This window comes from Ruditapes philippinarum, unplaced genomic scaffold (genome assembly GCF_026571515.1).
Source record: "Ruditapes philippinarum isolate M1 unplaced genomic scaffold, ASM2657151v2 ctg2243_1_1_1_1, whole genome shotgun sequence".
Taxonomy (NCBI): domain Eukaryota; kingdom Metazoa; phylum Mollusca; class Bivalvia; order Venerida; family Veneridae; genus Ruditapes; species Ruditapes philippinarum.
In genome coordinates this window covers 193,239-265,327 of record NW_026864903.1, presented here as the reverse complement: position 1 = coordinate 265,327, position 72,089 = coordinate 193,239, and the positions used below count along the sequence as shown (strand labels likewise).

The 72,089-nt window shown below is 32.0% G+C and overlaps 2 protein-coding genes across 2 annotated transcripts; one reads left to right on the top strand and one right to left on the bottom strand.

Annotated features, from left to right (window-relative positions):
- Positions 1–24,399: 24,399 nt before the first annotated feature.
- Positions 24,400–52,175, bottom strand: LOC132727223 (NXPE family member 3-like). Its single transcript, XM_060712643.1, has 7 exons — positions 52,083–52,175; positions 34,985–35,085; positions 31,835–32,025; positions 29,365–29,642; positions 26,402–26,667; positions 25,810–26,000; positions 24,400–25,101 (listed from the first exon to the last, which is right to left on the bottom strand). Exons 1-7 carry the CDS (start codon positions 52,101–52,103, stop codon positions 24,437–24,439), a joined length of 1,713 nt encoding a protein of 570 aa, XP_060568626.1. The 5' UTR covers positions 52,104–52,175; the 3' UTR covers positions 24,400–24,436.
- An 8,076-nt stretch (positions 52,176–60,251) lies between these two features.
- LOC132727224 (5-hydroxytryptamine receptor 1F-like) lies at positions 60,252–63,620 on the top strand. Its single transcript, XM_060712644.1, has one exon. It carries the CDS (start codon positions 60,986–60,988, stop codon positions 62,204–62,206), a length of 1,221 nt encoding a protein of 406 aa, XP_060568627.1. The 5' UTR covers positions 60,252–60,985; the 3' UTR covers positions 62,207–63,620.
- The last annotated feature ends 8,469 nt before the right edge of the window (positions 63,621–72,089 follow it).

Sequence of the window (72,089 nt, the reverse complement as noted above, 5' to 3'; positions counted from 1 at the left end):
AGATTAATTCAACTTATTTCAGAGAAAATCGACTATTTCTTTGATGATTTCAGGGCAATGTTATGCCCACATAAACAGTTGATAGTTGTATGTTTACCATCTCAGATATGTTGTTTCATTTCATTAAGTGTTCATTATTTATAATAACACATGTCTTGATTTCTTTATCATCTGCCCTATTTTTAAAGTAAGTTGGCAATAGTCTTTTGTAATTTATTCTAATCCACGTTATACATTCCTATATTGGAAAGGACACGTTTCCCCATGCCTTGCTATGCGTTTTTGGGAGTTAGATTAATATTTAAACATTTTTTTTAATTTAACGGTCATCAGTATAGATTAGAAACATTGTTGTTTGTTCCAAAGATATTTGAAATAGCTAAGTGAGCAAATTTCATATAGCGTGCCAACTTTTACAAAAGTCAATGTTTTATAGCTGAAGATACTGTAAGATACATATGCTTTGTACCAAATAAACCTTTGTTTCTCAAATAAAACCAGGTTCCAGATCAAATAAGCCTGAAAGTTTGTACTTTTCTAAACAGAAATCATCTTGTTATTAAACTAGAAATTGTATTTAAACTTGCAGCAGCAATAGAAAGGAGGTATTACCATTTCTGATAGTTTTAATCCATTTCATTTACGAACTTACAAATTAAAACCTTTAACCAAAGTTACCTTATTTGCATGTGATTTTCGGGATGACAGAACATTAAACGTTCATGCTTTTCAGTGAATAAAGACGCTTGGAATAATCAGTCAGATACAAAAGATTTCACTTGCACAGTTTATTACTCTTGGGAGCAGTCTTATCTGTTAATCATTTTGTTATTCAAAATAATTATTCATATTGATAAAAAGTTAAAAACTCTTTCCCTATCGGCTTTCATATTTGAATCATTTCAAGTAATATTCAATATAAAAATAATTTTATCAGATACGCATGTCGCCTTGTTAAAGCGGTATGACACGGTTGTGCAAATTATATGCAAAGTTGCCTTTATAACATGAGTTGTATGTATTCCTACTCTGTATTTTTTCACACAATGAATACTGATTTGAATTAGCATAACAAGTAAACTGTTATATATCGTTAGCTATGTACAAACAATATTATTCATAATTATCACAGCAAAACTTTTGTTTCTACATTTTACAAAAAAACAGAAAACACCTTATAACGCATGTGTCTCATTTGTATATAGTAGCGTGGGCCAACCAATATGCCTTTATTTGTATTTTAAGGGGACGTGATTATAAGAATATTAAAAAATATTGAAATCATATGGATTTTGTGTTGAATTTATTGAACTCGTTGACAGAAACAATACAGAATCCATACTGATTTAATATAATATTGTTTTCCAATATTTCTTTAAAAATAATTCTTATGTTGTAATTACAAAGTCAGAGGCGTGACAAACATGAATAATCATATTTAAAGTAAGTTAGTCGCCACTACCAGCGGGTCTAATATAAGCACGTTAACGAAAGTCCAATCTGTATATTGTAGGTATTACAATTATAATATAAAACGTCATTTTAAATTTACCGTTCTCATATACATTCTGAAAAGAAGTTTTAATAGCGCTGTAAATCAGTAAATAAAGTGGCAGATAACATAATCAGTCTCATGCTGAACATTTAAAGCGATGCTGCAGCCTGTAAAAGTTTCCCAATAAAGACCCTTGTGATTTTTTGATACTCGTAGTGTTCTCGAAATATCTAAATACGTATGCATATTAAATACCAAAAAATGTTAGCCATATTTGACGTTTGATGGTATTAGAGAGAAACTGATTGATATGGTGGTAGAATCAAATCATGTTTGATGTTCCAAATCATAAATAATATTATCGTGATTTTTATTTATCATTCTTCTTAAGAATATACGGGATTTTATGTTCTATTAATATACTTCAAAAATTACAATATTCTTATTCTAAAGGTTTTTTTTTCAACCAATATCATTACCCATGTATTTTCAAAATCTGGCAAGAAGGTGATCATGACACCAAATTACATACGCAGTTTTTCATAAAAGTGTTATATGTCTTTTATATACATTTCAATGTATAACACACGGTTTTTTTACTATTTCTTGCTTCTTAGATTAACCAAATCATTGGAGTTGCCGACAATAGCTTGCATTACACATGCCGCCCTAACCTATGTGAAGACATATTCATTAAAATCGGCCCCTTTTTCACAATTTAACCTCTGCAAATGGCGTTGAGTGATATTTACTCATATAATACATTATTTTAAAAACTTCATGTTCTTACCTATATATTCAATGCACTGTTTTCAATATAAATGGCTTTTAATTTTAATATTCATCAATTTATTATGGTATAATAAAATTTTTAAGTAACTACACAAAAATGTGTAAATCGCATGCATTATTTCATTTTTAAAAAAATGACAAAGTCTTTAACGATCATTTACAGAATAGCAAGACATTTTCAAAGTATTGCATGTAATACAAAAGTCCCATTCCAGTTAGAAACAAATGTCAAAAGAGAGTGTTTTTTGTTATTAACCATCTTAAAATGCTAATATGTGTACAATAAGATTTCTGTTAAGAACAGTATTTTAAAATCAGGTTTAACTTTTGCTGATTTAAATATTGAATATGGGAATATGAAATGTTTTAGTTTACTACAAAAAAGTTTTTTATCTGCATTTTCATTTTTTTGTTGTTTATTTCAAGTTCTTTACTGTAAATCGTATTAATTATTTCATAACAAAAATGACAAAGTATTTAACGTACATTAACAGAAATAACAAGCCATTTTAAAAGCATTGAATGTAATAGAAACTTTCTCTACCAGAAAGAATCAAATATAAATGATTCTTGTAATATACCACCTTAAAATGCTTTGTGCTCAATTTCTGTATAAAACAGTATTTCGAAATCAGGTTTCACTTTTGCTGTAAAACAGGAGAAAATGTTGTTAGGTTATTTAGGCAGAGTATTGATTGATACGGATATGATGTTTAGTTCTTTTGCTACTAATTGTTTTATATACACCTAGTCACAAACAATGCATATATCTTATTGGTCATTGTCTAGCATTATTTTAAATTTCTCTTAAATTTGCCAAATTGGTAATTTGAATGAGTTACCACAAATCATCTATAAATGAGGTATGTTCTTTGTTGAAAGGAATAAATTGACTATTTCAACCCTGGATAAAGGTACATTGTATATACCATTATTATACTAAAACAACAATAGTATAGAGAAATGCATTTCTTTTATTTTTGATTATCTAAATAAAACCTGGAACTAGATAGAATCATACGGAATGCTTCTGGCATGCTGTTAGATCACACTGTGGGTTTAAAGTGACATTATGCCCATCCAATGGTATATAGTGAGTGAACAGGCAATATCAAAATAAGTTTTCATTTTGCCATAATTCCCTTTTAATTTAATAATTTACTTCTTATAAATAATAAATAATGCACAGATACAAATAAATATTTTGTAAATATCTATTAGAATTTACCTCTAATACTCAGCTTATAAAAAGAGTGGGCAGTCTTTTTATATTTTAGGCAGATTTATAATTTTATCCTGAACATTTTCTAATATCAACTGCTGGTCAAACACCTTTTTAATAGTCAATCTTTTGAAATATAAAGTCAATTCAGATCAACTTGACTATGAAAATATGAGCACAATGTCACTTTAATTTACTTCCTTCCTAAGGTGCTTGCCATTGGGAAAATTAATCGCATGTATTTTACATACGTCAATGGCAAATATCGGAGTTTTCGTAATTTAATTTGAGACGAAAATAATTGAATTTGCAAAAAGGACAAAAGTTCGCTATAAAGTCAATAAGTGCTTTTCTTCAATTGAATAAGATCGCATGATATTAAAGAGATGTACCATGTTCAATTGCTGTTAAAATAGGATCGTAGAGGATGATAAGGAAATATGTTAATTTTAAATTTGATTATTGTTCGAAGTATTTTTATCGAAACATTAATTGGTACAATGGAATATACAAATACTTTCAAAATTAAAGATGTTTATAAATCGTTCGATCAAGTGATGATATTCCGTGATTTCAATTGACATAGTATACATTAGCTCGTATATACGTGTTGTCGTGATTTAAAGACACCGCCTTGCCAATCTAACTTCTTGGCAGATGTATCAAATGCTCATTTTATCCCGTTTTCTAATTTGGTCAGATTTGTCTGTCGGAATCAATAGATTGATATAAAACGAATCTCCTTACAAACGAAAGGTGTCGGTCTTGTTAGGATGAAAGAGACTTTCCGTCAATCTAACTTCGCCTATTTATTCAATATTGACTCATGATTACAGCTAAATGGACAGAAGTTCAATTCAAGCCTCCAATATTTCAAGAGCAATGACTTAAAGTTCAAAGAATAAACATTTGTTTTGCTACACATATCTTAAGTGACAAAATTTTACAAAATTTTATGAACTTCATGTTTGTCTTGATATAGACAAAGGTGAAGGTTGCTTGTTTTACGCCCATTTTAACACATTGCTTCGTCATACATATATATCGGGGACGATCCGTATAACCGGCTTTCCGAGAAAACACTACCGTATAACTGACTTCTGACTAATTATTACAAAACAATTGTGAATGATGTCATCTTTGAAAGATAAAGACAAAGCAAAATAAACGAATCTGTATATAATATGATTGTAGTTTAACAGCCTTCTTAGCATTACAAAAACAAAAACTCCTTTGCCGTCCTAAGTAATGTCTGTTTTTTTTTTATTTTGATATGATATTCATTTCTACAATGAAACTAGTGAAACTATTAAAGGACATGAAGTGATACTTATTACTTTTCATATTCTGTATTCATTCATAACACATATTTGTATGCTTATAGACAATGGTTTGAAGGCGCCCTGGTTCATGTTATGGTATACAATTATTTCTACTAAATGGCAAAATCACGTCACATTGTCTGTATCATGACAATTATATGTCATTTCTTTACAAATTATTGGATTTACATTTCCAGAAAACGAAACTGTATTTCGATGAGTACTTTGTTTTTCTTTATTACATCACATGTCTGTAAAAGACATATTTACGATGCTATCATATATCGACATATTTTCGTCACGAAATTTTTAAAAAAATTTGGATTAAATTTTTTGGGGTAAACATAATTTTCAAAAAAGAAAAAAAAATTTTTTTAATAAGTACTTTGTTATTTTTATTTCTGGGATATGTCTGTAAAGATATGTTTTAAAAATGCCCATTTAGATATCGAAAAATTTTTCGGTTTACAAATTTCTTAAAAAAAAAATGAAAAAAAATTGCTTTTTTAATAACGTTTATAAACGATTTAAAAAGGGGTTTTAATTTTTAAATTTTGGTTGACATGGGAAACTTTTCTTTATTTTGCCCTTTCATACAAGTCGCCTTTATATTTTAAAAGCCATTAAATTAAAAAAATTTCCCGGAGCAGTTTTAAAGTTTCAAAGCATTTTATTTTAATTATTTTTGGTGTAATTTTTATATTTTAAAATACATTGATATATATAATTATTATCATTTTATATAGCATACCTACGTGGTATTACATGTAAAAAGGGAAATGATTCGGCAGGAACTGCATATTTGACCGGCAAAAGTAATGAAATGGTTATATTACTCTTGGCAAGGTATTTTATCTCCTTGTCTTTTGTGCAAAATGAATTAACTACACCATTCGCTATTGAATTTTGAGCCTTCTCCTTTTTAAAGACGGCCAGTTAGAAAACATTATTCGGAGTTCGGATTATTTTGTCTATCTTAAACCAACATATCCATAATCTTACGATAAAGCATAGCTTGTTTTATTTACTCTCATTCATTCCCCCGTATAAGCAAATGATTAATCATGATATAACGTTGTTATTTAAAAGTAAATACTTACGCGATAATGGCCGAAGATTTCCATAACGGCCTGCGGGTCGCAGGCCCGAATGCCATTAAATAATATCTAGTATTTCCGAAATACGGCGTTTAGACATCGCCGCTAATCTTGGTTGTCGCCCTTTCTAAGAAAAGGAAGGTTGTCGTAAACAAATATCTTTCATACAGTTTAACCCTCCGATTAACTTAGAAAACATGACAAATAAAAAAAGATATGAGACAATGTTGTTTTATTATTGTTTCGATAAATACACTACTCTTTAAATTTTTTGTGAGAATAACAATTAGATCTAGCGCCAGTTTTTTATGAACTTTTATGCCTTCAAGAACGGTTTCTGAGAGTGATATCTAGGTCTAAATGCCACCGATTCGATCTTTTTTCTACCCTCAATCTGAAATAAGTTTTGGAATTTCTGACGGTCATGTTTTGTCTCGAGTTTATAAGTCTTCAATGTTAAGCTTTGCTGATTGCGATAAGATCTAATCATGTCATTTGAACTTTAAAATATTGTGTGTGCAAGTGACTACGGTTCATTTAACGTCAGCAGCCATCTTGAAAGTCACAGAGAGTTGTTTACGTCATCTTGCCCATTATGGAAAAAGAATGCCGAGTAGCAAGGCGGTCGAAATTGCATAATGGTACCCTAGATTTTGTTACTCTATATAGTAACATAGGTGTTAATCAGTTTTAAAGCGTCCAACATGTCAACATAAGGAAGCGGCGATAAAATAGAATCATTATTATCCGTGCTTATTCAATAACAGATTGTATTTTACCACACACATAATTCGTGTTTTACATTAAGTTACTGATATTTCGTATTTTCCAAATCATATTCAGATTATGGCTCTTTACATTTTAACTGAAGTTACTTTAATTGAGGTTAATTTACTTTTCTTTCACTTATTGTTGAATACAAAAAAAATAGAAAAAAAACATGCAGTCTGTCGTGCGTTACAATTTATAGGAAAATAAATGGCGGGTTTTGTAACAAGTATTATTGCCTACATGTTCTAGATTTTTTGCTCTCAAGTTCTTGTATCTAAATTATAATTATATTAGGCAAGACATTGTACAGCTTTTGCAATCTGAATATGGTTCATGAATTCTTCAAAATTAGTACAAATTTCATCGAATGAATTTTGTGAATTATATTCAACATAATGTATGGTCAAAATGTATTAAATTCCAGGGTTCTACAAACTCAACATTTTGGACAACTGGCAATAAACAGCAAAGTAGTCTCGCACACGTCTAATATTTATTCATTTATTGATAAGAGAAAGAGACAGGATCTATGTCTGTCTGGCATGTTGTTGAATAACTTGCTTTCTTCTGATTTATTTGTGTACCTTGTTTTAAATTAAGACGATAAATCAAAATCTTGAAATACAGTTTCTCATTGTCAGGAACTTCGAACGTTAATTTATCGAAGGTGAAGACAAGAATTGTGTTGGCTTTTCAAAAAGGTCAAATCCGCGATGAATTGAATGATGAACAAATACTAATAGGATAATTTAATCAATGTGAATTGAAAGTAATCAATTTAATTCGCATAATTATAACTAGCATCAACCGTTAATATTTCGAATAATGTTTTCCACCTGAAATTATAATAATATGCATAGTGGTTATATCTTTATTAGAAAAAATGACTGTGATATACACTAGCTTACTCACTTTACATTGTAAAAAAAATGCTTATCATAATGTCTATAATATAACTTCGAGTAAAACAATAATAGTTGTATTATAACTTTTATATCTTTTTCGCATTATAATTATTTATCATCTGATCGGACGTTTACATGAAAAATGTCTATATACTTCCTCGCACTTATATGACAATCTTCGGCCAGTAACGATGCTAAATAATTATTTTTGACTTTGAAAATGAAGGTAATAAATGGCAGTAAAATTAATTAAAGTATTTCAAAGAAAATCGATCGTACTATTTGTTGTTGATTTCAGGGCGATGTTATGTCCACATAAACAAATGTGTTGTTTCATTTTCATTAAGTGTTCATTTCACTAATGCTATATTTTAATAGTACGTGACTTGATTTCTTTATCAGCTGCCCCAATATTTCAATTAAGTTGACAATAATATTTTGCAATTAATTCTGATGCATGCTATACTCTCCTTTTCTGGAAAGGACACGCTTCCTTCCCCCAATGTATTGATATACGTTTTCAAAATTTTAAAAAAAAAATTTGAAAAACCAATTTTTTTAATTTGGGAAAGGGCCATGAAGATTAGAAAAATTAAATTCGGAAAAAATAAATTTTAAATTTTGGGTTAGTGGAAACAAAGGTTTTTATAGGGGGTGGGCAAAAATCTACAACATCAATAGCCCCCATGGGAATCATTAGAATTTTTATCCGAAGGGTTTCTGTAAGATACAAAAAGGGTTTTTTTACCCCAAAAAAAACCTTTGTTTTTTCCAAAAAAAACAAGGGTTCCAGGATAAAAAAAAGCCCCTAACGTTTTTACTTTTCAAACAAAATCATCTGGTTTTTTAAAATAGAAATTTTTATTTAAACCCCCCAAACAGCAATAACAGGAGTTAAACCATTCGGAAACAAAATAAAATTTCCCAAAAAAGCAATAGACAGGATTTAAATTATTACCATTTCTGATCATCTTAAATCCAATTCATTTACGAACTTACAAATTGAACCCTTTAACCAAAGTTACCTTATATGCATGTGATTTCTTGGATGAAAGAGTATTAGACATTCAAGATCGTCAATGAATAAATAATCACTCAGTCAGATACAAAGGATTTCATTTGCACAGTTTATAACGCTGGGGAGCCTCCTTATCTGTTAATCATTTTTGTTATTCAAAGTAATTATTCATACTGATAAACTCTTTTCATTTCGGCTTTCTTATTTGAATAATTTCAAGCAATATTCAATATTAAAATCAAAAAATTTAGATTGGTCTTGTATGCATGTCGCCTTGTTAAAACGCAATATGCAAATGTGCCTTTTCACATGAGTAGTATGTATTCCTACGCTGTATATTTTCACACATTTAATACTGATTTGAATAAGCATAACAAAGTTAAATGTTATATGTCGTTAGCTATGTTCAAACAAAATTATTCATGACTATCGTAGCAAAACTATTTTATACGAGTAAAAACAGAAAAAACCTTAAAACGCATGTGTCACATTTTTATATAGTAGCGTGGGCCAACCAGTATACCTTTATACGTATTTTAAGGGGAAGTGATTATAAGAATATCAAATATTGAAATCATGTGGATTATGTATTGAATTTATTTGAATTTATTATCTATACTGATTGAATATCCTCGTTTACATATTATTTCTTCAAAAATTACTCCTCTGTTGCAATTACAACGCCGAAAAGTAAGAGGCGTGACATACATGTATAGTTATATTTATAGTGAGTTAGTCGCCACAGCCGGCTCGTCTTATATGATTCCAACCCTGAATTATAAATATTGCAGTTTAAAATTTTTTGTTCTTATATACATTCTGTAGGAATACAAAATAAAAGTATTGACAATCAAATTTAGCAAGAATGTTTTGCTAAACATTTGTGTAGTATTATTACGGAACAGTGTTTACAATAGGAAGTTATCGAAATAAAGAACATCTGACCATTTTATAGTGTGTGTTACTAAATTAATAATGGTTCTAAATATGTTACCTTTAAAAAGGCATATCAAAATGAAACGGATACTATTGCCTAGAACTGAATTGGAACATCAACGTTTACTTTTAATCACTTCTTATCTCTAAGTATACTCTTGCCATTTAGAAACGTAAGAACTTTCTATTTCCGAAGACAAAGAAATAAGCATGTAACATATTGGCTACTCTTTGACCTTATAATGGAAATTACAAGTTTTGGTTTGCCTTCGTAAATAGATAAATGTTCTCTTCATGGTTTCACCATTTTATCATCTGTTTCTTTGACATTCATTCTTGTTTTTCTCATGACAAGAGTATCGACTTCGTTTAAAGCAAAATTACATTTTATTGACTAACCATAGCATGAAGGTCAGTTTACTTGTTCGATTGTGAAAGTTCTATTTACAATTCTGTCGATGGGATCTTATCAATAATTGACATGACAATGGGTTTGTCAAGACAAGAATCGTTCAAAGACATTCAATGGACAGTATGTTTACAGAATTGTAATTGATTTAATAGTACAGCAAAATGAACCGATCGGATCTATTTCTTTGGTGCCTTCACATATAACAGAACAACTGGCGTAATATTCTCTGTCAAAACACAGTGACATCTAATCGACTATATCAGATTTTGATGTTTTATCCTAACTTCTATGAATTGCAACATGCACTTGCAACCATAATGTACTACAGTGTACTTGTAAAATATTCAAGCTTGCACCAAACAGATGTCTAAAGAAAATGTGTTTTGCAAAAAAAACATAAAAAGATGACTATGTGCTACATTTCTATTATTAACAATATTTTAAAGTCATTTTAAACATTTGATTAAAAATTGGGACAAACAGGGCGTTATGCGGCAATTATTTGAGTCTCGTAATTTTAATTAATTTATAAACATGCCATCAAATGCGTGTATTTTATTGGTCTTGCATTGTATTAGATTTGGAGGATGGTGCTTAAAGACCTGTTGATAACCAAATTTGCCAAATTCACAATGTTATAGAGTTACTTGAAAGTGCCCCTAAATTAGGTGTTTTCTTTGTTAGACTGAATAAATGGTATTTTGCCATTATATTAACCGTTACAACACTGAATAACGGTATTCACCTTAAAACATATTTTTTCATGCACTGTCATAAAAAAGTGTCAAAAGTATTTTTGCCGTTTGGAATAAAACTTAATAGAACTATTTGTTGTTGGATCATTGGGTACACGATTCATGTCTAAGGTGTTTGAAATTATGCAAATAATTCACATGACTGTACCTATTAAGTGAAATATCGGACTTTGCGTCTCTTAATTTAATTGAGGCGGAAAGGAATAAACTGAAATTACCAGAATGTAAAAGTGCGTTTAAAAGTAAATTAGTTCCTTATCTCAAATGGATTCGACCACATGATATTATGGATATATCGTAATCGTCTGGAAAACAATTAACAAAGTATACGTGTTTGTTATTGTCAACAAATGTACAAATGTTATTGTATATTTTCTGTTGTTTGTTTTTTGTTCAATATTTACATGTTGGGTTACATTTACACAGATGATATTCGATACACGTTTTAAAAAGTGTATCGAAATCCAATAAAATATCAATATTATCTTATCTTTGTACATGTTACCGCCGCCGTGGTCGAGGTGTTAGAGTCGATGACTTCTAATCCAGTTTCCTCTCTGGCGTGGGTTCGATCCCCGGGAGATGCTTTGGTAGTTTAGCGCGGAGGAAGCTAGTCTTGTACTGGTGACTAACTCTCCAGGAACGATGGTTACGAAACTACCCGCCTATATGACTGAAATACTGTTGTGAAAAGGCGTAAAATCAAACAAACAAACATACAAATGTACCTGTTATTAATTCCATTAACTGGAAATACCTATTTTCATATTTTAGATTAAAACCTATTCGAATAATCAAAGTAATATGGCAACAGTGTTCTTGCAAAATTTTCATCAAAACGTAAGCGTATTGTCAAATGAATAAGCTCATATGGTTATTCCGTTTTCTTTTTTTTCAATAGCCTTGATATGTCTGCCGATAAAATGAACCTCACTTTCCGAAAAAAGGTGTGGGTCTTTTCAGGGCTAAATAGATCTTTTGTCAATCTTATTTCTCCAGTTTATTCAATATTCAGATATTTAATATTTTGATCATGATTGCATTTAAATGGGCAGGAGTTCAATATTAGTTACATTAAGTGTAATTATTTCACGAGCACTTACTTAAAGCAAAAAGAAGCTGATAAAAGATAAACATTTGTTTTGCTACAAATATCTTCGGAGGAAACTCTCCCAAACAATTTCATATTTGTCCTTAAATAGACTAGTTATGAAATCTAAATTGTTTGTTTATGGTTTTATTATTTTTTTTGTTTCTTTTTCCCGGGTTATATGTCGATTAGAAAAATATGTCATCGTATATCGGCGGTCCATCCACCTAACCGGCTTTCATATTTTTTCATGAATTTCCTAACGAGACCTGGAGCAAAAGGTATTTTCCTATTTCAGAAGTATGTTCTGGAAGTTGCTTTTGATTCAAACGGCTTGCAAAAGATTAAACTTTTCAATCAATTCACATAGTATTGCCCTTTAAATACAAAGGTATATCATGCCATGTGTCAATATATCTGGACAATTTAAATAAATTGCTTCTTTCAAGTACCAGACAAATGATAAAGGGCGTACATGTAATAGCCACGATTTAACTTACTAGAAATACATCAATATCAAATGTTCTTGTAATGAACTAGGTTGCATACAATAAAAATTGCGCCTCTAAAACATAAATGATTAATTAAGCTAACGTTTGTGCATGTATTTAATAATAACTTAAATATTTAATCATCATTTTCATTTACTCATATAACCTTCATAAACGAACGCTATTTTGTATTTAACGGACCGAATCATGTTCAGGCCATGCCTCTCCAATTATGACAATTATGCTTATTTCTTTCCATTGTCAAATTGAACTTAATTAACTATATATTTCTATAAATCTGCCTAAAATATAAAAAGTCTGCACAAGCGTTTCAAGTAAATTCCGATGGATATTTACAGAAAATTCCTTGGGCCATATGAGATAATTATCTTGTGCAAATTAAATTATAAGATTAAAGGAATTATGGCAAAATCTAAACCTAATTTGACTTTCATCTGTTCACTCAGTATATCACATGGATAGGCATAATGCCAAACTTATTCGTTTGTTGCTCCTTTTGTTTATAACTGAACTTTACACATTTGAATTTCCCTGAAGATAAATCAAATGCTTGTATATCTTTTTTGTTTTTGTTTTTTTCTTGTTCTGTTTTTGTGTGTGTGTGTTTTTTTGTTTTGTTTTTTGTTTGTTTGTTTAGTTAACATAATCGGGCAATATCTATTTATCAATTATAGAAAGACAAACTGTGGGGTTATAAATAAGCACTTTCAGTATTGGTTAATAATATTTTGTAGTTCTATATTGCCTACTTGGCCTAGATTTATCTTCCTCAAGTAGATGTATCTAATTGTCTATAATGTCAGAGATGTCATTGTAAAGCTTTTACAATTTGTCTACTTCTTATGAACTATGTATGTTTGCAAATGAGGTCAAGAATGCATTGTTAACACATAAACGTTGTGAATTATGTTATACAAGTGATAAACAAAATATACCACTCGAACTGACCAGGTACATTTTTAATTGAATCTGATTTTATAAAACTATCTTATTATTGCACTAATAAAGAACGTTTTTATTTGATAGATATTAAATCCCTAGGAAGAGGATGAATGTCGAGAAACCAATATTCCGAATAAAATGTACTTAGTCTAATTATTTCAAAGAACAATACAATGGAATGGTACTAAGCAAAGTTCTACAAGCAGCCAAACATCACTTAACATGCAATGACATCACGATTGGTACAATTTGCACATGCTGGTTGTATAAAATCTGAAAGAAAGGATCATTAAGCAAAATGACAATGCACAGAGTGAAATTTTTATATGTATGCTTTTGTTACTATTTGTTTTACTATACACCATGACTGTTTAGAAATAAAATCTTTCACGAAAGGAATAAAGAGAACATGAGTATTATAGGGCAAATTGATAAGATACAAAATGATTTTTTTACACGATCTGTTCATTTATTTTAAATAAATTTTTCAAAATTTGTTTACAAGATTTTATAGTACATATCTTTTAAAGATTCTTGTTGTATCTTAGCACCGCGGAGAAAAGTGAAATAAGATCTTAAATAGAGAATAATCTTAATGAAATGTCATTCTTTTATAAATTTAAAAGTTATCTGCACCCAATTGTATAAACGTTGGTTAACTTTAACCACTGGGTTAAATCCATGGTTAGGTTAACTTTTGGGTTAAACTTTAGTTAACCGATTGTATAAAATTTTGGTTAAATTTAACCAGCGTAAATTTCTGGTTAAATTAACCCACGTATAGGAGGTGGGTTAAATTTTAACCAAACATTAACCAGAAATAAAATGGCTGCCGTTTGTACGCTTCGTCTCAACTTTTGTTCATTTTTGCTTCGAAATAGACTATTATCGGTTGTATATGATGGCAACGATATTTCTATAAGTTGCGTAGTGACGGGAAACGGAAACAAACTTTGCCAGAGCCGGAAATAAACAGTTTTAAAAATCAGCTGTCAGTGTCGATAATTCGGATAGATCATGATACAAAATGTCATTTTAAACCGATTAAATGAAGATCATACTGAGGATAGACTTGAAGGACAATTTAGGAGTTAAATTACGAAGTCATTCTGGACCAGTACGCAGCGGGAGATCCCTGCAAAGACAAACATGAGGCTGTATACTTTGTGATTGATCAGTAAATTTTGTTTCGATCAACACATATGTGTGCGTTTTCGTGTAATTGTCAATAACAACATGAATTATTCAAGGTTTACAGACTGACAGGATTTATCACCTAAGAAAATCTTCTTGCTGAACTTATCATTTGATTATGAAGAAGGTATGATAATGCATTTAAATTTTTGTGACACTATCAGTTGACAAACAGTTTGCATGACTTTTTTGTGTTTTGTTGCGTTTTGTGTATGATATGAAAGTTGGCAAAACAAAGAAAGAAGTCATATAAAAGAGTATATTTTGTTCATTCCATATTTCATGCATTGCTTCCGCTTTTTAAACAATTGTTATTCCTAAACCAAAAAGTCGAGATTGCTCTGTTGTCAGGCTTTGACAACTTGTTGTCATGTCGCTAGCGAAACAAGCCAATTGGCAGGTTGTCTCGCAGTGTGTGGCCTGATGACACATAATCGCTTGACTCAAACGGAAATATTAGCTTATTAGGGCTTAAATCTGCGTCACAGGGTGAGAAAAATGTGCAGCCTGACCGCGACTCGAACCCGGGACCATCAGAATACCGTTCCCAGACTCTACCGACTGAGCTATCCGACCGCTTACACAACTTCTCCCCTATTAAGTGAACAGTTCTGAACCGTGACATACACCCCTGCTATATTGTAAATGTAATTCGTCCTCGAATTTCACATTGTTACAGAGCAATGTGAATTAAACTCTGAGCTATATGCAGCCACAGTCGCCAGTCGGGCGCCAAATGTCAAAGGGTGAGAAAAATGTGCAGCCTGACCGGGACTCGAACCCGGGACCCTCTGAATACCGTTCCGCGGCTTTACCGACTGAGCTATCCGGCCTTTTACACATTTTCTCCCATAATTAGTGAACATTACTGTTCTGAACTGTGACATCAGCTTTGTTGCTGGCGACAACAACTCGAGCCATGCGATAGCACAATAAGAAGCCATTCCCTTGATATAAGTCTAGAGACATGGGGACAATGTGCCACAGTCTGGCCCGTTTTGTAGCGCCAAGGAAAAAAGGCGATAAACGACAACACAACATGCAAAAGTGTAACATATCAGCAACTATAAAAATGACTAGAAAGAGGTCAAAATATGCAAAAAAAATTTATTGCATTAATTAGTAATACAGTAGAAATATGGTGATAAATACTGAAAAATCATCAATTGTTCACAACTGTTATAAAAAATATTACTTTATACTTGAATTTTGACTTTTCTTAAAATCCTAGTACAATGTACATTTTTTAAGCTAATGTCCTTAAAATATTTTGGCTCATCTCGTGTAAAATTAGTCGAAAAAAATCAAATGTTTCTTAAATAGTTTCCAAAAAGAATATTGATACTTTATCCAAAGCAATTAAGTTAGTTATTAATTAAGTTCATTCCAGTATCATTACAGACATATATGTTTGTGTGTGCATGTGTGTGTTGTTGTTTGTTTGGTAGAGTACAATACATTTTTTTCTATAAATTAGGAAGATTTCCCTGTTGAAAAACTGTCCTAATTTGATCAGCAAAATTATTTTCCAGAATGATGACCTAGGCAATTTGTCTTCTCATCAAAGGTTGATAAAGGGCTTGTTTATTTCTAGCAGCAGGGAAGAATAAACAATGTCATCTTCTGATGAAAATTAAACTGTTTTTTTACTTAGTTCTTAAAGAAAGTTACAAGCTTTATGATCATGAATTTACACACAAGTATATAACATAAAGTTATTTTATCAACCTTTTAACTTTCAACTAGTAAAATGTCCCCAAATAGCCTCATTTTTTTCCAAATAAAGGTCTTTTTTCCAAATTAACTAAATTTAGGCATACACACTGACACATTCTTCAGAATTTAACTGTTCAACCAACAAGATATTAGTTCTCACTTATTCCTTTGTTAAATGAGGATGTATTTTATTTATTAAATAATTTATTCAGACTTTCAATGTAGATGAGAATATTTTACAAAATAATAATAATTTAACAATAGATAGAATTCTAGAAAACATATTTGGACACTTTTTAATTTTCAACCAGTTATAGACTACATGTATGCACTTATTAAAGTATATATAGGCTAACTTATTGTTTATTGGGTAACAGTCATATACTATTCATTACATTATGTACATATATTGAAACCCTGGTTTACCTACTTCAATGACATATAGCCTATTCCTAAAGCTACTGGACTAGTATAATGTTGGCCAGTGACAGGTTCCAATCATTCATTTAAGTGTTAAGTATTTTTACTAACAAGATACATGTATAAGTAATACAATTATTATATAAGATGTAAGAATTCCTAAACATAATATTGTAGGGTATTAAATAAAAATAATACAAAATTGAAGTAGAGTAAATTAAAAATCACTTCTGATTGTTCATGAATTAATTATGGTAAATTCAATATGACTATTTTTTTCTTTTTCATAATTATTGATCATTTAGTTTTTCCTCTGTTTAGAAAATTTACTGCTGGGAACCAAGTTGATTTTGCATTTGAGTGTTGTGACTAGTGAGAATTATAAAACATGTTGAATGCTTAAAATAAAGGCTGTAAGTCATACAGTCACAAGAAAGCAAAGTGATTTTGTTTTCATTAATGTACTTTTCATGTTTTTTTTTTTTTTTTTTTTTTGGGGGGGGGGGGGTGACAGGGTGTGATTGTTTTTATTTGTGGGGGGGAGGAGGTTAATAAGCAAGAACTAATCCTTTATTCTATTATTTATTTTGCTATAATATGGTAAACTTTCAGTAAAGCTCTTTACCTTTACCTTCTCCTTCTTCTGAGCATTTAAGCCAAGATGGCTCTTCTATCATGAAACATAGCTTTGGCAAATGCAACAAGATTTCCCAAAGGTGACTTATATGATATTTAGTTACTGAAACAGAAGTTTCATATATTATATAGTGAAACTACAGAGAGTAGTTTGGGGCAAAAATCATTCAAAAATTACATCCGATGATACACAAAATATTTTGGGTTCGAACGTTTTAGGTACGAATCTGATAGGAAATATATGTGTCAATACTTCTGCATCGAGTGGTTCTTGTATGAAATTATTAAACATTTTAACCATTTTCTGTCCCACTTGACGGATGATTTTGATATTTGCTCGTTTGCAGTACATTTAAATTTGTAAACAAAGCCCATAGCAACCATGCGGTCTCACTAATTACCGACAAGAACCGTCAGTAAAAATGGAAAAATACGAATTAATTTCACTACTTCATCATTTTATAATCACAATTCCTAATATTTTTACATGAAAAACATAATAATTTCGTTCTGAACCATGTTTATAGGCAAATATCTACAGCGACAATATTCGTGAAATACTAGTTTGATTTAAATTTAATTCCCGTGTCGTGACATATCAGTTTCGAGGTCATAAACACGTTCACCCGACGTAAAAGTTATGATTTTGTACATTTGTTTAACGATGATATGTAATTAGTGTGGTGACAATTAACATCTTAATTGAAAATTTGAACCGATTTTAACTCTACTATCAAAATTTTCGATTGTAATAAATATGGAAGCGTAAACCATGTGTTAATTTTGACATATTCCGCGAAAATAACATAACCGGATATAGAATTTATTGCATTTCGGGATTAGTTTTGGTTAGTTTAACCAGCGGTTAATTTTAACCATTTTGGTTAGTTAACCTTTAGGTTATCTCGGTTTATACAAGTGACTAACCAAATTGGTTAGTTAACCAAAGTTGGTTAAATTTAACCCAGGGTTAGCGTTTAACCCAGGGTTAATTTAACCAACGTTTATACAATAGGGTGCTGATGAATAAATGACATATTTTTTCCAAGCAGAACAGGCACACAATACTTTATCAATTTTTCTTGACAGTAATCATCTGACATTACACCTACACATAATATTACCGTCTGAGAATTTAGGGATAACTATGATTGTTTTTGTCAGGAAATAAAGAAGCAAATTGTAAAAATGCGTGCAAGTATGACATTGCGCATAGAGATGGTGATTGCCATGCGTATTCGGTTGCATTAACCGATTGGGAAATTTGAAGAAGGCCCGGAACGTCTAAATTGATTGGTGTTTAATACAGATTTGTTTTTCTCATTTCTCACCTACTATATGGAAAATCATAAGTATTTTACGTACTGCCCTGTAGATTTAGAATAGAAATATATTTATTGGTCATTTTTGCATGACAGCGGTCCATAGAATTCAATACATACCAGAAATTATATGACTAAGTTGGGATAGGTCACTTTGTCAGCTTTTTATTAATGAGTTATTGGGTAATAAAAGAATACATTCATATTTTCAGCAAATTACTTAGATTCATAAAATACTAAGCTTAATGAAAGCTTATATAACAGACAATCAGTCTCTATCATATTCATATAATTCTAGAGATGTTTTCTGATAAATCAAAGTCATAATCTGTTGTGGTTTATTGATAGAATATAAGTGAAAATATCAAACAGGCAATCAATTAGATTAAATATTTCTGTGATAATGTCAAAAACAACAAAAATTTATTCATTTTATTAAATAATTCGCATCTTGGGATACAGACGATCAGGTTTTGTTTTTCATACTAATATCATGATAAATTTAATCTTAGATGGGCCGTCAATTTGACCACGTATCTTACTAAATTAAATGCAGTCCGACAATATCTATATGAAGTTTTATAAAAGTGCACAAAATTTCTAGAATTTTGATTGATTGACTTTTTGTCCTCTATTGGATATTTCTCGATTCAAACGCCATTTTTAAAACAATATATTAATAATTAAATGCTACACCCTTATGATGACTTGATATAATGCGTAAAGCCCACGTAGCAATGGAACGTGTGACATTATCTTGTGTACATGCGCCTTTTGGAAAACAGTCCTTTCTTACGAAACTTTCATCAATAACAATTTTCGTCTTTTATGAATTCGTTATACACGTTGCTAACTGGCTATACGAGAGAATATAGCCTTTTTGCTTACATAAATTTAAACTCCAGCTAGCGTCTTGGGTCATATTCATCTCATTCAGGCTATATTTTTTAATTTATTCAGAAGCGATTTGATCATTCATTGAACTTCAATTATCTATAAATAAAATGATTAAACAACTGACAACTATTTCAAGTAACCACCGTAAAACTCCTTCCGAGGCCGCCTGTTTAACTCATAAATGATTTATAATTAGTGTTGTAATAATGGACTTACTTATTAATAATCTTTACTTTAAGTCTGTCTCTTGTGTGAATCATTCTGTTATGTAGATAATATCATGACTTGTATGACATGGCCGAGAATGGTTTATGGTAAATATTGTCAGTCACGAAACCTTTACTGACCATGAGAATGACAGAACGTGTCGATATATTGTCAGCTGTTAACAGCTGTGTCAGTCCTCTTCGATTGTCTGTGGAACAAAACAGGCAAAACAAAAGATGCAGTAAAGATATAGGAAGATATAGAGTGATGGCTTTGTCATTTCTGTTAGTATTATCAGATTGCTGGTCCCCTTTTACTTTTATGTTAACGAATATATTGTTTGCGTTTTCACTACTCATCGGTCGCAGTTAACACTCAATGGAAATTTAATGTATTTGCTTGCAAAGTTTCTTTCTTAGTTTGATTGTTTTAAATTGTATTAAATAAAAATTTCATTGAATGTAATGGTATAATATCCAGTGACACATGCAAGGTTTAGTCGATTAACGATAAATTTTAAAAAACGATTTGATATAATCAAGGGTTGTTCAAGCCAAGGAAGGATTTAAACTACATATCAATGGAAAAAATTAAAGTGACAATTTGCTCATTTCAAGTTGGGCTAAATTTTAGATTTATGTTTGAATACGATTGACTGTTATAATTTGGATGCCCAGTAATTGATAATAAATGAAAAATGATAAGTATTAATAAATACAAAAAATGCACCATTCTTTCTATCAAATGCGCATAACCGCTAATCATCGAAGGAAATTTATAGAAATTTTGGTCACTTGAGTTATTGGTTATTTGTGTGACACTGGCACAATTGTTGCAAAATGTAAAGGTACTAGTTATTTTGTCTTTCATATGTACATTTACCATTTACACTTTGATTGGCATAATGTCACTTTCACGTTTTTTTAATAAATATATCCCTAACAGAGGAAAACGTAAAAAGGTAGAAAACAGTCAAAATATATCAACGTATTTTTTACGGCGTACGTTAACGTCAATGACGCACAAATATTTCGTGACGTCTATTGGTTTACTATTCGAAAAATACCCGCTTTTTGCATGTTGCACGCACTGTCGCGTTTTACGGGCTTTTTCAAACTTTAATAACCACTATAGCCATTCAACGAAACTGTAAATGGTACGCCTGATGTCAGTGCAATCCTAGGGGAGAATCTAAAAATTCTAAAGGCGCTCAGTCGGGCGAAAAGTGTGGATAACTGACCCTCGTTCAATTAGGTAAATGACGAATCCTTCACATACAGATAGCCTCGAAGGAACCTCAATTAGCTTGTATATTGCGTGTATTTAGTTCTTTTATGAAACGGTTTTTCAAGAGTGTGCATCTCTTCAACATATTTATATTCATTTGCTCTTTATTCATTTTATGAAAATATCCCTAGCCATTAGAACCAAAGAGTACTTATTCATAAAACATTTTTATTGAATTCTATGAAAAAATACTATCTTTGTATGTCATCGCCATAATAATGGAATTTATTTTTATTTTGGACAATAAAAGGAAATATTTGCGAAAATTAGGTCGAGCTTATTTGACAAAACGCAGATTTATTAACACATTTATGGCAATAATCATAATAGTATAACCGATACTTTGAAATTGTAATTAGAAAAAATACTGTAAAAACAGTTATTACAAATTCGCAAATATGACACTAACATTTCTATTCGAGACACAATACTATGTTTGGATTACATTTACTCGAGACGGATGCCGATGCGTGGATTGCCTGCATTGGGCAAGATATACTATGCTCAAAGATATATTATGCTCAAATTTGATTTTTGAAAATATTAATAATTGTTACACAGTCTCTTTGTATGTATGAAATAAACATGTTTCTATTTCATTTAAAGTAGATATATTATCTTTTGAACTCTACACTCTACAGGTGGTCACAATATGAATATAGTGTCATTAAAAAACTGGCAGTTTTTTTTAAGAAAAAGAAACCAAGTTTACATGACCAGTAAAAGGTAATGCAACTTTCCATACACAATTTATTTATTCTTTTATTCAATTCATACATATTCAGTCAGAATTTTATGGATTTCAGTACATTTCTAAGATAAAAATAGTTTACCAAAAGATGAGCATAGTACATCTTTAAAAGCTGTCGAGCGTAAAAAAACTAAAGTTTCGTACATTGATGGAACTATGAAAAAATCAAGTCAATATCATTAAAGAGATTGCCTGATTATAAGACAAGTAAAAAGATAAGATATTAAAGTAATAATTTAGATGTAATGTGCGATTAATGACTGATTTGGCAGTATACGTATATATCCCCATATTTCTATTGCGTGAGTTACGCGATATTAAGTGTTATTTGTGTATATATCTTAACGTCTTTTTGTAGGTGCTCTTTGCAATGTGTAAATTACTTTCTTTGTTCACTTCACAGTATTTAAATTTAAAATACATTTTCAAAATATTCATGAAATTTAGGCTAAATCTTGTGGCATCATTCTTTGAAGCGTCATTGATTTAATGTTATACATATCACATTATTTCTCCCTAGACATATGACTGCAGTTGCACTCTTCGGGAATTTAACATAATTATACGATATAGCCTGGTTTAATATTCGTTCTGGTGGGAGATATCAGAAAATATAAACACGTATTTCAGAGATATTAATATTTTAGGATATAAGTATCACTCGGTACCAGTTGAGATTAAATATCAGTATTCAACAAAAGTAAAGAGCAGTACTTACATGTATGAAATTCTTATTATGCTATAAAGGTCTTGCCATAAAGCTTTGAAAATAATTTCCAAAACATCAATAAAAACGATATTTTTGTACATATTCAATAAAATGAAGAAATTAAAAAAAAACAGCAAACAAAAGTTTCCGAAAGTTTAAGGTTTGTGTAGATACTAAATAACTGAATGAGAATTAACCTTTACCTTGCATAATGTCACGATTTTACAGTAGCCGTGAGTGGGATAAAGTTAATTCGGCTTAAGTTATCATGGTTTGTATTCTTGTATTGTATCATTTTTTCTTAAATAAACGGGCCTTAAACGTGGTTCCAAAAAAAAAAAGTTAATTCGGCTTCTGAACTCTCTTGGGTTCTCTACACTCAAAGAGGTCTTTTTTATTGTTTGTTTTTGTTTTTTTATATAAGAAAACACATGAAGTTTATGAGTCTTAGAATATTGAGCGACGTTATCTTTGTATTATTGCTTAATTGTGCCCGGGATACAATACCATTGAACTTGCATGTTTTTTGAATAAATGAAAGGATGAATGACTGTATGAATGGATAGATGACTGTATGAATGGATGGATAGATGGATGAATGAATGAATGGATGGGTGGATGGATGAATGAATGAATGAATGAATGAATGGATGAATGAATGAATGAATGAATGAATGAATAAATGAATGAATAAATGAATGAATGAATGAATGAATGAATTAGTTGAATATAAATCGGAATTTTATAATTTAGTGTGTTAAAAATACAGTTAAAAATTACGAATATGAGATTGCTTTCAATGTTATTTAATAATCTTTTAATTAAACACCCGAAAAAAGTTTTTGGCGTATATTCATAGGCACCCGGTTGTCCTTCGGTTAACAATTTCGTGTCCGGTCTGTACCTTTTGAAAGGGTGGAAAGAAAATAAAATTGCTTGTCAGAACAGTTAAACAATATTAAGACAAAGTGCAAAGCGCAGGTTTGACCTTCAACGGGTCAAGGTCACATTTACTCATTGGCATAAATTAAATAGCCAGAAAAAAAAATCAAAAAAAGCACTTTTTGGCAGAAATATTACTTATAAAAAATTTTCAAATGCGTAATAGAATGCTGCCAAATTTTCGAATTAAGAGAACAGATATAATTTAACCGTAGTAATATACATGTGTGTATCCAAAGATATGCAAATAACTTTTTATGTTTGTAACGGAGTAGAATTTGGTGATTAAAATTATATATTCTAACATGAAATGATAAAAATGCTATTACCACTCAAAGATACAGACAGAATGTGAATGTTTATACCTGTCAATTTTCTTAAAAACTCTAAAATACAAATGAGCCGTGTCATGACAAAACCAACATTATGGGTTTGCGAGCAGCATGGATCCAGACCAGCCAGCGCATCCGCGCTGTCTGATCAGGACCCATGCTGTTTGCTTATCTATTACAAGTGGGGAAACTGACAGCGAACATCATGGATCCTGATCAGACTGCGCGGATGCGCAGGCTGGTCTGGATCTATGCTTGTCGCAAACTCATTACTTTGGTTTTGTTGTGTCGCGGCTCAAATGTGTTTGTCTTGAAAACAATATTTTACACATCTAAAGACATGCAGAACAGACGAATCAAAGCTTACGTTTTAAAGGCACATTTAACTCGCCTTAGAAATGAGATTTTCTTTCTCTTCTTTCTAAAATGAAAACACGTGTTTTATTCTTAGTCAATACTTCATTTAGAACGTATTTGATTGATTATAAACTGTGTCGTTGTTTACATTTTTCCGGAGGGAGTTCATGTTAACAAGAAGTCAGTTTTTATTGGCAGTGTTTCACCATTTATTTTCTTTGAATATTGTGACAAAACCCCGAGCCGTGTTAGAGTTTTTTAAATTTACTAAAAGATATTGACAAACAAAAGAAAGATAATCCATGTAAAAGTACAATGATACAATAAAGTTTTGGTTGTTTCCCTTGTCACTGAATTCATTCTTAACATACATGTATGTTTAATACTACTGGGAATTTTATCCACAAATGTAGCTAAACATTTGATCAACCATGGCTGAAACTATATATGGTAACGGATGTAGTCCACCGGAAGCGACTGCAATAGTCGCGTCTTTGTTGTCTAAAACTGTCACTTTGTCATACAACCCGCGAAATTCCTCCACAATTATGCCTGAGTAGATATACCCGGAAAAATCGTTAATTGCACCATTATCCTGATGAACGCTAGAATACGTATGTGGCATTTTAATAAATACTTTCGCCTTTTCATTCCGTTGAATCAATTTTTCAACGCTGTTACGTATCGCTCTCATTTTGTACCGGAAGTGTTTGTGGTGAAAAGTATTCATGTGTAAAAAGATGTGAATTAAAACTATCACATCTTCATGACTAGATATTGAGTCGATTTGTTTGGAAATCGAATTAAAGGTAAACTTTGGGTCTATCCAAAATGTTCCTACATAAAATGGTTGACAATGCGTAGACAGGGCCACGGTGAAGTTATTTCTTGCCACAGTACAGCCGGACGGTTTCTTCCATTTGGCATACTTCCATTGTTCTGTAAATTGGATACAGTTATAACGTTTAAGAATGTCCTCGTACCACTGTCTCGTTGTAGAGTCTCCAATAAGATAAAGCTTTCTATTCCTCAAACAGTTATCAAAATAAGCGCGATGAAAACCTGAAATTAGACCAATGACATAATTAGGAAGTTTTGGTTTTAATTGATATTTTGGAGAAACAATCTAGGTGTCGAGTCAAGTAATATTTATTATATTGTTTTTTATATTTAATTCATGTGTGTGAGACAGAAATTGATAATTATTGTACAAATTTTTGAAAAAAATATTTTCTTCATCGTATTTCTAACGTAAAATCTTTATTTACTTTAAATATCTACAAGGGATAATTTTTCACAGCTCACCGCTAAAACTTTAAATATTTATGTACGTGTCGTTTAGAATACCGGTAGACTGTCAACCGAGTGTGACAGAAGACAGTAAACAGTAGATTTTTTTTACAGAGTGAGACTAGAAAAAGGATTGGAGCACTTCACTAAATACCGTATTCTGAAATAAACCAGACAAGGCGCTTGAATGATAAAATGCTAAAATCTTGCCTTTTTACCAAATGGAATGAACATTTAAATGTCTAATTCATCTTTAACAACGATTTATGTATGATAATGAATGAAAAATGTAATAATCGGTGCAAAACGATATTTGTCTAATCTGTGGTCATGATTTCTGCAAGCGTTTAGAGGGTTTTTAATGCTCCAGTCCTGTAACGAGTTAAATCCTAGGGAACAGAGCTTAGTTTAAGCGGTGTAAATGTGTATTTCTTAAATAAAGACTTCACATCCTTGATAAGATTAATATACTCACAATACCTTTGCAGTGTTGCATTTTCCACTGTCCTTTGAAGAAATATCCAGTCGTAGTCTTTCTGAACCAAAGCTTGGAAGTATTATAGATTTGACATGAAGTGGTCGATTGTAAAAAGGCAACTGACTTTTTGTTTTTTAACTGTGCAGGTTTTGTAACCAGTACTTTAATTTTCTTGAATAAATCCTTGTGCGCTCTGAAATAATACGAGAAAGATACATTGATACAAAAGAACCAAGAAACATATATTACATATGTACGGACACATTAATGTTAGGTCTCATTTGATAAGCAAATTAATTTGCTTCAAATTGAGAATTTTGTTTTGCAGTCTTAGCTACAGGTACCTTTTATCATTCTTAGAATTTAAAAGTTAAAACGCATAAAAATATCGCAGTTTCAAGAAGATAATGGACTGATATTAAAAAACATTAATGTTTAATTTTTAAAGATAGTTACAATGTAGGTTTTGGGACTGCTGACAATTATGTATCTTCCTAGTAAAATAAGACAAGCAGTTCTTTCTTTCAAATATGATTTAACAACCGTTAACATTTCGAAAGTAATTTACCATTGAGAAAAATTACCAATTCATACCTGAATGCTAAAAGTTCTTTCTCACATTTACTTATTGATTTCGGCCAAGTCGGGAGAACATGTCTTACTTTTGTCCAATGGCTACAACTTAGCTTCGGATTATGTGGTTTCCCACAATACCATGGCATGCCCGAGTTCAGCTGTGTGAAATTGCAAACATCTTTATATTTTGTATAAGCAGTTAAGTTTTCGTCCGGATGACAAATGACATCTTCCTGAATATTCCCAGTCTGAAACTTCGTCAGAATTAGCTTTAAAGAAATTTGCTGAAAAATAGAAGAATGTTTGTTTTTTAACTACGATAAAAGTTGACCTGTTATTTTTCTTCAATCTTTAAAGCAAGGTAAAAATAGATATCAGAAATAAAAAAAAAATGTTTGTTTAATTGGTTTTTACGTCACACCGATACAGTATAAAGTCATATGGCGACATCCAGCTTTACTGGTGGAGGAAGACCTCAGATGCCTCAGGCACGAACGGGAGCGATAGCTCAGTTGGTTAGACCACTGACTGTCACTCCTGAGGTTCCAGGTTCGATCCTGGGTAACACCCTTGGGATTTTTCAGAAACAGTTTCAGTGTTTCCCACCTAACTAGAGGTTTACTGGTACGAAACACCTCGCATGTATCAGTGCTATACACTGGGAATGTAAAAGAACCAAGGAATCTATTCAATAAGAGCTAGGGACTGGTTCCCGGATTTCCTTGTATCTGATAGCTGTCTCTAGTGTCTGCTGGGGTAAGAACCCTACTGGAAATAAGTGCTTGCACTTTCGTAGGTTATCCTTGACCGCCCGGTCTAAAGAAAATCAATCAATCAATCAATCACCCGACGTCCCATAATCATCTGGTGGTAGAATGTAAAATGCTGTAAACACATGTTACATTTGAGTAAAGTGTACGTTTGGAAATGCATGCGCAAAAAGCACAGGTTTACATCGTTTTTCTTTTCTTCGAAAAATATTTTTTGTTTTTCTTTAGTGTTTCAAATTATTTTTAACCAATTTAAACGAATAAAGACTAATACATACTTATCACTTTTAACGTCTGTTACCTACTTTGTGTGAAGTGTGTGTCAATAATGCAATGCAATGCCTAAACTGATATACACCTAGCATATGTTGTTGTTGTTTTTTTTGGAGGGGGGGGGGTATTATTTTTTTATTTGTTGTTGTTTTTTTGTTGTTGTTGTTAACAATGTGTATTGATTAACCGAGGCGGTTGGGAATGGATCTAAGTTCACAAAAAGTCGATAACTTTCAAAAAAAGTTCTTTTTTAAAGGGAATTGTGCATTTTATTTTGAAGAAATTAAGTCGGTTTTTACAAAGATATTGACAATATCTGCGAGTGTTGGTGCCATTTTTAATACGCCGTGCACCTTGTCAGAGTATTATGTGACTCAACCAGTTTGATGTCTAGTCAAAAATTGAGTTCATCCTAAGCAATTTCATTCTATGTGACCACGGTACCATTTGAAAATTCTCTTCGTAATTTATATCCCTTTTTTGGCATTTAAGTGTTTAAATAAAGTTTCGGCGAGTAACTATTTGACCTTAGATTGACTTGTCTATTTGAAAAGAAAAAGTTACAATAATTACTTAATAAAAACAGTCTAGTAAATCATGAATCGACCGCTAATATGTCTGCAAATATTTACCGGCCTGTTTCTGTTCTATTGTTCTCCGTACAGAAGAAAATTTGTTTATAATAATTTGTTGAATAAATAGTGCTGAATTGTGCATTTATTGAAGTGGCGGATTGACCACTCCGAATAGGAAAAAAGACTGTCATATGTTTTAAAACACATGTGAAGGAAATCAATTAGCGCATACGGCTGCTTTGACAATATATTCGAACTGTCATATTAACATGTATTTATAGTTTTGCTTCAAAGAAAAAAACACTTGGCTACCGTTCCAGAGTAGAAGTTTGTTTTTCGGCGATATTTTGAGTACAATAACGCACATTTAAGCTTTCTTTACGGTTTGCTTTACACATTTAGCGAACTATATAGCTACTTTTCGGCATTTAATTCAACAATGCTGTCTGATATTTTGTACAATTCTGCGTTAGTTTAACAATTCTGCATTATGGTATGTAATTCGTATCATTTTATGTGACCAGCTGTCTTGATAAATACTTGTTTGAAAGGCCAGTCGAGAGAGTTCGAATTTGGCAGTTGACCAGAGCAGTTATGTACACTTATAGTATTAAAATGTTAAAGTCAGTTTTGCGTTTATTAATCATCCACTATACAACACGGTGCGGGGCGTCCGTGACCTAGTGGTTTAGGTCGTTGACTTCAAACCACTTGCCCTTCATCGCTGTAGTTTCGAATCCCGACATGGACTTTGGATTCTTTCATATGAGAAAGCTATCCAGCTAGCTTGCGGAACGTCGGTGGTTCTACTCAGGTGCCCGTTCGTGCCTGAAATAATGCACGGAAGGACACCTGATGTCTTCCTCCAACAGTAAAGCTGAAACGTCGCGATATGACCTATACTGCGTCGATGTGACGTAAAACCCAATAAACAAAAATACAACGCGGTCCTATAAAACATATGAAAATGAGACGATGCTAAAGGGTATACACTAAAAGAAAAAGTTCGTGCATAAATGGAGTTCTAAGCATACATAACAGATGTATTTATAAAACGTTTTCATTTCCTGTGACTCAACAAATACATTTTACCGGACTTAGAGGTAGATAAGAGAGTTACCACACTCGGAGTAGAGCTACATAGTATTTACAGATCGCTACACTCAAAATCACCAACTTTAAATACTATGCAGACCTATTCCTCGTCCTGGTCGAAAGGGGGGGGGGGGGTGGAAGCGTTATTGAACATAATGCAGAAACAACAAAAAAGCCAATTTTCAATGACAATAACTGCCGAAGTGAAGGAATATGTACAAATGTTACAAGAATGAACATCAAACTTTGATAATAAAACTATACATACAGTTAGATGAAGTCGGTACATAGCTGTAATTGCCTCCCTTGTGTAAGCAATTGTTACAGTTATGTACGCCTCTCCACTCCAGAGTGCTTCAAAAATGATAGAATATGTTCCATTGTTGTGGTCTTTGACAGTCCCTGGTGCATACGCCCTCAAGTCAGGACTAGACATTCGTCCACGTATATTGTCTCCTCCAGTTGTTTTAGCTTGTCCGTATGCATCGTACATTGTTGTTTGTACAGTAATCGTATCCCCTAAACGATATGTACCGTGGTGATCTCCTGAAAGTAAATATAAAAAGACTTTTTCTGTGCGATGAAACTACGAAAGACTGGTAGTAATATTTTAAATTCAACTTCATGAATTCACAATTTCAATTCTAGACTTTGTATTTTCAATTTCATGGATTGCAATTTCCCCAACATCAATTCAAGTTTTCAATGCCATTTAAAACTGAATTATGGGTGCCAGAGATTTTAAGATGGAAATCGGGGAATCGTGAAACGGGCACATATGTACTATTATATTTCTGAAAAGAGTGATTGGTGTGTACCAAATTAAAGAGAGATTGCTATACTTATCAGCAACTATAGCTTTTCAATATACAGTCAAACCTGTTTTATAGACTACCTCCGAATAAAGACCAACCTATAAATAATAACCACTCTTTGATAAACCTGATTGACAATATACAACAGTTGACTTCAAAGAAAGAGTCTATAAAGTGCATTTTTGGTATCTCCATTGAAAAGCTTATACATGTGTATTCACAGTTTGACTGTATACCTCATGATATAAATATTACTTTATAACAACAAAGCTCTGAATTACACAGGAAATTTGACCTCTAGATTATCTAGGAGCATGAATAACATAATACTTAGACTTGGCGATATCTTGACCACCCACTTGTTTTGCTTTAAAGTGGATTGGCCTACAATAGGCACATTTTCCATAAGTATTTCATATATTTATAAAACAACAGATATGTTTTATTTAGATATTCTTATAAAGTATTGCATGGAAAAATGTTTATAAAGTTCTAAGTGATTAAGTATGAACATTTATATATGAATTATAATATTTTTCTCGAAAATTTTATTATAGAGCAATTCAATTTAAATGTTTCCTTATGTTTGAAGAGCGATATGCATGTACATTTATGCAAATTTTTAAGCATATATTTGGTACTCTCAACTCTCGACTGTCAAAGGCTTTTTTTTCGTATTTCACAGATATTTTAATATACATGTAATAGCGACAATACTTGGCTCAATCGGAACGTCCTCGGCTATTACCTGTAAGTCCTTATCCAAAGACTGGCGGAAAGGGCCGAAAAATTGCGATTTTACTTGCCTGTCTTATTGCGCAATTTAAACACACTACTGAATGACAGAAACCTGCCATAAGAATTTCTGTTTTGTGAAATCAGACCCCGTTTGTTTTGCTTGATTTTTATATAAGCATGTGCAGTATCAACAGTATTCTATAAATTATAAAGATATTGTTCAATTTAAGTGTCAATTTCAATAGAATGTCGCCTATTACAATCGCAGTTAGTTGTGCATAAAAGTGTTAACCTTCAAATAAATGCAATTGCAAAAGAAGGAAATTTTTTTACTTCTTTTTTATTTGACATATATTTGCTTCATATTTCCTTTGATACAAAATCAGGCACTATAAAAATAACGCGTTTGATTTGATTTGTAAGAATAACATTTAAGAACTTTTTTTTAAATCAAATTTAAATGTGCATAAAAAAGATGACAATAAAAGAAACACTTTGTTTTGGGGGCATGAAGACGAAAAGTGAAACAGAACCAACATGAAAAAAAAAGAAAGAAAGAAAAATGATAATAATAAAAGAAACCGCAAAAAAAAATGAACGAGAATTGATCAGAACATAATTGACAATCTAGATATATAGACAGATATGGTATTGTTTTTGTGAATCATAATATGGTAATATTACTAAATTATTTAAAATTAGTGTCACCCTAATGTTTTGTCCGCCAGCATAGCTCAATAGGGAGACCATAATTATGATAAGTTATTCAGGAGTCACTGGTTTAACCGTTGGGCATGACATAACTTCTACGTGACAACTTCTCTCGATCATTGAGTATAATGGCTATTTGATTGTTACTGCTGATCTAGAGAGAGCATTTGGGATAAATAGTAAGTCACTTGCACTGAAAATGATGTTATCCGGAACTCGGCAAATGTAGGGTTTTCCCCTTGGCCAGCTTATCCGTAGGTACATACATTGTTAAATTTATACCGTTATAATAGCTTCACGGTGCACTACCCGTCACAATAAATTAGTCAACCTGTTGTGCTGTTACTGTAAAGATTTAATTGTAGCTACAAACACAAATATTCTTAATTCCGGAGTTTATTGTTATTTTCTGGTTAGTTGTCCAAAAAATACAAAAACTAAAGAATTACTTATTCTCTTCACTCAAACACTTACCTATTAATTTTAGCATCGATGTATTTGTATTGGCTGCAAGTTTTGAATCTGCACAAGGTTTGAATTTCAATGCCTCCTTTTCACTTATGACGTCATTTAACCCAGTTGTGATCGGAAGATGAAATGCTTTCATGTAATTGGTATCCTTTTGTACGAGTTCCACGTGCGCTTTTCTTCTTTTTGAATCATAACTGAATAATAAGGTGTCCTGTTAGAGCCACATTAAATGTCAATTGTTGACATGCGAAAATTTTGAATCTCTTGTATTATCATTTCTATATGAATTAGTCAAATTAACGAGATTAAACAAAAATACATATCAGAATAGTGTTTCCGTTAGATTTACCGAGTGTAATGACGTCATTTTACCGCAATTATTAATTAAACGTGTTAAAGATGACGTAATTTCGGTGCATTAATGAATAAAACTGTGTGCCAACTGAAGGATGAATTCATTTTGACATTATTTATAAAGTTTAAATTCAGGACCATATACGTTATTTTAACAAAAATGTTACAGATGAAACGACAATGAATTTCATGAAAAAAGCAAACGGACAAACAATTCATTATATACTTATAAATTAAATATTGAGAAATATTGATGAAATAAAATGCGTATTTTTATTCTTCGTATTTTCACTGTAATTTTTTTTTCACTTCAGTGAAAGATGTTTTTCTGTATTTTCACTGGTGCCTTGCCGAAATACTTTTTTCCTTAAATCCATTAGTACAGGAAATTAAAGGGAAAGTCTTTCAAATTGTAATGTAAAAAATGTATATAATAAACAGAAAATGTGAATTGTTCATTTTTTAATAAAAAGAGGATATTCAAGTTTTTTCTTTAAATAAAGGATTTATTTTCAACTTGTGGTATGAAAATTATCATATTTCACCAGTGTCTACCGCCACTTATAAAATATTTATTTTAATACCACTCGTTGAAAAAAAATCCTGTATTTATAAAAAAAAACTTGAATATCCTCTATTTATTAAAGTTAACCATTCAAAATATAGAAAAGTATGCAAGAAAAAATATTCGCAATATATTTGCGATTTAGCTAAAAATATCAGTACCTCGGGTGTTCTATACAACTTTAGCAATTTCACGATAGTTTCCCTTTTTATTTCTATGCCTCATACAAAAAAGTAAGTATAATAACTAAATTAGAAGGGAGTGTAACCATGTTAGGGAACACTTGTCTTCTTATATAACCGTCACATTTATACCGAAACATTACTTTATGTGTCCAAACATTTCGGTGCAGGTTTGACAAAATTGAACATTTTCATTTCTACCGTGAACAAAGGTGCGTGTAACGTGGATGTACCTGCGAATATGTAATGTTTTTTTTTTTTTTGTTTTTTCTCAAAACGTTAGATATTCAAAATGCTGAACAGAGGCAATATTATGCAATGCAAGGGGCATATTATGTAATGGATCATACAATTCTCTTTTAGGTACATACGTAGAGTTCATTTTACCATGGCACGCTATGCATCACGTAACTTCCTGTAAAGACTAGCTCTAATGACACAAGTTTGAGCCCACACCGATAAGCCACGTTTTCATGAAATTTAAAGACTTTTGTTTCGTGACCATTCGGAATAATGATAATCGTCTACACATTAAGGTGTGGAAACTATAAGAATTGTTGCAAAATTCGTTCTAAGGATATAACACGTGTTTCGGTAATGATTCAAATCAACTTCCTGTCATATCTAGCCTTATTTTTCGGTTGAGTATTGCCCTCTCAAGTGAAAATAGAACTGTTTACTTTTTTCAAGCACTGCATAATTTCCATATAATTTTTTCTATTAATTATTAATATGAGTACCTATGAACAAAACGAACGTAACGAAAAAAGTTGGCAAAAATGATCAATAATTAAAGATCATGTTTAGTAGAAATAAATAATTATTCTCAGCCTTCACATGTAGGTACGCCTACTTCTTTCGAAATACCAATACACACATTTGAGGAATCCACTAAAAGTAGTTTATTTTGCACGAAAGACAAGTTTTAATTACGGGTATATATTTTCCTAATGCACTTTTTCAAGAAAACTGAAATGCAGAGCGTTTCCATTGTTGAAAGATCAATATCAACAAATCGATATTATCCATAAAGAAAGAGTTAAAAAAAGACATTCAGCTTATTTAAAGTATTGATTATAGCCATGACCGGAAGTTCATGTTGATTTTAAAAGTGCCCGTATGGGATCTTGTAATTGATCACTTATACCGACATAGAGTTAACAAATTAATTTCAGGAAGTAAATAAAAGCCATTTTTACTTGTTATATTTAATTATTGCCAATTATTCCACACCTTAGTACAAAATAAGTCGTTGGTATAGATCATTGTTGCCATAGAGTACATTTATTTTGTGAAATAATAAATGGTAAAGAATATCGACTAGCTGAACATGTTACATCTATTCAGCTACCCATGTCAACACAAATCTTGTAACGTGTCCATCACATTTACTCCAGAACAAATACTAAGTCACTTTCTTTTTTCTTTAAGAGGAATGCATGCACTGTTCCAATAACCGACTACCTTCCAGCAGGAAAATGTTGTAGATGGGGATTCATTCGAATAACAAACTAGGTCCCCTCGAACATCTCATTCTTGTAAAATTGGATTAATTACCAACTAATAGTCCCGAATAAACAACAAAGTCGTTTGTAAGTTGAATACCCAGTTACCAACAACCTTCCAAATTGAAGCTCATTTTGAAAAAAAAAACTCATTAAGGTCCATAAATCCCAAAAATGATATACTTGCTATTCCTTAAAGTTATCACTGTTATTTATTTTTGGTGTTAAATTTTCCAAAAGTTATCTCATTGACCATAAAGCTGAATAAACTGTTCTTTCTTTGATATTTTGGAATCCACTACGGTTATAGGATAAATCGTTTAAATGGACATCAAAATACTACTTTGTTTATATTCGGATACCTTTTTTACCTATTTCTTCAAAATTTTAATGGTAATTGACAAAAAGCTCTAAATACATTATTTAAAAGTAACTGTTTAAAATATGCTTACCCTTTTTAAAAAACTAAAAATTGTACTCATGTGTAAGGGTAAGTATGCCTTTAATAAAATGTATCTAAACCAATGAAAATTGTAAATCAGAATACCTCCATCTTGCTGGTTTGGGTTGCGCTTGGGCTTCACCTTTTGGTAATATGTACACAATCGCTGTATAAAGTCCGACTAACAGACACAACAAAACGGCGACCTTAAATACAAATATAAGAAAACAGTTGAGTATTTTAAACTTCACTGAAGCGTTTTATCTGATATTACAAATTGTTATCTTATATTACAGATTGTTCTGATCTTTTTTTACAACAAAAATATAGAACTAAAGGTCAAAGGTAAAAATAAATATTGTAAAGTAAACAAATACTACTACTAATAATAATAATAATTTAACACCATTTACAATAAAAGTATATGCACGACAAAACGTTCCAATATAAATGATCATTAGATACAATTCATCCAATTTAGCAATGTTTCCGCCGTTCTGGAGTAAAAATCAAGAAACAAACTAAATTAAAACGTGGATAAATTGTATTTAATTAAAATTATTATGATGATTTACATTTGAACATCATGTTGTTCAAATACTTAGTTTAAACATAGTTTATTTCAAACAAGTATACACATTTACAATTTACAAACAGAACTTTACAACACATGAAATGAATGAAAAAGGATCAGAACCGAAAGCTGATGCTTATATAGGTCTTATCCTAGTTTTTATTTGCTAAATATTGGCAGTGTGTATATGTATGTACATGGATATGCTTGAAAGTACAATGAGTAATTATGTAATAAGAATGGATTTTATATTATATACAAAACATATGATTTCATAGTTGGTTAGAAGAAGGTTTTGTAAAGTAATCAACTATCTGAAAAAGTGAGGAAAAGAAGTTCAAATACTGAAATCTAATATTGCATTCTTCATAGCCATGTTTGTTTTTTCGAGTCCAAAAGGTCCATATCTATTGTAGCAACCTGATTCTATTAGACTCGTGTACAACTGCAAACTTATACTGAACCAGGTTAGCGCCTCGTACGTTATATGTTTTAACAGAACAGAACAGAACAAAATTTTTATTAACGTATACAATACATGTATCTTGTTTATACAACATCAAATTAAATACATACAATGATAAGCACGTGATAAGCAAACATGTTTTGAGTGTTTCATAGAGAATGAACAAATTATCATAATTGAAATAACTTCAAAATTTGTGTTTAAAGAACCAGCGCGTTCTGACAATCGTATGCGGTAATTTCATATACATTTGTGTATTTAAATATAACATACATATAACATATTGAAAAGCATAACTTCGATGTAAACATGTCAAGATAATACTCACTTAACCCTTTCGCTGCCAGAGGGCTATTGTTTTATTGTTCACCTATTTGCCAGAGGATTTTCTAAGAAATTACTATATTATTAATTAATATAATTATTAGTATTATAATAATTATATATGTTTCCAAATCTGTTAGTATAATAATAATTATTGTCGATGGTATAATTTTCTTTATATTTATTATTATTATTAGTTTTAACGATGCACACCCCTCCAATAGTGTTCTTATTGTACTAAACCCTTTAAAGTACCTCCTATTCCTGTAGGGTTGAAGAAGATACATGAGCCGTGTTACGACAAAACCAACATAATGGTTTTGCGACCATCATGGATCCAGACCAGCCTGCACATCCGCGCAGTCTGATCAGGATCCATGCTGTTCGCTTACAAACCCTATTACAAGTAGAGAAACTGATAGCGAACAGCATGGATCCTGATCAAACTGCGCGGATGCTGGTCGCGGTGTATTCATGCTGATCGCAAACCCACTATGTTGGTTTTGTTGTGGCACGGCTAACATTATATTAAGACATTGAATATCGTCAAAGTTTGATATAACGTGTAAAAAAATTATATTGTGAATATATATATGTCCATTACTGAAACTCTTAATACATTTGTCAAAGTTTTATTTGGCAACGTTGAAACTTTGTTCGCTTTAAAGTTGTAACTGACTGTCATATATTCTAGGTACCCTCGGGCACAACAATAGGCCAAGAAAGGCACCAGTAAATAATACATTTGCAAATAATAAAGATCCCAGCGGCCCTGCCCCTACTCCCTCCCCTTAATTTCGTGTAATATGACTCGTAATAGTCAAAGGCAACTAGATTAAAGTCGGCGACAACTTAATCAATCTATAAAGTATCTATCTATGTATCATGTTATTTAATAGTATTAAACAAAACTTTGGAATGGCAGATTATTAACATTGATGGAAAATAAGAAATATAGAAATGTAATAACAAAAATACGTTTGTCCTCTCATTGCCTTGAAATTGAAAAAGGTAGGCATAGGAGCATTCCTAGGAACGAGCGTCTGTGTAAATTATGTCTTCAACGAACAATAGAAGATGAATTCCACTTCATATTAGAATTTCCACTGTATAATAAAATTAGAAGACAGTATATACATGTACCACATTGGTACAGAACAAGGCCAAATATGATTAAATTCATTGATTTATTATCATCTAGTGATGTGCAAATTTTATACAGACTGGCAAAATATCTAATCAAAGCATTTGAAGAAAGAAAGACTCTCTTAAATACAAATAGTTAATTAAAATACTTAACTTAAATACTGTGTCATATGAAATAACAATGACCAAGTTTGACATTTTCGTTATCATAATTGTATATGAATAGTCAGAAATAGCAAAGCCGAATATCTCAAATCTATCGAAAATATGTAGACTTTGTATTTATCTTTGATACATTGATTCATTATTGTAAATGCTCTCATTACATACTTTTATGCATGCATGTAAAATGTTATTGTTTAATCAATATGCTGTTCGCATACGATTTATTAATAAACTTATGTTCTGTTCTGTTCTGTTCTATAAACTAATGATATAACAAAACGACATTTCTGCCAAACAGTACATGTATATCTAAATTCTAATATCAAAATCTCACCTTTTGTGCCATTTTTGTAAATTCGTGAAATAAAATCCATCCATTTTTTTAAAAAAGGAATTAAAATTAAAACCTCCATATAATAAAAAATGTATTATATAAATCCAATACTATTTTCACGCTGCATTAAGTAATGTAGTTACACTGATTGTAAGTGTGGTCAATAGCTTGCGGCGTATATCTTAAAATATCGACGTTCTCTAACAAAAGAATACAATAGATCGTACATTGCAAAGCATCAAAGGGCGACGCCAAAAGAATTTGATCCAGGTTTGCACCTAAATACTTAACAAAAGATGTGTACATTATAGTGGTAACATTACATGTGACCTGGAGGCTAGGCCCAGTTTAAGTTCTAACTTCAACAAAAAAGAATAGACTCTGTCTTGCCAAGATGCAAAGACAATTTATCGTCATTTAACCAATCTTATAAGATTCGTGCTATAAGAAAAAATTTCTTCAGATTTATTTTACCAGATACAAGGGTACCTGAGTCACTAGCATATAATCACAGGCACGAGTATCGGACGTGGGAAGGAAAAATATGACCAGATTGATAAAAAAAGTGTTCATAAAAACAAAAGAAAATGTAAATATTGATCAGAGACATAGATAACATCAATGTATCTGATATTGACCCCCTTTAAAAATATACTATTAACTTAAAGCATATTTTTAAAGGGGTCATTATTTACAATTATTTTTGTTTTTTTACACTTTTAAGATGAACACATGTTATTTATTAATCTGGTCATATTTTTTCTTCCCAGGTCTGATACTCGTGTCTGTGCATATAATAAAACAAAACGCTTATTGCTTAGGGTTGCAGACATGTCATTCATAAAGAGGACAGGGGGACACCGGGGGACAGGTACTCGGTGCATTACAAGCCATATCCACAAGCTGCTGTCTATCAGAGATAAGGCTTAAACCATGTAAGAATGTCATTACATATGGAAGATGCTTGAAGTTTCACGAAGAAGAAGAAAAAAAGGAAGAAAAAAACTTATTCATGTGCAGTATAGTGAAATCAACTGCCCTTTTTAGATCTTTGTAGTATCATACAATACTGCCTTTGTCCATTTCAAATTTAATGCAATCTGTTAAATGAATAAAAAAATGTGTCAGTTGAAAAACCACTTCTAAACCCTGACTGAAACTGCCTGCCATGACTTGAACCCATGACTTTCAGAAGACCAACTGAGCTATCAGGTCGGCTACACATTTTCTCTTTAATAATGAAACAGTTCTAAACCACGACATATTACCCCACAATATTAATTTGTGTCCTTGAATTTCTTATGTTTACAGAGCATAGTGAATTGAACTCATGCTTATATGCAGTCGCAGGATGAGAAACACTTTCAGCTTAACCAGAACTCGAACCCGTGACCCACAGAATAATGTACCGCAGCTGTAGCAATTAAGCTATCTGACAGCTTACATATTTCTCCCCTAAGTAGTGAACAGGTCTTTACCGTGACATATACTTTAAGATTTTTAAATTAACAGATAATTAATTCTTAATAAATAAATAAGACAAAAAAACTTTAATACATACTCATAGTCTTAATTAAAATAACAATTCATATATTATTGTATAACTATTTTTACTAAAAATGGCTTAGACAGTAATTGGTTGTGCCATTATTTATAACAGGTCCATTTGAAAGTGAACAAAACTGTGCTAATACATTGTACAATATCTATTTTTTTGAACAGATAAAAAACTAACCTTTTTTCTATGATAAGAAATTTTATGGAGGCTGATTTGTATTTTGTATCAAGGGCATCGGGCGAAAACATGAAAATGCAACAAACAAACTTAGAAAAACTAGAATAATAATTCAGAATATGATTTTTTGAGACTTTATTAGTTATATTGCTTGATCCAAGTTTAAGGACATTTTCAATCAATACATGTATTATCATTTATAACTTTAAATGAAAGTCTCATCCCTTTAATAATAATGACATAACTGTAACTCTTTAAATTCAGAAATGTTATAAGTCTCATAAATTCAATATACTAAGATATACATGTATGCACATAACATTAATAATTCCCAGTTTCTATAAAATAAATATGAAATTCTAACATAAACATTAACAAGCTTTTGATGACCTTACAACTGATAGACAGAAAAGAACAAATAATTTAGTAAACATGAGTTACTTCCCCTTAAAATAGAGAAAATGTGAAACCCAAAAGAACACTCTAAACAGCAAAGTTATGAAATGTTGCAGGCTCAGTTTTATTAAGCCATGCAAATTAATGGTTAAGTATTCATAAAAAATAGATGGCCATGTGACAGCAGTAATTGCACAAAATCGGATAGCTTTCAACATCCGAATACTGGTACACTTTGTAAAAACAACCATTCTGTGCAACAGATAAACGTAATATGAATAAAATCAACAGGATAATCTTTACCTATCCTAATACTCATTTGTAGGTGAACTTTCTTCTTGTAGGAAAATTTTGAAATATATAAATGAATGAATGAATGGATACGGAATCAATGTAGACCACAACGATATTCGAAATCCGGGTTTTTGTATTGTCATTAAAACTAAGGGACAAGCTGTTAAAGTAACATTAAATAAATATGTAAAAATGTTTTGCCATCGGCCTAAAAATCAAGCATTCTACAGTTTCGTTAATCTTTTTAACAGTACCGTTGTAAATCTCATCAAATATTGTTCATTAATTACAACGTTTTTAACGAAAAAACCACACGGTATCACTAAAGTTCGTATACGAATTTTAACATGCAAATGAAGACTATAATCAGCTCGTGTATGCGCTACGTCACAGTGTTAAAGTTGCTATAGGGCGACACAGCAAATATGAGATTTTCTTGTCCAAACACACTTTAACCGTTTTAGGCTCACTGTGCACTAGGCCTGGCGTTCAGAAAAAATAATTATAGCATAAAAAAGCTTAAATTTGTAATAAAACACCCGTTACAAAGTCGAAACATACCGTTTAATAATTTGCTACTTATAGTCATGTTTGTTGATTTTATATTGATGTACGGATGATCTGAAGGCGGAGTTTCTCATGCAAACAGAAATTGTACTTCCGATTTCGCCACAATTAGGTTGCACATTTTAATGCTTATTAAACTCATTTTGGTTGTCTGGACACCATGATTATATCTGGAGTTGATATGAAACCCAATTTATTAATAAATGTCGCTATTTCTTTTTTTATGAAATTTATTAAATGTAACATTAAACTGAGCCTGCAATTTCGTGAAAATAATATCACATTGCACATGTGTTTTACATAAAGTTATTAAATACAAATACATGTATCACAACGTATTTGTTTACTTGATTTTTACGAATCAAAATGAAACTAATCAACACAGCTAATAATAACAGCTCCTGCCATAGGCCAAAAAAGCATTCCATTAGTCGCCAACAATAAGGAAAATAGAAGTTAATCTGATCAAAGTAAGAGCATTTTACTGGCGTTTAAAAGTCATCATTAGAAAATATGCAATATTTCCGTCTTAAATTCAATGGAAATAATTGAACATATCAAAATCTATATATGCTGACTTGGAGTACAAGTGGAATTAAAAGTCAAAGAATCTGTTCAAAATTGCCAATGCGTCAAGAGCTATGTGGAAATGTAGTCAGATCTACACTTTCTACAGAGATTATGTAAAATACTGTATAACAGCTATTTCTGTTTTAAGTAGATATATTTTTGTGAATTCGTGTGTGTTTGCACAAAATGAACCTAAAAACCACTTCTGTTGTGATTCATCTACATCTATTGTCATTCATCTTGCAATGTTTTTCTATGAAAATGATACTTAGCTACCGGTATGTGGCATAAATTGCACGATATCCTTGGCGATGAATACAATATACATGCTTTATGTAATTTCAATCCCGATGTACAGCTTATAACTAGGTGGTTCACCATCATTTTCAAATTTGAATACGCTCACTTTATTTAAGACAAAAACGTTAAGCGAATATGTAAGGATATCATGTTACGAAATGATATTAAGAAAGTTTCATTCTTTTTTATGTGGTATGTGCAACATTCTTAATATGAACGCGTCTGACTAGAGACGTTATTAACGGGATTTGAAAAGACAAACAATTTCTTATCTTCATCTAGTACTAGGGATTGTCAGGAGAATAACTACATGTACAGGTTCTTTGATGTTATTTGAGCCGCTTCATGACAAACCAACATAATGGGTTTGCGACCAGCATGGATCCAGACCAGCCTGCGCATCCGCGCAGTCTGATCAGGATCCATGCTGTTCGCTTACAAACCCTATTACAACTAGAGAAACTGACAGCGAACAGCGTGGATCCTGATCAGACTGCAAGGATGCTTACTAAATATGTATTTACCAATATTATTTTTTAAAATTTGTGTAAAAAATAAATAGATAAATACATTATATTAATGTGTGTATATATTTAAACTTGGACGTATGTCCCATATTTAAATGTCTATGATTTTCATACTGTAACCATAGATCTTCTGTAATTATTTGCATTGTAATAGAATATTTTACTTGTTCTATTATAATTGTATAATTGTAAAAATTTGCTCTTTTTTTGGAAGAATTAAAGATATTACTATTATTATTATTATAACCATTTTCTAAGACGTGGAGGCTGAGCAGCACCGCCTGACTTAAATTTGAAATATTCTCAGTTGGATAACTATCATGTTTTGGTTGTATGTTTGTTTCATTTTACGCCTTTCCCAACAGTATTTCAGTCATATAGGCGGGTAGTTTCCTAACCATTGTTCTAGGAGAGTTACATCAGTACTAGACTACCTTCCGCTGCGCTAAACTACAAAAGCATCTCCCAGGGATCGAACTCACACCAGAGAGGTAACTGGATTAGAAGTCATCGACTCAACCCTTCGAACACGGAGGCGGTTATCAAGATACATCTAGTCCAGGTACTGATGATTTCTTAGATACTCTTTATTTAAGTAGACAAGAAAGCCAAAACAAGGAACAGGCAGCTGCATAAAAAATGTTAGCTTTCTTAGAAGTGAAATTCACTCTGGAAAAGCGGGGGGAAAACCTCAGATGAGAACAAACGAAGGAAAAACAAGCAAGTAAAAATATTGTCTAAAGCAAGTCAATTTCAAAAATCATGGATGCCAAAGCTACTAAGCTTTCTTGATAAGCATTCCTGTACAATGCCAAATAAAAAAATACAGTACAATGCCAAACAAAAAGGGCACTATTTTGATAGAAGGCAAGTATGGTCCTAAGCGTCATCTGCTCTATACAAATTTGAGATGTGCAAGAGACTTCACTTCAGTGTCGTAATATTTTCTGGTCCTTCGGGATCATTGATGCCAACACTATAAAGTGTTGAGAATTGACCCAGCAACAAGAACCAGTGGGAAAGAGCCAAGCCGGACCTAACTAAAACAGGACAGGACACTATTTTGATAGAAGGCAAGTATGGTCCTAAGCGTTATCTGCTCTATACAAATTTGAGATGTGCAAGAGACTTCACTTCAGTGTCGTAATATTTTCTGGTCCTTCGGGATCATTGATGCCAACACTATAAAGTGTTGAGAATTGACCCAGCAACAAGAACCAGTGGGAAAGAGCCAAGCCGGACCTAACTAAAACAGGACAGGACACGGGCAGGTTCATCACTCAAATGACAAATGATTTGTAACTAAAAAGGAATTCAAAGAAAACAAATAAATGATTGAATTATAGGAAATAATTTGTAACTGATAAGGAAAACAAATAAATGATTTAAGAATAAGCCCAGAAAGGGCACAGGGGGGCAAAAGACGGGGGCAAGGGGGGGGGGAATCAAAGAAATAAAAACTAGGGGCAGAGGGAAATATACTTACCGTGAAATATATTAAATAAGATTTCCCAGCAGTAATCGCAATGCCATTATTACAAAAAACAAGAATAGTGATCAACATGTCAAAGGCAAGCAAAGAAATGCGTGTACAATGGGCGGAACTAAATAAAAAGGAATTTTGAAAGGGGAATTTTGCCGTGTTGGAATTGATCATAATAATAGGACCTGTTCCTTATGTCCGTATCAAGCTATTGGTGATGAATTTCACTACTTATTTGAATGTTCGTACTTTAATGACATATAAGACGTAAATCTCTTCTTCCCAGGTTTTACATTCATCCCAATATTTTTAAACTTGACACATTAATGAATAGTTGTGATAAAAATATTCTACTAAAATTATCTTTATTTTGTAAAAACATTATGTTTATCATATTTTTTGTTTTTAGCAGAGAGTGACCTGTGTATGTTCAGAGAGGGGACCGTTTGAGCAGGTTTCGCAAAGAGGGTACCGATATGGATATGCACCGTCATATATGTTTGTTTGTACTGGTGATCAACAGGGTCCCTGCTTATAGAGTCAGTACAGTAAGTTTGTCTACAGGTAAGAGAACTCGATAGAGTATCTTGTGATAAAATATATAAATACAGAATCACTAAAGAAAGCCCGACACGGCAAAATTGAAAATGTTGCAGGCTCGGTTTGATTGAGCCTGTTCTTGGACGGTACTGGAAAGTGCAAGTTACCGTCCACGCCCCCTAGCACCGGCTTAAGCAGAATTCAACATATAAACATGAAAAAGTAAAATTTTGAATTTAGAAACATCCGTAGATGTGTTCTCATGGAACCGTTAATGTGACACTTCCGTGCCATTCCATGAAAATCGGGGTATGGTCCCCAAGTAATAAAAAGCGTGTGCCCTAAACGAGAAAACAATTGGCGGAACTAAATAAAATGGAATTTTGAAAGGGGACAAGAGGTTATGAAATTTTGGAAACAAAGTGATCTCTCGGAAGCATTGAAGTGATCCCTATGAAGCCTGCGTATCATAGAAACATACGTCTTGTTGCTGGATCGTGTGGGAGCTGCATTCATTGAATTTAACCCGACTAATTTTAAATCCAATACATTTTCAAATATAACAGTCCCAAGTGCATATCTTGTGTCAGGAATATTTTAAGGAAGTGTGATAAACAAATAGCAACAGTTAACGTATAACATTTAAAGAATTTTAAGTATTTTACCTGAATGTGTCGGGGAGTGTAAAATTCTGGAAACAAAGTGATCCCTCGGAAGCATTAATCACAACAAAATAACATAAGAATTGCAGACTCGGTTTGATTGAGTCTGTACATGAGGGATAATGAATAAGTGCAACATCCCTCACGCCCCCTAGCACCGGCTTGAGCGGTTCTCAATTCTCAACACTTTATAGTGTTGGCATCAATGATCCCGAAGGACCAGAAAATATAACAACACTGAAGTGAAGTACGGGGCAACTTTTTACGGCTGCCACACGGCACTTGACACCTGCTGTTGTGAAGTACAAAATTCTGGAAACAAAGTGACATCTGTTCATGTTTTTGTGGAATAGATTGTTCATGGTACAAATCATTTCGATATCTTCCTTTTGGTAAGAAACTTAAATATAATATATGATAAGCAAGATCAACAAGGAAAGGCGGCGCTCAATGCATGCAATGAAGTTTAACTAATGTTTTTATTCCATTTTTTTAGTAATTGTTCACTTGTTAGAAACTATTGCGGATTTAAATGTAACTTCATATCCGCCGTATGAACACATCTGCGGATGTTTCTAAATTCAAAATTTTACTATTTCACGTTTAAATGTTGAATTCTGCTTAAGCCGGTGCTAGGGGGCGTGGACGGTAACTTGCACTTTCCAGTACCGTCCATGAACAGGCTCAATCAAACCGAGCCTGCAACATTTTCAATTTTGCCGTGTTGGGCTTTCTTTAGGGATTCTGTATTTATCTATCTATTTCATATCTTTGCTCTAAGAATTATTCTCAAATGCAGTAACCTATCAGTATGTTTTCAAACATCATCATATAACATGTACAAAAAAAATATACTATTTAATAAACATTAAAAAGTCTAGTGACATTCTCCCTTACATTTTAATGTACACTCCATTCGTAGCTTACTAAAGACAGTATGCGATCCGACCGATGCTCAGGAGAGTACGTTTTGACAAGATAAAACAAGAAAAGCATTGATGCAAAGCATCAAAGGGCGACGCCAAAAGAATTTGATCCAGATTTGCACCTAAATACTTAACAAAAGATGTGTACTTTATAGCAGTACCATTACATGTGACCTGGAGGCTAGGGCCAGGTTAAGTTGAAACTTAAACCACGGATTTAAATTACATATGTCAATTAAAGTCCGTGCTTAAACCAAAAAAGAATAGACTCTGTCTTGCCAAGATGCAAAGGCAATTTATAGTCAATTAAGCAATCTTATAAGACTCATGTTATAAGAAAGAATTTCTTCAGATTTAATTTATGAGACACAAGGATTCCTGAGTCATCAGCATATAATCACTGGCACGAGTATCGGACCTGGGAAGAAAAATATGACCAGAATGACCAGATTGATAAAAAAAATCGGTTTATAAAAACCAAAACAAAAAATGTAAATAATGATCCCCTTTAAAAATATACTTTCAACTTGAAGTATATTTTTAAAGGGGGTCATTATTTACATTTTATTTTGTTGTTGACACTTTTAAGATGAACACAGGTTTTTTTATCAATCTGGCCATATTTTTTCATCCAAGGTCTGATACTCGTGCCTGTGCATTATAATAAAAGCTTATTGCTTAGGGTTGAAGACATGTAATTGACATATATTAGACATAAAAGAGGACCTAAAATGAACATCAGGGGGACAGCCTAGGTACTCAGAGCAGTAGTAGAATAAGTACAAGCCACATCAACCAGCTACTATCAGAGATAAGACTTAAACCATGTAAGAATGTCATTATATATTGCAGATGCTTGAAGTTTCATGAAGAAGAAGGAAAACAACTTCTTCATGTGCAGGATAGTGTGTTCAACTGTATCAAATGCCCTTTGTAGATCTAAAAGTATCATGCAATACTGCCTTTGTCCATTTCAAATAATGCAATCTGTTAAATGAACCAAACATGTGTCAATTGAAAAACCACTTCTAAACCCTGACTGAAACTGCCTGACCATGACTCAAACCCATGACTTTCAGAAGACCAACTGAGCTATCCGTCCTGCTACACATTTTCTCTTTAATAATGAAACAGTTCTAAACCACAACATATTTCCCCACTATATCGATTTGTGTTCGTGAATTTCTTATGTTACAGAGCATAGGAAATTGAACTCATGCTTATATGCAGTCATAGGATGAGAAAAACTTTGAGCTTGACCAGAACTCATTAACCTGTGACCAACATAAGAAGAAATTTTATGAAGGCTGATTTGTATTTTGCATCAAGGGCACCGGGCAAAAACATGAAAATGCAACAAACAAACCACTTTGTGGTAGATTGTATTTTCATGTTTTCATCTGGCGCCCAGTTACTTTTTGTACTATGTTGGTTTTCATGTGGCACAAATCACCCACTATAAATTTAGTGCACAAATTTATTCAAGGGCAAGTAACAATCTACTCTATGTACAGTCTGTTGTCGCGTTGACTCAGGAGACCTGGAGGTTGAGACCGGTGTCTCTTCATTACAAATAGATAAGACAGAAGCTGTCCTTTTCAAACTATGCACATGTTAGAAAAAAATAGAATAACTATTCAGAATATGATTTTTTGAGACTTTATTAATTATATTGCTTGATCCAAGTTTAAGGACATTTTCAATCAATACATGTTTTATCATTTATAACTTTAAATGAAAGTCTGATCCCTTTAATAATAATGACATAACTGTATCTCTTTAAATGCAGAAAAATTATAAGTCTCAACATATCAATATACTACTGTCTAAGATATACATGTACATGCACATAACATTAATAATTCCCAGTTTATATTAAATAAATATGAAATCCTAACATTAACATTAACATGCTTTTGATGACCTTACAACTGGTGAATTATATACAACAAAAATAGTATTATAAGTAATACCTAAGATAGACAGAAAAGAACAAATAATTTAGTAAACATAAGTTACTTCCCCTTAAAATAAAGAAAACCTGAAACCCAAAAGAACACGATAAACAGCAAAATTATGAAATGTTGCAGGTTCAATTTTATCAAGCCATGCAAATTAATGGTAAAGTATTCATAAAAAAAATAGATGGCCATGTGACAGCAGTAATTGCAGAAAATCGGATAGCTTTCAACATCCGGATACTGGTACACTTTGTAAAAACAACCATTCTGCGCAACAGATAAATGTAATAAGGATAAAATCAATAGGATAATCGTTTACAAAAGTTTCATTACCTATCCTTATACTCAATTGCAGGTGAACTTTCTTCTTGTAGGAAAATTTTGAAAATGTATAAATGATACGGGCCTCAATCTAGACCACAACGATATTCGAAATCCGGGTTTTAGTATTGTCATTAAAACTAAGGGACAAGCTGTTAAACTTAACCCGCAATTTCGTGAAAATAATATCACAATGCACATGCTTTTTACATAAAGTTATTAAATACAAATATAACAACACATTTGTTTACTTGATTTTTACGAATCAAAATAAAACTAATTTACACAACATGAAATTAACTGCTAATAATAACAGCTCCTTCCATAGGCAAAAATAACAAGAAATATCTTTAAAAAAGATAATCGGCGTAAATTCAGTGCAAAATGTCTCATAGCTTTAGAATATTTTCAAAATTAATGATAATGACTGCAAAGGCCACAATCAGCTGACAACTTGTATTTTATTGTTAAATAATATTAACTTATATGTATCAGACCTTCATTTTGTAAAAGTACTTCTGTGCATAAAATGCTGCAATTATTAGGTCATGATAATAACACCAAAATCTTTTGTTGTTTATATCTTTTATTTATGAAAGAATACAAACTGTAATAAACAATCAATGGAACATATCAACTCTGAACTAAATACTATTTATAATGCCTTCTTATCTATCTGGCAATGAAAATGAATAATTGAAGACTAAAATTAAAAGTTAAACATAACACTGATTATCAAGTGAGACAGTTTCAGATTGTGGTAGTCAATTGGGGTGTATTTCGGTAAATTTACCTACCGGTGTAAACAAACGCCGAATAACTATGAATAATTTAATTTGTTATTATTACGCACATAAAATAATACTTAAAGTTTTGCGATTCTTTATGATAATGTTGCATTTTAAATATATTAATTTTCGCAATTCATATCAGCTCTGGAGAATCTTTTTGTTGATCAAAAATACCGTTCATTTTCATAGAAAAACAGAAAAGCTACGGCAAATAAAGTACGAGTGAGTAGTAATCGAATGTTTAAGTAAAGGCTGAAAAACAAAAAGTTGGGTTTGTTGTTAATATTATCAACAAAATAAATTGTACATGAAATCATATGTACTGTATAGTTTTGTATTTTGATATATCTTTGTTTTGGTCATAACGTTGTGATATTTAGTTTACGATTGTATAAATATTTTTAATACAACTTTATTCTTAGAGACAAGTAAACTAAAGATTACGAATTTGTCCTTAAATTTCATAACAGCCAGTCTTTCCACCAATGAAAAACATCCTCTTTTAGCTGAAGATTTTGTAACTTACAATTTCATTTGTTAAAAATCTAGGTCAAAATCCATTTTAATACAGCTACGCCGAAAAAGCGTTCCATAATAGACGACGCCGCTCACCGGCGTCGCCAATGAATATTTGACCTAATAAGACTTCGTTAAGACAGGTTCTCATAAAACGTTGGCAAGCAAACACTTCTATTATACATAATAAGACGCTTTTACGGAAACATATAACGAAATGTAACAACATGAGGCAGTTATGGTGTTCCATAGTAAATGTTATGCTGCATTGGTTTTGTTAATTTCCGTTGTTGATCGGATGAAAAAAAAGTTGATTTAATCAATTTTTGTTATATTAGATAGAATTCAATTACTATGTATTAAACATCAATCAATATCACATGTTTTTTATTGAAATATTGAAAAATATAAATAAGTATGATTTTTTCGGCGGGAGGCTAAGTCCAAATAAAGTAAAATTGGTTTGGATATGTTTTCTCAATCAGATTCAGACTCTTGAAGTAATGAAAGTTTTATAAATGGATCAGTTCATCAGAAGTACTTACAATTGTTCAAAGAATAAAATTAGGCCTTGTATTCATAAGTTCTTTCACTATCAAGTTGAATTTCAGATATTTGAGGGATTAGTTTTGTTTAACCATGCCTTCACGTGCACATTATAAGTTCTATAATATCATGAATCCTCCTACAAATTATTTTACGTTGCTTTAGTGAGTTATAAATTTTGTCAAACACAAACGAAATTACCTCTCACAATTATGCCCATGACCCCGTTTAATCTATGTATGAAAATATAGAAAAGCACACAGTCATGTAAACGAACTTATTTGGTAGTTATTTATGTGAAATAGATTTAAAGTTAATATATTCATTTAGTGATTTGCGTTCATTGAACGCCGCCTATCCTTGTTGATCTTGTTTATCATATTTCATTGTTTACAATAAATGTTTCTCAAAGTTTTTGTTAGAATAGAAAGCTTACCATCGGTTCCTTTTTTTGGGATTTTAAGTTTCTTTCGTTATTGCTAAAGGTGTTGTCATTTATAAACTTTCAATTGAAATTTCGATTTGATTAAACTTCAATTACTTGAATGCTTTTCTTTGGGCAAATAATAGAAGAAGAAAAAATTACATGAAATAAATTGTTTTGTTTACGACTTTGATTTACTTCAGACTTACGATTTTATTTCTATTCAAAATACTTCGTATGTGCCAACATATGCATATGAGTTTAATATTTCAAGACCGCCTCCGTGGTCGATGGGTTAGAGTCGATGACTTCTAATCCAGTTAACTCTCTGGCGTGGGTTCGATCCCCGGGAGATGCTTTGGTAGTTTAGCACGGAGGAAGGTAGTCTAGTACTGGTGTAACTCACCAGGAACGATGGTTAGGAAACTACCCGCCTATATGACTGAAATACTGTTGAAAGAAGGGGTAAAATGAAACAAACAAACAAACAACGAACAATTAATATTTCAAAAGTTTAAACGCATAATTAAAAAATAGGCTCAATGCCATGATCCTTATGATTCTATTTCAAGTTTTCCCAAGATATGAAATGCAAATAAACCTGTTTAGTCCGGCCTAATATCTTTTTTAAAGATTCTTCTTGTTTCACTTTGACCCCATTTTGACCCCAAATTCAAATTTTTGCCTCATTATTTTTTACTTTTCCCTCGAGGACACATGTTATCGTCTATAGACAGTTTATACAAGTAGCCATGCACAGGTTTAAAATGTGTACATTGAAACATGATATTTCCACCACACCTAAAATTGTGTATCGCTGTAGACAAAAATATATTAACTCGTTGTACATAAAAATAAACCAACTGATTGGTTGACTTCAAATAAAAATACGAGTATCCTCTTTTTATTTCGTTTCTTTAAGACTCTTTGACTTAGACCAGTGGCTATAACTGAACACAATTTGAGCTGCGTCACGACAAAACCAATATAATGGGTTCGCGACCAGCATGGATCCAGACAAGCCTGCGCATCCGCGCAGTCTTATCAGGATTCATGATGTTCGCTATCAGTTTTACTTCCTGAAATAGAGTTGGTAAGCGAACAGCATGGATCCTGATCAGACTGCGCGGATGCGCAGCAAGTCTGGATCCATGCTGGTCGCATTACGTTGGTTTTGTCGTGACACGGCTCATTTATATAATCAAGCCTCTAATTTTGACTTTTGCAATTCTTGGTGTTTTTTTGTTGTTTTTGTTTTGTTTTACGTTGTCATGGATTTGTAATTTGTATAGCATTTATCTCTTCATTCTTGGATGAAAAAGAGAAATCCTATGTTATATTAAGATGTTGAATATCGTCAAATGTTGCTAAACTTAAAGTTGTAACCGACTTAAATATTATCTAAGTGCCAATCGGCACGACTTTTGGCCATTAAAGGCTGCTTTAAATAATAAATTTGTAAATAATAAGGATTTTAAATCACCCTCCCCGCCTCTCCTGCAATATGACTCGGAATAGTCAGATTACTGTTAGATTTCAATCGGCGGCATTTAAATAAAACTATAAATAATGTAACATAACGACATTTATGTCAAACAGTACATGTATATTAAAATGTTAATATCAAGGTCTTACCTTTTGAACCTGTAATTCCATTTGGATGTATTTGTTAAATTAAAATCCATCCAGTATTATAATTTTGTATAGGAATTATGATGAAAACTTCTCCATAATAAACAATCTATTAAAAAAATCCAATATACAATTTTCACGGTGCAAATATTATCATAAACTTGTTAAACGCGCTGAAAAGGTCACTGGCGTAGCTTAAAATAACAAAATAATAACAATAGACCGTGTATAAGGTATTAAAGGGGATTTTATGGGCGTTTAAAAGTCATCATTCGTGTTGGTGGTTCTATTCAGGTGCCCGCTCGTGCCTGAAATAAAGCACTGAAGTAAAGCTGAAAAGTCGCCATATGACCTTATTTAACTGTGTTTGTGAGCGACGTGAAATCCAACCGCTAAAAATAGATAAAGTTAAATATCAATTAAGAATAAATGATCAGTTCTTTACAAAGCTTTAACTATCGTATGTTTGTAATGGTTTGCAAATATCCATTTCTTAAACTTAATAAGATTATACAATGCTATATGTACATCATGCTTGTTACAATGTCATAAGAGTTATATATATGAGTAAGTAAGTAAGTAAATATTTTATTATAGTGACATGTGTATGACAGTTTACAAATAACGAAATTAAATAATTTAACGTACACCCGGCCCAATTGACCAATAAGTCACCTGAAACATATATACATTATAGATAGTTCACATGAAATTATTATACTGTACAAATCATCAATTTTGCAGAATAAGTATTTCAACTTCTTTCTTTTAAGATAAGCATTAACAAGGAATTTAGCTACTTTTCCTGGAAAACATACAACAAGATATTTCATTTTCATATCATCGTTCATAAAATCTGCATTCATAAATTGTTCACTAAAAATGTTTACTCTGATGTTGTTGATGAAGGGACTTTGGACTAAAAAGTGCTTTTCATCTTCTATTTTATTGTCGGTACAAAGCAAACAGATTCTCTGCTCTGGCGTTTCACTGACCTAACGTCCAGTTTCAATCCTTAACGTGAGAATTCTACACCTAAACTGAGATAACATTGATCTTTCATTTTTATTCAAATTTAACTGTACATATTTTTCTGTTATAAAATTGTTCTATATATCAGGGCTGGGAATAAAAACTGCGTCGTATCCTTCAAAATGTAAACAAACGCCGCCATCTTGGAACGAAAAACGTATGTTTTTGATTATAACTATTTTTGTTGGAAATGACTGAAAACCAGATATATGTATTAACACGCTACACTATTTTTAGCTTCGTTCGGTATCTGTTGCTATTTGTACTATTACAAATTTTAAATATATAACTATTTTGTAAAACAAAAGTTATACGGAACTTGCAACTCGAAGCGGAGCAGAATTTTTGTGTAAATGTGTGGATACGACGCAGTTCATATTGCTTTATCCATTGTTTTTTCCTTCAAATCAATTGTATACTCGTTTCAGAGATCACCATAAACATCAAAATATGATTTTGCATCATTTACTTTAATTTAATTAAAAAGAGATGCTTATTTTCCAAGAAAATAGTGGTTTACTAAATGATACGACGCAGTCAGAAATAAAATATGATACGACGCAGTTGCATTTTCATTGCAGGCTGCATATTGGTTCAGCTATTAAATTATGTGCTAGGTATGCTAATAACGTCCAACAACATTTCTTGTTTACAACATTTATAAGTCAAAAGCAGAGGTTTGTTCCACTAAAATGGAAAATGTATTAAAAATTCGATTAAGGCTTCATATTTCGGTTGCATTTTAGCGACGGACGCGCCCTCAGGCGCGTTCAGAGCCAAGTCATCTACATTGGAAATCGTTGGCTACAATCGCGCAGTGTGTCCTAAACCGATTAACAGCCCAAGAAATAGTACATGAATTTGATCCTTCTAAACTCCCATACTTTGTCTGGATATCTTAAAATCTTCCATATTTAGCCTTTTCAATTTCAAATTAAGTTATCCAAGTTAAAATACGAACGTATACTATTGATAAAAACGTTGTAGTCCCGTAGTATTATTGCGCAATATGCAAATTACTGCCGAAACGATTTACCGCTGTCGAAAAAGAAGGACAGCAAATTATACTTCAATAAAGGTGTAACCTCTGAGTTCCAAGACATTATTAGTAGGAAATAAATATTACTTCATTAAACAAAACATTATTATTAACAAATCGAAAGTTAATCAAAAGTTTTTCGTGACTCTAGGATAACTCGCGCATTAATAAAGGAAGAACTATTTTCATGACTCATACCGCGGGTTTAGCTGAATATTCAGCATTTCTTAATATCTTAGATACAGTACAATGGTTAGTATAAATATCTATTTTTGAAAATGCATGTTAAGAAGAGCGTTTTTCAACACTTGACCGCCATGTAGTCTTTCATGGTGAGGAAGTTATAATATCAGTTCTACTTCCGATTCTTGTGGTTTGTTTACATATTTTTCTAGGTCATGATATGAGTTAACCTTCGCTATTCTAAAAATAGATTCTGCTATATCTGTTCTGATTTTTGGACAGGCGAGTATGGAGTACACATTATACATGTAATAAACCAATACTTTTAGAAATTCTATACAATTGTAAGAAGCAAACAAGTTGAAAATGGAATTTAGTGTGAAATTGAAAAGGACAACTAAACACTGTAGTGCTTAAGTACATGACATTTAAATTAAAATAAAAACGATGTGTTCTGGCCTCTACATCTTTACCTTGTAAATATTTTTTTTTTTAAAAATACACTATTAATTGCTGGTGATTTTAACCAAAAATTTTTATAATGAGACATAAATTAATACAAATGACTTATATTTTATTGTCTATATGCCCACTATGATATAACACGAAGCAATTCTAAATAGCATTCTCAAATGTATAATGTATTAATTTATGTTTGAAGTTTATTTGCCTGGTTTTATTTTAGAAATATTTCGTTGACAGTTTTTTCTATTTTCTATTTACATATCATTTCTTGGAATAAATCGATAAGGACACTGGTTTACAAGTTTGACCAGAGTTTCTAGGCATATATTTCATTCTGTATTTAAGTGCTTGAAAGTAGAAAATCTGAATTATATCAGTTTGGGACACAAAATATATTGCTCTACAAATCTCGAACTTGTATGGAACGAATTTTCTCTGTTATATATTTTGTGTTTTGTTTTTGTTTTGTTTTTTCTAAAAGAAGCCTTAAGGTCTCTCCGGTTGCATGTCCGTCGCATTCAGTGCTGCAGCACTTTGATTAGTTCCTGTCATAAGCATCTACAAATTCCGGAAAGCTGTATCAAATGCAATATACATTAAAACACGTGATCGCACACCCATATGACAACGTGTTCTAGAGTTGCCTAAGCATGCTTATAAATTTGTTTCCGTGATTTCGAAATTGGGGTGGTTACTTTTTTCATTTACAGAATTTTGATACAAAATTCAATATTCTAGGGTCACCTTTCCTTGACCTTCCAATCAGGAATGACCTTTGTTTGTTTTTGTTTTTGTTTTTTTTTTCTTTTTTTTTTAAAGAATTACAAATTTTGTAAAGGTCTCTTGCTATCTGAAGAGAAGTATGCATGCCTACCTTTGTTACTTATAATAAGCAACTATTTCCGGCAAGTCCGTTATTATGTCTTTTACGTGCCGATTTTATTGTATTCATTTTGTTAATAATCGGTGGGAACAGATGAGCTTTATTATTTGAAACTGAACATTTTTTTTTTAAATTTTATTATAAATGGTTAAGCTACGATATATAAGGTATGCGTTCCGTTCAGTCATTTTATGTTCAGCGCGCCGATTTTGTCGTATTGCATTTCTTTATCGCCGATAAGAACAGGTCTACGGAATGTATTTTCTATTTTTGCACGAAAGTATCATTCTTCTCCACTAAAAAACTTAAATTTTCAAAATCGATTTACAAATGATAAAACTGCAAATTATTTTGTAAAAAAGGTGTCCGTTTTGCAAAGGTATTTTACGCTTTGCACCGATAAATTTGATTTAGATGTATGCAAGACAGGATGTTTCAATAGTATTGAAGAAGTTTTCACTAAACATACCTTCAAACTAAAGTGTGATTTTTATTTGAAAATGAATTGCCTGCAAAATTAAACAAAATTTTTCAGAAAATGACTTCAAAGCGGGTTACCCCCTCTTTACATTGAAATTTTTTCTGCTATTCGCACCGAAATATCAAAGTAAAAAATAATCTTAGAGATAAAGGAAATATTTCATTTCAATAAGAAAGTTAAATTTCATTGTCTTTATAATTAATTTAAATATTTATAATCTTAAAACCTCACGCCAGAAATTAATAAAAACAACTAAAACTGCATATTTGTACAGCTGACGTAAACAAATTGTTGAAAAAAAAATCAGACAGGTGTTCGACCGAAGCCGAGCTGTTTATGTTTACTGATTCAAATCACTTGAACTGAACTGCTATGAACTCGAAAACCCCCAGGGACTTTTGATTCTTTCGTGTGGAAACCTATCAAGCTACATGTAGTTTCAAAATGTCGATGGTTCTCTGCAGGTGCAACATTTTGCCTGAAATAATGCACAAAGGCGCATTTGAGGTCTTTGCCCCCAGTTAAGCTAATATGTAGAGACAAACCTAAAAAAACAGTCATTACCCAGAACATGCAGAACCACAGTTGACTTAGAGCTTAGCTAGCCAAAATAAATCAGGTTCATAGACTTCTATATACTTATATGCCAAAAAATAGGGATAATATTGAACATACAGGAAAATATAAGAATTTTTAAAAAAAAAATTATGATAAATTAAATAACATGTTCATGTTTAACTGTGAAGTAGCTTCCGCAATGTACACTTTCAAATTAAATGTTATATTGGGCAAGACACAATATATTCTAAATAATCAAAAGCAACACAACATCTCTATATACACCGCATAAAATCTAGGTTTTTTATCTAGAGCAAGTGATTATTCCATAACATAGACATATATTGCCAAAATTATCCCTGTTGAAAAGACTGCCAACAAATACAACTGCGTCGTATCATATTTTATTTTTAACTGCGTCGTATCATTTCGTAACAATCATTATTTTTTTAGAAAATAAACACCTTTTTCTAATGATATTTTAGTAAATGATGCAAAATTATATTTCAAAGTTAATGGTAAACTCTGAAATGAGTATATAATTTATTTGAAGGAAAAAACGATGGATAAAGCAATATGAACTGTGTCGTATCCACACATTTTCACAAAAATTCTGCTCCGCTTCGAGTTGCAAGTTCGCTATAACTTTTGTTTTACAAAATAGTTGTGCAAGCAACATATACCGAACGAAGCGGAAAATAGTGTAGCGTGTTAATACATATATCTGGTTTTCAGTCATTTCCAACAAAAAGAGTTATAAACAAAAACATACGTTTTTCGTTCCAAGATGGCGGCGTTTGTTTACATTTTGTAGGATACGACGCAGTTTTGATTCCCAGCCCTGATATATGTAGATGAAATATTTGTTAATATGTCGCGACTATACAATGATTGTAAATATGATATGCTCTTCAGAATGGGGGTAATCCATTATATTTATCTGTCTGTCTGTCTGTCTGTCTGTATGTCTGCGCGTTCAGTGCAACTCTTATTATCTCTTTATTATATAATATAAATGAACTATTGAGACGTATCGATGAAATAAATGTGTAATTCATTTTCCGTAATTTCACTGTAAAAAATATTTTTCACTACAGTGAAACATATTTTCTGTATTTGCACTGGTGTATCTCCGGACTACTTTCTTCTTAATTCAGCCAATACACAATATTAACGAGAAGTCTCGAGAATTGTAAGATCAAAAAGGAAAAAAAGTATATAATAAACAGAAAATTCAAGTCTAGTGATAACCGCAACTCGTGAACTATTTATTTTCATAACACTCGAAGAAAATAAATACTGTATTTATAGAAAAAAACTTAATATCCACTTTTCAATTTACAATGTATAATTTCATTTATAAATATGATACAGTATTGTTACATGCAAAAACATAATTAAGAAGCATGTCAAAATAAACAGTATATTGATAAACTTAAATTTCTTAAGCATTAAAAAATCAAGAGACATGTGATTTTTAAAGGGAGAAAACTAAGATAAATTATAACCATTATTATACAGCATGATTATCTCCCGTTTAATAAAATTGATACAAGATTTTGCATAATGCCAATAATATATATTTGTTTTTGTAATTTCTGTATGGGACATCATTTTATATTTATATTGCTTTTTAATTGTGATTATTAAAACTTTTTAATAATGCATCATATAGGTCTGCTTGATATGGTGGCTGATTTGTGCCATTTCGCCCCGCGCCCCCGCCAAACAAAAGTTTATGGAGAAAAGGGAGACAACAATAACGCAAAGAAATCAAAGTATTTTTACAGTTGTCGTTTTCTCAATTTTATGATTGTTTTTTTTTCTTTTCTTTTTTTCTTCTTTGTTGTTATTTTTGTTTTTGTTGTTGTTTTCTGCTTTGTTGTTGTTTTCTGTTTTGTTTATTTTCATTGTTATTAATTTGTTTCTTTTGTTTTGTTTTGTTTCGTTAAGTTTAAATATATATATTTATTTCAATATTTTACATATATATTATATTTTATATGTATATAATTGTTACATAAAATTGAAAGGGAAAACTTATATAGTTCCTTTCTCTATCCTGTTTCGTTTGTACCTTCAAAGCAATACAACAAACAATTCAGCATAAACATGTTTATGTTTTTCGCCAACACATTATTTGGTGATTACATTATTAATAGTGATACAATTTTGAAAAGATAAAGCTTTTATGTGAAGTTTTTGTTGTTGTTGTTGTTGTTGTTGTTGTTTTTAACCGCAATGCAGAATTGCTCAACGCTTTTATCTCGCGAAGTTCCATACAAAGTTGCTGACATGATATATTTAACTAAATATGAGTTGCCACTATTTAACAAATAAAACATGGCCTTGAGGGCAATATGCAAGTTTACGGACTGGTTGGTCAGACTGAGGAAGGTATATGGCCCGAAGCGCATTTTGCCCGAAAGGACATGTTTTATTTGTTATATTATACCGAATCTAAATCATTTCATTCCTTTTGTTGCTAACAGTTTTACTATAATTTACTTTCAAATAATAATTTATTTGTTCAGTGTGTGAAATATTTCAAACCCTAGTCGGAATTATTATTATAATTTTAAAGCGATACAGCAAAAAAATCATGCTCTTCTTTTGTTATTCAGTTTTTAAAAATCAAATTTAACAGGCCGAAAACGAACTTTAAGATTTAATATGACGTCATCCAGTCCATATAAGAATTATGGACCGCCCCCGGTCTGCATGCGGTTTATGGACCGGGTGACGTCATATTAAATATAGAAGGGCGTATGCAAATGAGGTATAATATTAAGAAATAATGAACATTTCAGAATTTTGTATTAAATGGCGAAACAGGATAAGAGGTAAAAGTTTTCAGATATTAAAGGCATATTCATTCACATCAATATAATATTAATCGTAACAGGGGTAAGGTTCAAGTAACTATTGATAATGCATATGATCGCCGGCAAAAAACAAATACAGAAAAACGTACTGGGCTGAGTATAATATACATGTTTTACCTTTTTGGTCAATTTCTTTTTAACAACACGTGCGCTTTGCTTTGCAAAATCGACAGGCGTCTTTTTCTCGCGCATGTAGTCCATTTTACGATATAATAATATCTTAGACACGTTAAAAACGATTCCATTTTATTCATAAAACAAAGTATTGGAATTTATTGAAATGCATAAATATTTACATATAAATAAATAAATAAATATAAACAAATAAATAGAAATAGATCCCAGCCGGTCAATTGCTAATCTTTAAAGTTATGGCAACTATTAGCTTGACAACCAACATTCTTAGATAACTTAACTAAAACAGCAGAACTAATATTTTGTTTGTTTGATAATGCCTAAAATGAATGAATGAATGAAGGAAGGAAGGAAGGAAGGAAGGAAGGAAGGAAGGAAGAAGGAAGGAAGGACTTTTTATCTTGATTCGGATTAAGTTAAGGCCAAACAATGTTCTTCTTTTTGCAATCAACACGTGTTGAGACGCATTTATTACAAGCATTTTGTTCTTGTGATGTTAGCGTTGGAACGTTTTAGCGCGCATGAAAGTATTTTCCTATAAACATCTGGCGAGAAACCGAAGAAAACTCTAGGTAATTGATAAGTGATTACAACAGCGTGTAAAGAGGTGATCCTCGGGACATATTTTTATGTTGATCTATATCAATATCGACTAATGGTGTTTAAAACTATGAAATATATCTGGAGCATTGATTTCATATCTGACTGTAATCCTCCGAGAAATATCGCCACAACTACATAAATTGTTCAAATATGCATTTCGTTTATTAATTTATATGTGTTCGGAGTTAAATATGTGATGTGACATGGATGATGTCAGGGATAAACCGCCAATCGTTTGGTTGACAATAATAAGAATAGGTTATACATGTCACTAACTGACGATGAAGTGGAGTACTTAGATTTTACCGGTCAAAACAAAAGTCTTAAGTGGATAACAAAATATTTCGTATTGTCAACGGCAGAAGTGGAGTAGACCACTTGTTATATGAGACGGAAATTTGTGTTATTTATATTCATATATATCGTTTGTTGTTTATTCTTTATCATTTTTATTGACGCATTAGATTAGTTAACATTAATGAGAGCGGACTCATATCGTCACATTTGAAAAATATTGCTCAAAGAAATTTGAATATTCTGAGCACAGCTTTCCACGGAAGGCTTGATGAAGAACAAATTTGTTTTCTATTAAACGTTGCATTACTCTTCATATGAAAGTGAAGGAAATCTCGGATATTTAAGATGTATTCTCCGCTTGAAAACGTTGATGCAAATACGACTTGGACTTTAGATGAATTAAGTAAACTAAAAGCAGCGTATCTTCTACCAGCGGTAGTTTACCTCGGTGTGTTGATGATAATAGGTGTAATCGGTAACGCTTTTGTGATCATTATATTCTACTTCCGGTTCAGCGAGTCTACACACCGGACTTTTATTTTGGTTCTTGCTTTTTATGACTTTTTTGCTTGTGCTGTCGGAGCGCCATGGGCAATAACAGAATCATTCTTTGCATACAGCTACATGGATGCAGTATCTTGCAAAATATTTAGATTCATACTGTATTATACTTGTATAGCTTCAAGTCTTACCTTAGTTTTAATAGCATTCGAACGGCACCGTAAAATTTGCACGCCGTTAAAACAACAATTCACGGTCCCGATGGCCAAACGTGCTTTATTTATCGTTTGCATCGTCATTTCGTCTATATCAGCCTCTCCAGCTTTTATTTTCTATGGGAATGCTTCAAAATATACTGGTGTTGAAAACATTACAGGAACTAGGTGTTTTATAACTGATTTCTACGAACACGAAGTGCCCGGATGGCCAATGGCTTTCAATGTGTACCTTCTGGTTCTCGCGTTCGTATCAACCCTATGTATGGCTGTTTGCTACGCAATGATAGCAAGACAAGTGTCAAAGATGGGAAAGGCAAATGTCTCCAAACGCATGACGAAGAATGCGGAGAAATCCAACGGTGAGATGAATTCAGTGTGCATGGACGAGGAGAGTGATTCTTTTCATGTCAATGGGAAAAGACCAGTGTCAGAAGCTGTCAGTGTGAAAAGTACGGCATCGACAATGAGTAATCCCAAAAATGTGAATAACGCAACGCCCAAATCAAAAAATACATTTAGGAAGAGAACATCAGTTTGGGCAAATAAGGTAATTCGCAAATTGTCAACGTCTTCTGGGAAAAAGACGGTTCGGATAACAAAGATGTTAACGTTGGTGACAATAGCTTTTGTAATAAGCTACTTGCCACATCTATCGCTTATGATATGGAGTATGGTGATAACAAAGGACGACAAACACACTTTGCCTACGGATAACGAATATAAAGTACTGTTTTATTCCTTTTTCATTAACAATCTAGTAAACCCTTTTATTTACGCGGCAATGGATTTAAAGTTCAGAGGAGAACTTGCGAAGCTAGTGAAATGCAGATTCTCTTGGAAGAGATAACGCATGTAATAATCTGTATATTGTTAATATAATGCAGACATGCCGCCAATTGCTGTTTCTTTTATCTTTAATAGCAAACTGTTTGATGTTCAATATTGGGTAAAGTGTACATGCATACTTGCCTAGAATTATTTCTAAACATTTATAACAGATAAAGCGTTGTTTATCATAAAATATTATACAGACTATAACTTGCCATAGTTCCATCTGAAAGTAAACCCATTAAGTACACTCTCTGATTTCTTTGCAATTGTATGATTAAGTTTAGTCAAACATCTAAGGCACCTATCTAAACGAAATAAAGTTTGCAGTACAATTTGGTCAAAATGTAGAATGTCTTTCACAAAATGAAAATATTAAATTTGGGAATGTAACTTCAGACTCTGGTATCTTTTTGATTTTATACAAACTCACGTTAGAGTCGTAGAGTTGCAACTTGGAACATGTGACCATTTTTACCCGAAATTCTTGCTCAAACCGTATAGCATAATATGTTCTGCGAGTTCATTTTGGACCTGTTTTTCCCTTGATTTTACTACCAGAACCGTTCGCAACTTACATGAGTAACATACATGTATGGCCAAAACGAAATCAATTATTTCTTCATATACTTCAATCGAACACATAGCATTGTATTATTACGTACAGATAATGATAAAATAGCATGAAGACTGGACGAAAGCACATTAAAATTCTTCAAATTAAATGCGATTAAGAACACTAAGTCTTTGTCCTACTTTTCGTCCAATGAAAATGCCTGAATTTGAAAACTTCTTCCAATCTTTTTCGTATAAAATATCCTCAATCATTCATTTAATCGTCAAGTCGAGGCGGCTTTGTTAAAAAGACACAAAAGCGTTTTAAATAGCTACCTTACGTCGTTTCTTTCTAAGTTTTGAAATCGTGTATTTCTTTTTCGTTTTAGTGTTTAACCATTAACTACAATTACCTACAGTGGAATATAATAATAATAATAAAAAGCCGTTTCATTTAAGGCTAAACAAAGCTCAAAGTAAAGCTTTAATTAATCGATTTTTTATGATGAGATAGAAAAAGCAAGCATTTAATGATCATTAATGTATAATGAGCTTAATAAGTGCACGAGATTTTGAACCCGGTCATGTATAATTGAATACTTCATTTATTAGTTAAAACCATCGATGATGGTAGAGTCGCACGCAATACCAAAAGCTGCAGTGAAGAGTTTAATCGATTGAAACTCAGTACTTGTAACATCGTGTGTTCCATTTTCAACTGTTATCTGGTTGGTATATGTTGGTATTAGTTAAGTCTTTATATATATCAAGGTACTTCCAAGAACTTATCTACACTGCTTATTTTACCTTCCTTCAAATTTGTAATTTAGCAATTAATTAAAAAAAATCATCGAAGTTCAACATTTTCATCGTTGAATCCCAATAAAATAACAACCAAAATGTACAGGCCATATTTAGCATTATGATAACTAATCAACAGAAAAATACCGAAATGTCGATAAACACCGACGCTTGCCGGAAAATGAAGAGTTTTGCGACATCTTAACTATCTTTTTATTCCTGGAAGGTATAGGTATGACACAACTGTCTACATTAAGTTGATGTCCCTTAGCACCATGTGTGGATTCTCGGGGCTACGTGCCTAATACCTCTGATTAAGACTCACTTGATCCCTGTCGCTTAAGGATGAACAGGCCAGATACTGTTAACTTAAATGCGGTTCCACTCGGGCATCGCTTATGGGTGGAAAAACGCACTTGGGTTGGGACATCCGGGATCCTCCTTCGTTGTTGTAGATAAAATAAGTTTACTGTTTTGCTTACAAGAAAAGGATAATGTTTCGACGTCCATCTTCAATGCCCATTTAGCCTCAAATATTCATTTTTTCGAATAAACCCCCCCCCCCCCCCCAAAAAAACAAAAAAAAAACAATAACAACAAAACATTTTGTTTGCATCTTGCTACACATATGGCACAATTTGCACGTTCAGTGCTATTTCTGAAGGTGATTTAATATCCACATGCTCTAAATCTGGTATTAAGACATTGTTAAACATATATTTGTTCTTTCGATAGAAAATATTCATGTTCTTAGGCTAAATGTACCTTTAAGAAGTACACCAACTACTTTAAAATAACTCAAGGCTTACATACCGGATATTGGGCTAGTAGCGCAGGAAACCTGAGGCATTTCAAATTCATTAATTATATTGTTATCGATCTAGATCTAAAACTATCAATAATTCATTGTAACAATACATGTATTTAGAAATCAGACAATTTCAGAAATACTGATTTATTGTATGATTTTTATTGCAATTTCACGGCAAACAATAATTTATTACAAGTATGGTGACAGATTTACGCCATATCGTATTTTCGTTTTTGTTTGTGATGGCGACAGGAATGCAAAAATACGAGGATACGACAAACTATCGTTGCAAAAAAAGCGAAAATACGCCATGGCGTACATCAACCAGTTATTAGGCAGAATCTGGCTGATATGAATACAGTGCGTTCACAAAATAAACCGTTTAGCAAATATCCCGTGCATGTGCCATTTTGGTCTTAATATTTATTTCATACCAAGCATTTTCTGAATGATTCTTTTTTTTTTCAAATTTATTACAAAAATGTTGTAGACTACAGGAAGTAGACATATACACTTTTAATTTGATAATTATAAGATATGTTCTTTATTGTTATGTAACTATAAGTCGTTCATTTTCTTTCTTTTACTTTGAAATTTTGAGTACAATACATGTACGTCACTCGAGTCTTATAGGCTAAGTGCATATGTCCGTTTTCAATATACATTAAATAAACACGCCTAGACTTCAGCTTAAGAATTTGTAAATACTAAATCCGGCCCACCCACCCCCTCCCACACGCACACACAAAGTGTTCATTTTCTTATAATTTGAGATGATAATCGTCCTTGAGAAGAAAAGAATAAATATTAAATAAACAACCTTTAATAATGTGTGCATCACTTTTTAAGAATAACTTTCGGAAAGAAATAAAAACCGAGAAGTTTGTTATTGTCAGATATTGTCACTTATCTACGTGTTTTTGATTGAGCGGCTGTCTAATTGTAATCAAGATGATATAAAATATAATAAATACTATATTGTTTCCCTGTATTACATCAGTTTATAACAGGTGATTCGGAAATGCTACTTGATATTTTATGGTATATCTGCATAAATTGCGCATGATTTGTGTAATGCTTCTTGTTATATCCACTTGTTTGGCCATTAAAAGTCATGACAATAACTGCACTCGATGGTTCATTAAATATTTAAGGCTATAACAATTCGCTATGTTTCATGCAATATTTTATGTACTGTTTACTTAATGTTAGTCCGTCACTTAACTTATTTACTATACTAATTAAAAATTAGCTAGTATTGTAGGTGATATTATGTTTTGTATTATTTAGAGTAAATCCGTATATGTTTTGACTCAATAAGCGATCCTCCCAATAAAACGGTATACTGGGGGAGTCTATTCTATTCTTCATGCAATGGCACAACGAGCTCACGTGACACACTAGGTTGACAGTAGACGTCTGATAATTCAAATTGTAAATTTTTATAAGGCATCCACACATCACAATACTCTGAAAGTTTTACTCAATTAAAGCCACAATTATCATGATGACGTTAAAGGTTTAAATGCGCGTGCTACCTTTCATATTTTAAAGTTGCACGTGCAGCATTGATTTGAACGAGATGTTTATTTATCCATGTTCGTAAAAATATGAAATTATAATGATTGTCTATATATGTGTACGTTGTCCACGTCAAAGAGCGAAAAAACAAAGTATATCTTTTGTGAACAGAACAATATAAGCTTGACATTAAAGAGCACAGGTTGGAAACAAAGCAGTGGTCAAAGTGTTTAAAGTACTAATGGAAGGCGATTTTGTATTTTTTTCAAGATTTATTTTTTAAACAAATTAATACATTGTAGTCAGTTAAACTATCGCGTGTGCACGTACTAGCGATCGCGTGGCTACGCAAAAGCTATCGCGTGCGCACGTAATAAATATTTTTTATATATGTTCGCCTTGTACCGGCGTAAAAATGCATATAGGTTTATAAAATATACTAAATATAACCAAGTAAAAGATGCACTATGCAAAGAAAAGATATTCACGAAAAGCGCACTTTTAAAATAAGAGAACCTATTACATGTCTTGTTAATTTGAAACAATCAATAAATTCAAGTATCAGTTGAGTGTTGTAAAATGAATTTTAATTTAGTAAGGAGTATTTCAATGGCCGACTCTTGTTTCTCAAATTTTATGAAAGTAAATGCACTTGAAATTTAATGAACTAAAACAGAACTTGAAGTTTTTTTTAACATTTTTTAAATTTTTGTCGTTGAAACAGTTGCTGCAACTAATGTTCTGAAAAAACAAAACAACAATTAAACAACAACAAAAACAACAAATAATAACAGTTGTTCTTAAAGATGAATTAATTTGAAGCTGTTGTTTTTAACAAATAAAAGCATATAGGATTAAAGAGTTTTGAGCATACGTGGATACGCTTCCTAGAACTATAAGACAAAAATCAATGCAATTTAGGTAGCATGGTCTTTGCCTCATTCAGGATCGAATCCGTTAAGTCAGGACTGAGTGTCAGACACATTAATTCACTACATGAATACATAATCCCTCTGTAATACCAAAAATGGAAAAGTGCTGCAATTCGACAATGGAAGGGGACTTAATACCACAGGGGAAGGGAACTGTGATGCCACAATGGAAAGGGGCTGTAATACCAAAATGGAAGGGAACTGTGATACCACAATGGAAGGGGACTGTGATACCTCAATGGAAGAGGACTGTAATACCACAATGGAAGGGGTCTGAAATACCACAATGGAAGGGGGCTTTGATACCACAATGGAAGGCGACTGTAATACTACAATGGAAGGGGTCTGTAATACCACAATGGAGGGGGACTTTGATACCACTATGAAAGGGTGATACCACAATGGAAGGGGACTGTGATTCCACAATGGAAATGACTTAATACCACAATGGAAAGGGACTGTAATACTATAATGGAAGGGGATTGCAATACCACAATGGAAGGGGACTGTGATACCACAATGGAAGGGACTGTGATACCACAGACGTAGGGGACTTAATACACAATAGAAAGGGACTGTAATACTACAATGGAAAGGGACTGTAATACCCCATGGAAGGGGACTGTAATACCACAATGGAAGGAGACTTAATACCACAATGGAAGGGGGCTATGAAACCACAATGGAAGGAGACTGTAATACAACACTAAAAGGGGACTGTGATACAACAATGGAAGGGGATTGTAATACAACAATGGAAGGGGACTGTGATACCACAATGGAAGGGGACTGTGATACAACAATGGAAGGGGATTGTGATACCACAATGGAAGGGGACTGTGATACCACAATGGAAGGTGACTTAATACCACAATGGAAAGGGACTGTAATGCTACAATGGAAGGGGGCTGTTATACCACATAGGAAGGAGACTTTTATACCACAATGGAAGGGGACTGTGATACCACAATGGAAGAGGACTGTGATACCACAATGGAAGGGGACTTAATACCACAATGGAAAGGGACTGTAATACTACAATGGAAGGGGGCTGTAATATCGGAATGGAAGAGGATATTATACCACAATGGAAGGGGACTGTGATACCACAATGGAAGGGGACTGTAATACCACAATGGAAGGGGACTTAATACCACAATGGAAAGGGACTGTAATACTACAATGGAAGGGGACTGTGATACCGCAATGAAAGGAGACTGTAATACAACACTGGAATGGGACTGTGATACCACAATGGAAGGGGACTGTGATACCACAATGGAAGGGGACTGTGATACCACAATGGAAGGGGACTTAATACCACAATGGAAAGGGACTGTAATACTACAATGGAAGAGGGCTATAATACCACAATGGAAGGAGACGTGTAATACAACAATGGAAGGGGACTGTGATACCACAATGAAAGGGGACTGTTATACTACAATGGAAGCTAGGAGACTGTAATACCGCAATGGAAGGGGACTGTGATACCACAGATGAACGGGAACTATACTATAACTGATGGAAGGGGAAATGGGTGATTCATGAAAAATTAAACATTCGATGTTCTCTCAAAAAAAACTAGTTTTTTTGTATGAACGGTTTAATTACGTCCGTACACGAGATGCATAGTTTCGTGTTTCTGAATTTTCTAAAAAAAATTATAACATCATAATTATTCAGAAGCGATATCCTGTTCGAGTGCCAGTGAAAAAAGAGAACTTCTGGGTGGTTTTTCGTGAAGGTCAAATCTCAAAATATGTTAACGCTTTGATATTTGTGTTTTTGCTTGCTATAGAAGACTGTGTAACAGTTTCTGTTTTCTTATTTTCTGTGTGTTTGTTTGATTTTTTTACATTTTTTAAAACAAATTTTGCCTAAAAAATTAACAATTTAATTCTCTTCCTCTACAGCAGAAATTTAAGAAAGGATGATTTACTTTTAATTCCATACATTAAATGTTAGAATGATCAATTTAATGCATGTATATAAAGAAACGAAAAGAACAAAAATATATCTTGTTAAAGAATAATTGTTGGGTATTTTGAAAGACGCAAAGTGTGCAACAAATAAAGAGATAAATAAGTGAATGAGTGGAGTGGGGTGAGCAAATGCGTGAGTGAAAATAAATAAATGAAAACAGTTTTAATACATAAATAATTACAACCAGTGTGCAGTTTGTCAAATATCAACGCTTCATTCTAATTCTGATAGTTCATATACATACATCAACTTTGGCTACCAAATCCACTTTCTTTCAATATATATATCTTCGGAAAATAATATTTGGCAAACCAATCTGCATACTTTAGATATGAAAACTTATTGTTTACAAACTACTTGTCAAACAATAAGATGGAATAGTGTACGAGTTAAGTAATGGTTAACAATCGCAATGTACACGAACTCAATCAACCTGTGTTCAATTGTAGTATATGGTCAGACTCTCGCATTGGTTTTCCCATAGACTCTTACATTATGGAAAAACAGTTAAATTGAGTTTTCGTGCTAAAGAGGTGATTTGCTTAAAGATTGAAATGCCAGACATATAAACATTATCTTGTTATATAGGGGTTGCCAACCATTATTGTTTGCAAAATGACTTCAAAGAGGATTTCTTCAATTATCTGCTGATCACATGAGACCGACATGCACATACTATACCATTTGTGGTATTATATTCATTATCATCCAATCACCCATGTCCTATTAAATCTTACAGGTTTCCCTGCACTTTTTTCAGCCAATCCCTTGGTACGTTACAATACGATAGTCTGACCATTTGAAACAAGTTAGTTATAATGATATAACACTGGCTGGGGCAACATCGGAGGGATGTTTCTGCTGGTAAGGCCGAGACGATGTTTTTGCATAAACATCCCGGGATGTAGCCAAGCCATTGTTATACCCTGTAATTAACGAGTTTCATATATTTTAACTGTTTTATCGTAATTTTCATTATGTTTTGTGACAGAAATTAGCTAAAAAGCACTATGTTTAGTGCTTTATATTTCCCTTTTGTTTCAAATGAAAACCCTAGTAAAAATGAACCAGCTACATGAAATCAAACTATGTTCGTTGCTACTGTGAATGTGTGATACCCTCGACACATTTCAACCTCTGCTTTAACGGGTGGAAAACAACAACAACAACAAGGACTGTTATCAGTTGAGGTTTTTTTCTAAAAGAAACAATGACCATTGAAAAAAAAATACTGTTATAGATAGATAAACATTATTTATACAAAGGCAGTATGCCCATCACTATACAATTGTATATCAATGCAAGTTTCAAATCCTCATTGAAAGTGTACTGAATATAATGGGAGAAAAAAATCCTTACCATACGATAATCAATATTTATTCAAGCATAAAACAGACGTCATATCCGATAAATATAGTGAAGCTACTTTATTCAACTGTTCATTTTATCACGAGATTTGGCGCGTAATTCTTAAATGTTACTGCATTTAAAATTGTTAACGTAAACATAATTATAAACATACAATCTGTATTTACAAATGTATAAGTGAAGGTACATGTACTTTATTACATCTGTTCATTTTAAAATTCTTGCGAGTTATCTTCAAATGTGTTTGCAGTATTTTTCAATTATATTTTTAATCATGTACATGTTTAAATTACATTACCATAAGCATTAAAATGGAATGATATGATTTTTTTTATTATATACAAGGGAGGGGGGATTGAAGTTGGGGCTGGTTACTGACATCACAGATAGCTGCAAAAGGGGATAGGTTTGGTCATTTTGGTGTGGTTTCGGGGAACCTTAAGCAAACAGCTTCGTTTATCTATTTCACAACTTGCAACAGATGTTTTAATTGCGATTTTTATACCTGGAGTGTTTAATGAATATATTATCTATTTCGCATAAACACAGTAAAATATAACGATAACATTTGTAAGTATTTAAATTAAACCATGTATTGAAGGTAAATGTACTTTTTTAAAACACGTACGATATAATTCCTCAAATTATTTAAAACGTCAGAAAAATGTAAACCCCACAAAATGTGTTAAAATTTCAGTCGACACAATTTCGATAAACAATTTATAATAACTAATCACTGCTTATGAAAACGGATTGTCGTTCATCCGATAGTACGAACATGTATGACAGGTGCCAATACATGCAGCTGGCTATATGAAATAGACATCATTTGATGTTAATTTCAGACTATTATTAACGCGAAGTCAAATATAATGCATATTGTTGGAAAATAAATGTAAGACACATGTACATATATTAATTGTGCTGAACAATAATAACACTTAATAATTTCTCTCATACTGAACAATAGAAGGAAAGGGAAACACACAATCACAGTATAGCTGGTTAATATATTTTTATATATTGTGATTGTTCTCTGTAAATGACTTGTCATATGCGCACTGCTGTTTTATTATGTATGATGCACTGATAGAAATAGATAATGCATTTGAACATTTTCATCAAATACTTGATGGCTTTTATCTCATTTTCTGATGACACAAATAACGGAAGTCCTTTTTTGATCAAATTACATGTAAATACATGTATATCAACGCAATTATTTTACCGATTAGTCAAGACTGCCGGTAATCGTCAGCTAACATGATTTACGATGAAATGCAGTCAATCCGAAACCACATGATATATTTTCCTTTATATCATTTGATCTAGAGGCTTACATAAATACATTATCATTGAAACGGACAAATATAGCGTTTACTATTCTAATCACGTTCTAACTATTATCACAAATAATCATATACCATGGTTTCAAAAAGGAACGGGGTGGTGATAATGATCTTCGAACACTTTAGTCTAATGTTTATATGATATGTATGTGGCCTTTAAACTAAGACACTTGCTAATCAAATTACTTAAAGTAGACAGAAGGCGGTTTTCGATTATTGCAAGTTTAATTATAGATTAGTTCTCACACAAAAACTATTTTCTAATGTGTAGGGATATAGCTTTGAGCGACATTTGTAAATAAAGGCTGCTTCTGTAAAAGATTTTCGCACAATCAATAAATCATTATGCTTGCAAATTAAAATTAAGTTTACAATATAATGGAAAGACTGTCAAACACGTGCAGTAACTACATTATTTGAGCTTTTTTTTTTCATAAAAAAAAATCCGTGAAATTCGTAATTTGTTTGAACATGATATACATGTAAATGTTGCAATACACATTTGTTATAAAATAATGTGAAAAAGTTTGTTTTCTTCCGATTGATGTCTTTTACATATTCACACGTGTTACTTATTGG

What these genes read in the sequence shown, in the direction of transcription:
- LOC132727224 (XM_060712644.1), top strand. Translation starts at nt 60,986, where the DNA reads ATGTATTCTCCGCTTGAAAACGTTGATGCAAATACGACTTGGACTTTA.
- LOC132727223 (XM_060712643.1), bottom strand. Translation starts at nt 52,103, where the DNA reads ATGGAATTACAGGTTCAAAAG. An exon ending in TGTACCGACTTCATCTAACT is followed by an intron (nt 26,668 to 29,364) that starts GTATGTATAGTT and finishes TCTATTTTTCAG; the next exon opens with CAAATTTCTTTAAAGCTAAT. An exon ending in GAAAATGCAACACTGCAAAG is followed by an intron (nt 25,102 to 25,809) that starts GTATTGTGAGTA and finishes GTCTAATTTCAG; the next exon opens with GTTTTCATCGCGCTTATTTT.